General features: G+C 42.7%; 2 protein-coding genes across 3 annotated transcripts in view; both read left to right on the top strand.

Annotated features, from left to right (window-relative positions):
- Positions 1–17,393: 17,393 nt before the first annotated feature.
- Positions 17,394–37,661, top strand: LOC128695831 (uncharacterized). 2 transcript variants are annotated; one of them, XM_053786714.2, is made up of 5 exons: positions 17,394–17,524; positions 18,066–18,243; positions 31,602–31,758; positions 34,824–35,056; positions 36,825–37,661. In XM_053786714.2, the coding sequence occupies exons 2-5, from the start codon at positions 18,141–18,143 to the stop codon at positions 37,187–37,189; spliced, it is 858 nt and encodes a 285-aa protein (XP_053642689.2). In that variant the 5' UTR covers positions 17,394–17,524; positions 18,066–18,140; the 3' UTR covers positions 37,190–37,661. The 2 variants fall into 2 exon arrangements, with proteins under 2 accessions (XP_053642689.2, XP_053642690.2); XM_053786715.2 differs by lacking the exon at positions 18,066–18,243 and having other exon boundaries at positions 17,432–17,524.
- Positions 37,662–58,435: 20,774 nt separating this feature from the next.
- LOC128695832 (uncharacterized) overlaps positions 58,436–72,089 on the top strand; it is a 134,251-nt gene continuing 120,597 nt past the window's right edge. Inside the window, exons 1-2 of the mRNA XM_070092861.1 lie at positions 58,436–58,859; positions 63,210–63,464. Of these exons, the coding sequence (XP_069948962.1) occupies positions 58,454–58,859; positions 63,210–63,464 (661 nt within the window). The 5' untranslated portion in view covers positions 58,436–58,453. The remainder of the gene's footprint in view (positions 58,860–63,209; positions 63,465–72,089) is intronic.

The raw sequence follows: 72,089 nt of genomic DNA on the forward strand, positions 1-72,089 counted from the left end.
CCTTGAGAGGGTTTTGGGGGTCAACGCCCCCACATCCCGGTCTGAGACCAGGCCTCATAGTGGATCAGGGTCTGATCAACCAGGCTGTTACTGCTGGCCGCACGCAAGCTGACGTACGAACCACAGCCCGGTTGGTCAGGTACTGACTTTAGGTGCCTTCTTGAAGACAGCCAGGGGTCTATTCGTAATCCCCCTTAGGTATGCTGGGAGGTAATTGAATAGTCTTGGGCCCCAGACACTTACTGTGCTCTGTCTCGGTGTACTCGTGGCGCCCCTGCTTTTCATTGGGGGAATGTTGCATCTCCTGCCGAATCTTTTGCTTTCATAGGGAGTGATTTTCATGTGCAGGTTTGGTACCAATCCTCCAGGATCTTCCAAGCATATATTATGTATCTCTCTCGCCTGCATTCGGGGGAATATAAATCAAAGACCTTCAACCGTTTCCAGTAGTTTAGGTGCCTTATCGTACTTATGTGCGTCGTGAAAGTTCTTTGTACACTCCAGGTCTGCAATGTCGCCAGCCTTGAAGGGGGCCGTTAGTGTACAGCAGTATTCCAGCCTAGAGAGCACAAGCGATTTGAAGAGAATCATCATGGGCTTGGCATCCCTGGTTTTGAAGGTTCTCATTATCCATCCTATCATTTTCCTAGCAGACGAGGTAGATACATTGTTGTGGTCTTTGAAGGTGAGATCCTCTGACATTATCACTCCCAGGTCCTTTGCATTACTTTTCCGCTCTATTGTATGGTTAGAATTTGTTGTACACAGTAAGCTGTCCAATATACAAGTACAGTTAGAAATAGAAATACAAATAGCTAGAGCTTCATTTAAGGTTATTAATAGAATATTCAAGAGGTTGCTAGTAGAATTAAAGTAAATCAACCATTCAAATCATTATAAAGCTCTGTGTAGTCTGCGGTCAATCAAACAAACGGGCTTCCACATGGATAAATTGTCATTTTTGTGGAAATTGGTGTCACGCCCCTTGTGCAGATATCCAAGAACTATCTACAAGCAGTATTAAAACAGGGAAGTGTTTTTGGGTATGCCCAAATGAGATATATCTGTGGACTAAAATCACAAGGGTATTAAAAGAGGATAACATCAAAGCTGCTTTCATAGAAAACCTGGAAGCTTTCTACAACAGTTGGGAACATAAAAAGTCTGGGCTGAATGGTACTGCCCTTGATACTGGCCATGTAGTCAGAAACTGTAAGGCTGGAGGTGATGTCCTGGTAGTCAGTAAATGTGGGGCTGATAGTGCTGTCCTGGGAGACAGTAATGGTGAAGCTGGAGGTGCTGTCCTGGGAGACAGTAATGGTGAAGCTGGAGATTTTGTCCAGGTAGTCGGGAATTATACGCAGGAAGGAATACATATAAATGACCTCATGGGGGACAGGAGCCGTAGTAGGGAAACAAGTGTAGTCAAAGATAAGATAAAACCAATATTGCAAACTAGAAATACCACAGGAAATAGCAAACAAGAGGACTCCACTAGCAATAGTGAGGATATATTACCAAAAACAACTGGTGGGAGCTCCATTATTGGTGCTAGGGAGGATAGGAATAAGACAGGGAAACATGCACCAACAGGGAATACAGTCACAGAAACCCAAGGCAAACGGAAACCAAGCCTGTGCACATACTATGCACTTGGTATCTGCAGACATGGGAAATCTGGAAAAACAGACGGGACGTGCAACTATGACCACCCTAGAAAATGCCATGCCCATATGACAACAGGAAAATGCAAACTCCCTTCCTGTAACTTTTTCACCCTGAACTGTGTACCTTACTTACTTACTCTTCAGTACAGGAAAGACTGCTATAACTTAAATTGCTGTATAGTCCTTGTGGCTTAGCGCTTCTTTTTTGATTATAATAATAATAATATAACTTAAATTGCCAGGCACACCATCTAAAGGGGACAAAAAGATACAAAACATCCAGGCCATGGGAAAACCTGGGTAGCCACAGCCACTCAAGAGGGAGAGGTTTTTTAGTGCCAGGAAGGAAAAAAACTGGCAGGAAATGGCAGAAATCGTACACCAAATCCAGTCATTCCTGGAGTGGAACCACAGTTGATGGCCTCCACTCCAAACCAACAGATACAGATACTAATGCCGGAAAAAAAATCCCCTCCCCCAGTACCAACAATACCACCAGTCCGATAACATTCTTCTTTGCAAATATACAGGGTCTAAAGCCAGCAACAAACAACAAAATACCTTTCATCCGTGGACTACTTGCAGAGGCAAAGGCAATGTTCGCGGCTTTCACTGAGACCCACATAAAGGATCACTTGGACAACGAAATATGGATCCCAGGTTACAACCTATACAGATGTGACAGAGTGAACAGGCAAAAGGGGGGGGGGGGGGTTGGCCTGTACATTGCAGTCACTTGTTTGCACAGAACTGCTTAATGCCTCAAATGATGTAGTGGAAGTTTTAGCAGTAAAGGTCGAGAACCAAAACCTAGTCATTGTGGTAGTCTACAAGCCTCCGGATGCAACATCCCAGCAATTCCAGGAACAGCTGTTAAAAATTGACCACTGTCTGGAAAATCTTCCAGCTCCTGCACCCAACATCTTGCTCCTGGGGGGATTTCAATTTAAGGCACCTAAAATGGAGGAATATAGCAAATAATATTGTTGCAGTAATAACACCAGGAGGCAGCTCTGATGAAAACTCACACTCACACGAGCTTTTAAATCTCTGCACAAAATTCAATTTAAACCAGCAAATAATAGAGCCTACTAGACTGGAGAATACACTAGACCTCATCTTCACTAACAATGATGATCTGATAAGAAATGTCACCATATCAAAAAAAAATATACTCAGATCACAACATAATTGAGGTTCAGACATGTATGCGTGGAGCCCCAGACCGACATAATGAGACTAGTCACGAGGGAGCATTCACCAAATTCAACTTCAATAACAAAAACATAAAGTGGGACCAAGTAAACCAAGTCCTAACCGATATACGCTGGGAAGATATACTAAGCAACACAGACCCCAACTTATGCCTAGAACAGATTAACTTGGTGGCACTCGATGTATGCACAAGGCTTATTCCTCTAAGAAAAAGGAGGAGTAGATGTAAAATAGAAAGAGACGGCTCAGCATCCCACCGAGTTATAGCATTAAGGCCTCTGAAGTCAATAGCAAGTCTATATGAATTATCCTCCTCCTTAACCATGACTACTGGTGAGCAATATGCAGATACTGAAGGTTTAATGATCTTTAGTTTTAATAATTTGTCTACCTCTCGGTCAAATGCATCCCTAAGGTGAACTGGAACTGGGTATAATTTTCGTTTGATAGGATTGTCCATCACTAAGTCAGTCTTATGGACTACCGTGGAGGTAACACCTGGAATATCAGTAAAGACGTCTGAAAAGTTACACATTGAAGTAGTTCATGTCCAAAGATTCATTAATATTAATGTTGGTTGCGCCCGAGTGGTCAAGAGTCACCAAGTCATGTAGTTCTTCATCATAGTCTAAGTTAGAGGTGTCAATTACGCACACCTTACATTCTTCAGTTGTTTTATCAAGTTCGTGTGGAAAAACTAAGTCAAAGTTATTAAGGCAGTTAACCGAATTTCTTCGGTAATATTTCTTAAGGATGTTGATATAATAAAGCTGAGGTTTCCCCTTGACTTCTATGAGGTAGTCAACTTTCCCACAAATTTTTAATACTTTATATGGACCTTTCCATGCTACTAATAATTTATTTGACTTGATAGGCAAAAGTACCAAGACTTCATCTCCTACTTTAAAACTTCTCCTCTGACTTTTGGAATCAAGATAGGTTTTGTACTGGTCCATTGACAAGCTTAAGTTTTTCGAAACTATGTCAGAGGTCTCCTCAAGTTTGGATCTAAGGTCAAGGAGAAACTGGTAAGAAGACTGAACCTCAGCATTTACCTCCTTAGTCCATAAGTCATGAAGGATGGACAATGGACCTCTGGCCTGTCTACCATAGAGAAGTTCAAAAGGTGAAAACCCCAAAGAGTCACTGGGAACTTCCTTCATGGCAAACAAAGCACAGGGTAGGTAACGATGCCACTCCTTAGGTTTAAGGGAGCAAAGTTTCCTTAAAATGGACTTGAGAATCGAATGCTGGCGTTCAATCCTCCCATTACAGCTGGGATGATAGGGTGTGGTGAAGAGAGGCTTCACTCCCAGAAGTTGGTAGAGATGTTGCATTAAGTCAGATGTGAATTGTGTCCCACGGTCAGACAAAATTTCTCTAGGGATGCCCACTCTGGAGAAGATGGACAAAAGGGCTTCAGCCACCTCTGTAGTGGTTATGATCTTTAAAGAGTACGGCTTCAGGGAAACTCGAAGCATAATCAACTAATGTTAATATATATCTATGTCCCCCAGAACCCCTCTTCAAGGGGGGCTCCTTGGCGTGGTGAAGAGGCTCTTGGTCTGAGGAATTAGACCTATCGGTCTTCTTCCTCAGACCGAACCTAATTACCCCCCAATCTCCCCTCCCCTATCCTATCCTCCCCATCCTCCCCTTTTTCCTTTCCTCCTCCTCCTCCCCACTCCTCCCTTTTGCCCTTCCTCTTTTTGTCCTTTGGGATTTCTCCCACAGGCGCGCTAGTTCCTAGGTGGGGGAAAGGACACCGGGGTCCATCCCATTCCGTTGAGGTTTCTTGGCGGTGGCGTAGTTTGCCGTGGAATCTGGATTGCCTAGGGATGTCCCGATCCCTCTCCGGTATCCCGGAGTAGCTTTGGGTGTCTTTTGGGCGACGGGTGTATCTCTGGAAGCCACCTTTCGGATTCCGGGGGTGGTGGCTGAAGGAGGTATGCTTTGTGGCGGATATCCGGCCGCCCTCTCTTTTGTCCACCGAGGTAGCTCGGCAGATGTGAGGTTGCTATCCCAGATTGCTGGTTTACTGGCATGAAGGGTAGGGTATGGCACGGGTTCCATGCTGCATCTGCGCTACTAGCGGTGTCGAGTCCTCTTGGGCGCGGAGGGAGATTTCTGGCCCTTTCATTCCTCCTAGGAACTATCCCTCCCCGGTCCCCCCTTTTTTTTTTCTTTTTTTTTATTTTTATTTTCTTTTCTTCTTTCTTTTTTTTTCTTAAAAACAAAAAGAAAGAAGTAACCTAACCATGGCAGCCCTAGTCCATGAACCTGGTACCCCCGGGCCCCTTCTTGATACCGCACCCCGTTCTGACCCCGCCTCGTCTTTGGACCACTCTTCAGACATTCCTCATGCCTCTGTACCTATTGCCGGTGCTGTTTCCTCACCCGCTTCAGGTACTGAGGCCTCGACTGACTCCTTCGATTTATCAGACCTTCGCTCTCCTCTGACTATGCTTCCGGCCTCTCCCTCTACGGTGCGGCAATTTTCAAATCGCCGACCCGTTCCACGTCGGACCAACTCTGGTCCCACGCCTAAACGTCAACGACAATTGCCTGCTGATGATACTTCTCCACCTTCACCTTCTCGTTCTTCTCAGAAACGATCGACACGTCCTTCACTACCTTTCCACGCTCAGTTTCAGACTGAACAGTGGACTAAATTCTTCACTTTACGACCAACTTCCTCTACTGCCTATCTTTCTGACCATAGTATTGGCAAGGCACTCCTACGCCATGTTGGTAAAGATATTTCTTTTCATGCTCTTAAGAGCGGTACGCGCATCATTACCGTACAGAATGCTACCCAGGCTCGTGAGCTCTCTCGTCTTTCCCATATAGATACTGTTCCTGTCACCCTTGAAAAACATCATTCCCTCAATTCTTGTAGTGGTACCGTTATTCTGCCCCATACCATAGTTCAACAAAATTTCCAGACATGTGGCACCGACATTCTAGAACAGCTGGAACTCCAAGATCTCCCAATCCTCAAGGTAGACACTTACGTTCTTCCTGCCCGTGGGCGGAGACGATACCCTAGCAATGTGGCTCGTTTAACTTTTGACAGCCGAGAACTCCCATCCTCCGTTTATATAGCAGGACATCGGTTACAAGTTCGAAAGGTGATCCCTACACCACAACAGTGTAGAAATTGCTGGCGATTTGGCCATCCAGCGAAATATTGCAGATCTATCGCCGAATGCCCAGTCTGTGGTGCCGATGACCATTCTAATACGTCTTGCAATCGATCTCCCTCTTGCCTTAACTGTCATGAGGCTCACCCTTCGTACTCTCGCCGTTGTCAGGTCTATTTAAACGAGCGGGAAATCCGTTACCTCAAAGAGACAGAAGGTCTCCCTTATGCCATGGCAGTTTCTCATCTCCGCCTCCAAGGGAGACTCCCACGTGTTTCTTATTCCCGTGTTTCAAAACGTCCCCCCACTTCTGGTATCCCATCTTCTACACCCACCTCTGTGGTTACCTCTCCCATAATCACTCCTGTATCTAATCCTTTTGCTGTCCTCGGCTCAGACGTCCCTACTTCAACGCCTCAGTCTAATCTCGCTTCTTCGAGTTCTCTCTTACAAGCCTCAGTATCGACGAGACCTCGTACGACACCTCTTCCCAATCGTCCCTCTACTTCTCAAAAGTCAAAAAAAGGTCCGGTAACACCTCCTACCCATCTTCCACCTCCTCATTTTACCCTCCCTGTCTCTGTCCCTAGTTCTTCCCCTCTCACTGGCTCAGTTACAAGTGCAGAGGTTCACCCTCCTCCTCGTAATGTACCTTCCTCCCCTGTTCCCTCCCAAGTTTCTTCCTCTTCTGCCACCTCCCAGGTTCCTGTCTCTTCTGTCCCCTGCCACGCTTCTCCAGTTCCCTCCACCCTTTCGCCCCCCCCTACCTTGGTACAGTCCAATACAGTTCCAATCTTTACTCATCCTCCCCCTACCATTCCCAATATTGTCTCCCATACGACATCTTTGAATTCCGAAACACTTGAAGCAATCTCTGAATATATTGCAGAGACCAAACCATCAATGGACACTGATCCACCTTCCGCTCTTTCTCTCTCCTCTGCTCCATCTGCGCAACTCCTTTCTTCACAGCGCACCGTTCCTTCGCTGCTTGAACATTTTCCACTGCCTCCGCATGTGGACTTTTCTAACCCTTCTAGTCCGTAGGAACCCTTACCTGCGGATTTCAAGTATCTTTATCATTGCCAATCATGGCCTTTTTACAGTGGAATATACGCGGCCTCAGGGGTAATCGGGGTGAGCTTCAGATGTTACTCTCCCAGTTTGCCCCTGTTGGTGTTTGCTTACAGGAACCAAAATTACACTCTGCTGTTATTTCTCACATCTCAGGCTATAATTTATTGTATTCTTCAGATCCTTTTCCTGATGGGACCTTTAATGAAAGTGCCCTTCTTCTCCGCACTGATATTCCGTACCATCAGCTATTTATTCATACTTCGCTGCATTACACAGCAGCCCGTATCCACTTACATAGGTGGTATACGCTCTGTTCTTTATATCTCTCTCCTTCTCGGGCATTATCTATTCCGGATTTTGCCTTCCTTGTTTCGTCATTACCGCCACCGATTCTGTTACTTGGTGATTTTAATGCCCACCATTTCCTCTGGGGAGGGTCTCACTGTGATTCCCGTGGAATTCAGTTAGAGGCTTTTCTTGCCACCCACCCCCTCCATGTTTTAAATACAGGTACTCACACCCATTTTGATCCTCGGACTCATACTCTCTCTTGCATAGATCTCTCAGTTTGCTCTTCCTCCGCCGCATTAGACTTTACTTGGTCTGTTCTCCCGGACTTACATGACAGTGATCATTTCCCAATCATTCTTACTTCCCCTTCATATTCGCCACCTCTTCGCACCCCACGCTGGCAATTTAATCGGGCAAATTGGAACCTTTACTCACACCTGACTGTTTTTAAAGAGGTTCCTTCTTCGTCCTCCATCGATGAGCTTTTACACCTCTTCTCGTCCTCCGTTTTCACCGCAGCTTCTCATTCTATACCCCAAACTTCGGGCAGGCATTCTCAGAAATGCGTGCCTTGGTGGTCTCCTGCTTGTGCTCGTGCAGTACGTTTGAAACGCGCTGCATGGGGCAGGTACCGGTACAATAGAACCACAGAGCGACTCCTTGATTTTAAACAGAAGCGTGCGATCGCTCGCCGTGTCATCCGTGACGCTAAACGCACTTGCTGGCGAGATTATGTCTCCACCATCACCTCTGCTTCCTCTATGAGTGCAGTCTGGAAAAAAGTACGAAAACTGAGTGGTAAATATTCTCCTGACCCGGCTCCTGTTCTGCGGGTTGCCGGTGTTGATATAGCAAACCCACTAGATGTTGCCAATGAAATTGGCAATCATCTGGTCCGTATTTCTCAGGGACTCCATCTATGCCCCTCATTTCTTTCCTCAAAGTCTGCCAGAGAGTTAGCACCTTTGGACTTTTCTTCTCTCAGAGAAGAACAGTATAATGTGCCTTTTACACTTCAAGAACTGGAGGCAACACTCTCAGCTTGTCGATCATCGGCAGCTGGGCCCGACGACATTCATATTCGTATGCTACAACATTTACATCAGTCAGCCCTTGCAGTCCTATTACGCCTTTACAATCTTATTTGGTCACAAGGAGTTCTTCCACAGCTGTGGAAATCCGCCATTGTTCTCCCTTTCCGCAAACCAGGCACTACGGGACATGAAACCTCCCACTATCGTCCCATTGCTCTTACCAGTGCAGTTTGCAAAGTAATGGAACGTCTAGTAAATAGACGTTTAGTGTGGTATTTAGAGACACACAACAGTCTCTCCACTCGTCAATATGGCTTTCGTAAGGGACGTTCTACCATAGACCCCTTACTGCGCTTGGATACGTATGTTCGTAATGCCTTTGCGAATAACCACTCAGTTATTGCCATATTTTTTGACCTTGAGAAGGCATATGACACAACTTGGAGGTATAATATTTTAGCCCAAGCCCACTCCTTAGGCCTTCGAGGCAATCTACCATCCTTCCTTAAGAACTTTTTAACTGACAGGCATTTCCGTGTTCGGGTTAATAATGTGCTCTCCCCGGACTTTGTCCAAGCTGAAGGTGTCCCCCAGGGATGTGTTCTGAGCACAACACTTTTTCTCCTTGCTATTAATGATTTGGCCTCTAGTCTTCCATCAAATATTTGGTCATCACTCTATGTTGATGACTTCGCTATTGCCTGTGCAGGCGCTGACTGTCACCTCCTTACAGATTCTCTCCAGCATGCAGTCGACCGTGTTTCCAATTGGGCCACCACACATGGGTTTAAATTTTCCAGCACTAAAACCCACCAAATCACTTTCACTAGACGCTCTGTCATCTCTGATCATCCTTTGTACCTCTATGGCTCACGTATCCCTGAACGTGATACAGTCAAGTTTCTGGGCCTCCTCTTTGATCGTAGGTTATCCTGGAAACCTCACATTACCTCTCTGAAGGCAACTTGTCACAGCCGGCTGAACCTTCTTAAAACCCTTGCTCATCTTTCGTGGGGAGCTGATCGTCGAACCCTCCTTCACCTACATTCCACCCTTATTTTATCGAAACTTGATTATGGTGACCAGATCTATTCAGCGGCATCTCCTGCTACTCTCTCTAGCCTTAACCCCATTCATCACCAAGGATTACGTTTATGCCTTGGTGCTTTTCGCTCTTCCCCTGTCGAAAGCCTCTATGCAGAAGCGAACGTTCCATCCTTATCCGATCGCCGTGATGCCCATTGCCTGCGCTACTATGTACGCTCTCATGATCTCCGCAATCCTTCCATTTATAGAATGGTCACTGATATTAGTAGACATTCTTTATTTGTTCGCCGCCCCTGCTTACTCCGTCCCTTCTCTCTTCGCCTTCATTCGCTCTTGTCTTCTCTTCAACTACCACCTTTCTATGTACATGTAGCATCTCACTTTTCCCTACCCCCCTGGGAAGTTCCAGCTGTTCGAGTCTGTTCTTTCTCCCTCCCTTGCTCGAAAGCCCAACTGTCTACGGTCGCTTCCCGCTCTCTTTTTCTTGACCACTTTCACTCTCATTCTCATGCCATTGCTGTGTACACAGATGGCTCTAAGTCTTCTGACGGCGTAGGATTCGCAGCAGTGTTTCCGGACAGCGTCGTACAAGGGCATTTACTATCTTCAGCTAGTATTTTTACTGCTGAATTATATGCCATCCTTACAGCACTTATCCGTATTGCATCTATGCCTGTGTCATCATTTGTGGTTGTCTCAGACTCCCTTAGTGCTTTACAGGCTATACAAAAATTTGATACACCTCACCCCTTAGTCCTCCGTATCCAACTTTGGCTACGCCGCATCTTTACTAAGCATAAAGATATTGTTTTTTGTTGGGTCCCTGGTCATGTTGACGTACAGGGCAATGAACAGGCAGACACTGCTGCGCGGTCAGCAGTACATGACCTACCAGTTTCTTATAGAGGTATTCCATGTACGGACTATTTTGCTGTAATATCTTCCCACCTTCACACCCGTTGGCAACAACGTTGGTCTACTATGCTCGGCAACAAACTTCAGTCTATTAAACCGAGTATAGGTTACTGGCCGTCTTCTTATCACCAGTGTCGAGGTTGGGAGACTACTCTCTCCCGTCTTCGCATTGGCCATACTCGTCTTACTCATGGATATCTCATGGAGAGGCGTCTTGCTCCTCTCTGTGAGAATTGCCAAGCTCCATTATCAGTCAGCCACATTCTGTTGGACTGCCCACTTTATCAACGAGCACGCAGAATTTACCTCTGTCGTCGTCTTCGCCCCGCTGCTCTCTCTTTACCTTCCCTTCTCGCTGATGGACCCACCTTTCATCCGGACTCTCTCATTGACTTTTTGACAACGACTGACTTACTTCACAAATTCTGATACTTTCAGCCCTTTCTACTTGTATCTCTTGCTACCCTCTACCCCCGTACTATCCCCTGCCCCGCTGTTTTCTGTAACCTGCTGATCATCCCCCCTCCCTTCTGCCATCCAATTCCCTTGCTTCCTTCCCTACCCTGCAGCGCTGTATAGCCCTTGTGGCTTAGCGCTTCTTTTTGATTATAATAATAATAATAATAATAATATGTCCCCCAGATGAAAGTGGAGATAAAGGACCAACGATGTCAATAGCTACTCTTTCAAAAGGGTACTGTAAAGATAGACATTTTGACCATAGGTACTCGCCGGGTACCTCGGGAGGATGACAGTTGCCAAACTTTACACGATCTACAATAGGTAGTGACATCTGAGGACATTTTTTGGCCAAAAACAGGTTTCCCTAATTTTATTTAAGGTTTTACGATGCGAGAAATGTCCGGCCACTGGCAGGTCATGAGCCATTTTAAGAACAGTCTCTCTGCATTGACTTGGAACAACTAAGATGGAATAGTCTATCTCATCTGAATTTAATTTGAATACTGACTTGTACAAGATATCTTTTATATATTCAAATTTATATGAAAAGTTTTTCCTTTGGATAACTTGATTTTGTTTAGCGGCATTATGGCAATTCTGAAGAGAAGGGCAATTACGTTGTAAATTGACAAAGGAGTCCTTCGATATATCTAAAGGCTTAAAGTCAGGGAAAATCAAAGGATGGACAGTAGGAGAAGCCTGGGCTTTGGTCTGAGCCCTAGTCAAGACATTTATGGTATCGGAAGCGATATCTTCACTTTCATCTAACAAGTGAACCGGTGATCCTACTACCTCGCTTTCGAGAGTAGCATCACTGGTTTTTAATCCCACATGAATCTCACGAGACATTGTCTCATCTGAGCTTTCGAGGGGCTTCTCTGACTCTACAGGAAGAGGATCTGAAACACTTATGTCCATCTTTGGTGATGAAAGGTCAACCTCAGAAGGAATAATAACAATAATAATCTTTATTTACTACAAGTACATGGTATACAGTCCTAGCTGACAACAATGACATACTGCTACATAGAAAGCCACTTGTTATGCTGAGCATCTCGGGCAAATTAGGTCAGTGTCCCAGGATGCGACCCACACCAGTCGACTAACACCCAGGTACCCATTTTTTAATGATGGGGAACATAGACAACAGGTGGAAAGAAACACGCCCAATGTTTCTACTTTGGCTGGGAATCGAACCCAGGCCCTCGCCGTGTGAAGCGAGAGCGTTAACCACCAGGCCACCAGAGCCACGCCTTTTACATTACCTATTAGTACGGAGCAAGAAGTGATGGGAGCTAGTACGGCTTCAGAACCATTTAGACCTAATGTAACAACGGATGGTAGGAAAAGTGTCTGTACGGCCCAAGTAGTCTGAAAGTATAGCAGAGGAATGAGTTTCTTTAAGATTAGGGAACAGCTTATCAGAAATGACTATACATGTGCATCCAGTGTCTCGTAAAATGGTAGATACATTAAGTCCATTAACTGTTCCTGAACAGAAGGGTGCTTGGTCATTATAGTCTTTAAAACATCTTCCAGCTTTCTGGACCTTCTTTGAAGGACAATCTGGACGTTTATGTCCCTTAACACCACACAAATGACAAACAGGAATAAAAGAAGTCACTTTACTTTCCAATAGAGGCTCCCCTCAAGGAAGGTTCCTTGATGTTGGTGAGGGGCTCTTGATTTAGGGAATTGGATCTGCTCCAGTTCCCCGAATTAAGCCTGAATGCCTTCCACATCCCCCCCCCCCAGGCGCTGTATAATCCTCCGGGTTTAGTGCTTCCCCCCCTTGATTATAATAATAATCCACTAGAGGCTTTGATTTCTTAAGGTCTGATGAACCCTTGCCCTTAGGGTTCGATCCCTTTAGGTCTTTATAGGAATTGTGAGCCTCAGCATACAAGTCAGCGGCCTCAGCAACTTCCTCACCTTTAATCAGGTTACGTTCTCTAATGAATGTTCTTATCTGGTGGGGAACAGCTGTCAGGAACTGGTCAGCAACCATGAAGTCTCTAAGAGATTCATAACTGTGATCAATTCCTGAACTCTCTATCCAAAAGTCGAACAAACGAAAGAGTGTTACCTGTAACTGCTGAAAGTTCTGGCCAGGCTGTAGGGTGGCATACCTGAAATCTTTCCTGTAAGAATTAGTGGTTTTTTGATATGCTTTAAGGATTGCCTTCTTCAGTAGGTTATAATTACATATATCCTGCGACAAAGTTGCATAGATATTCAAAGCTGTACCGAAAAATATCATTCCTAACCTGGTAGCCCAGGTGTCAGCAGGCCATTCACAGAGGGTAGCAGTATTTTCGAACCTGATAATGTATGAAGTTATGTCGTCCCCCTCTGTGAAGGGAGGTAAATTAGGTGTTGGAATATGTGCACTAGCTGCATGATGTTCAATTACTCCTTCCTCTAATTGTTGTTGTGTAAAAGTTAACTTTTTATTCTCTAGTTCAAGCGAGATTTTTCGAGCTCGCAATCCTTTTCTCTCTCTATTAACACATGTTCTCTATCCTTTGCTCTTTCCACAAGTTCTCTTAATTTAACTTGTTCCACACGTATCTTAGCTTGTTCCTCACATATTTTAGCTTGTTCCTCACGTTCTCTAGCTCTTTCCTCACGATCAAGTCTATCACGCTCTTTTTTGTCTTCTCGTTCTCTTTCTAACTGTCTTTCTTTGCTTTCTCTTTCAATTCTCTCTCTCTCCTTTTTCTCCTGTCTTTCCCTTTCTGTCTCTCTTCTCTCTCAATTCTCTCTTTCAATTCTTTCCTGGATCTTAGCACTAATGAAAGATTCTAAATTTTTCCCTGTTATTCCTAACTTACTTCCAGCATTCATCCAAAACTGGTATTCCTCCATACTTGCAAGAACTTAAACTACCAGGGGGAAAATGAAACGGGTCTCAAAGAAAACGGAGGGTTCAATTCCTGCTCCTCTCAAACGGTAAATAAACCAGAGGGCTCGATCCCTGCTTCAATTAAACAATATGTATTAATGAAAACGAAGGGTTCTATGCCGGCTCCGAGCAAACAGTAAGTAGAATGGGGTCACTTGACCATCCAATCTTCTCACGAACAAATCAAGAGTGTCCTACGACAGTTCCGTTGATAAAATAAAGAGCTCAATGAAACAAATTGTCACTGGAAAATCTCGGGTCCCTAGAGTCTAATCCTCCAAAGTGTTTCAAGCTCGAACAAAACGGTGGCAGAATTAAATATATCCTGCCTGACTTGACTTACAATAAATTGAGACTATAACAATCACCAAATCTTTTAAATACCTGTACAGTAGTCCTACCATAGAGAATGATTACTCATGGCCGGTGGTAACCGTCTGTGGTATGCGGCGTTCCAATGGTAGATTCGAGATGGAATTGAATCTTTATTCAGTAGAGTTGATCCTGGCAAGGTCGCCACTTGTGAAGACTTACTCAGCGCTGTAACAACTTCAGACAGTATTACCAAGGCTGGCTCCTCCTCAGGAAAATTAATGAATAGAAAAAGAAATAATAACAGACAAACATAAACACTTTATTATATAGAAAATATAAAATATAAAACACTTAAATATGAAATATTAACCCTACATTAAAGAAAATGAAAAATGAAAAATATAAATTATAACTGAATTCAACGCTAATGTATATATATAAAACTTGGGTGTCTGGTGTTGGTGACACTGCGTGTTGTTGAAATCGTAGCCGTTGCTAATGATGAGGGGGGGGTCGCAGGCGTGGGTGACAACCCACCGGCTCATTCTTCACAGATTTTATAGCGGTCAATAATCCGTCCAGCTGACAGGAAAGCAGGTTCTTTACCACTGCAATGATGAGGGGTTATATCCTGCTACTTGCATACACAAACAGGTAAGTGGATCAAAAATTTGGGACGTCTCAGAACGTTAGTCCGTCTCCTTCAATTCTACTCGTTGATTAGCAGGTGACCCTCTCTGTCCTTTCAAGCTGTAAAGAGAGACAGATTACCCACTGCTTAAGAAATCACTCTCCATGATAAGTACAATACCTAAAAGATGTGGTGATTATTAAAACATTTTAACCTATCAAGACTGAAAGGACTAAGTTAATTATTAGTCAAAAGTGAAGCTTTCAACCAATAAGTCCACTAAAATACGAACAGGCGTGTACTTAAAGTAGTGTTGGGAGCTGCGAGACGAGTGATTTACTGTTTGACTGGAGCCCCACATGTCACCTTTCGGGGGGGGGGAAGAGGGAGGGGAAGGGATATCGAGAGCTAGACTGACCCTACCTTAACAAGCAGCTGGCAATCAAACTATCACTTTCGGGGAGGGGGAAAAAGGGGAGGGGAATAGCGGGAGCGGGACTTACCCTACCTTAACAAGTAGCCGGCAATGAAACTATTGTTACTATACACTCCCTCGCTACTCCTATCTATTGAACTTTTCCCTCACACAGCTGCATTGCAAGTACTGTATTCACCTATGAGTGGTTGTATGGGTGTGGGGTTTCAGGTTCCAATTAACTGCCAAGCTGATTGTGAATGGTCCAACTCTCATAGCACGATAAAGAACAGGCACTCAAGTATTCAATAAGGAATAGCAATTGGTAATCCATTGAACAAGGCGAGTAAGTTACTATAAGCTAGGTGGCAGGACAAGCATAAAGGGCAACATTGTAAGTAGGTGTGGGTCAAGTCCCAGGAGGGTGGGGGTCAGGCCACAAGAGGTTGTGGTCAGGCAAGGAACCACTGACACTCCACATTACACTCTAACGCACAATTCACCTACTTTTCAGACACATAAACCCACATAATTCCACACATACACTCACACACACACACACACACACACACACACACACACACACACACACACACACACACAGTGGGCGCCTGTGACGAGCGGGGTCCCACAGGGGTCAGTTCTAGGGCCAGTGCTATTTTTGATATATGCGAACGACATGATGGAAGGAATAGACTCGGAAGTGTCCCTATTCGCAGATGATGTGAAGCTGATGAGAAGAATTAAATCAGATGAGGATGAGGCAGGACTGCAAAGAGACCTGGACAGGCTGGACATGTGGTCCAGAAACTGGCTTCTCGAATTCAATCCTGCCAAATGCAAAGTCATGAAGATTGGGGAGGGGCAAAGAAGACCGCAGACAGAGTATAGGCTAGGTGGACAAAGACTACAGACCTCACTCAGGGAGAAAGACCTCGGGGTGACCATAACACCGAGCACGTCACCGGAGGCACACATCAACCAAATAACTGCTGCAGCATACGGGCGCCTGGCAAACCTGAGAATAGCATTCTGATACCTTAATAAGGAATCGTTCAAGACACTGTACACTGTGTATGTTAGGCCCATACTGGAGTATGCAGCACCAGTCTGGAACCCACACCTGGTCAAGCACATCAAGAAGTTAGAGAAAGTACAAAGGTTTGCAACAAGGCTAGTCCCAGAGCTCAGGGGAATGTCGTACGAGGAAAGGTTGAGGGAAATCGGACTGACGACACTGGAGGACAGAAGGGTCAGGGGAGGCATGATAACGACATACAAGATACTGCGGGGAATAGACAAGGTGGACAGAGATAGGATGTTCCAGAGAGGGGACACAGGAACAAGGGGTCACAACTGGAAGCTGAAGACTCAGACGAGTCACAGGGACGTTAGGAGGTATTTCTTCAGTCATAGAGTCGTCAGGAAGTGGAATAGCCTAGCAAGTGAAGTAGTGGAGGCAGGAACCATACATAGTTTTAAGAAGAGGTATGACAAAGCTCAGGAAGCAGAGAGGGAGAGGACCTAGTAGCGATCAGTGAAGAGGCGGGGCCAGGAGCTGAGTCTCGACCCCTGCAACCACAATTAGGTGAGTACAAATAGGTGAGTACACACACACACACACACACACACACACACACACACACACACACACACACACACACACACACACACACACACACACACACACACACTAACAGCAACAACACACACACACACACACTAACAGCAACAACACACACACACACACACTAACAGCAACAACACACACACACACACACACACACACACACACACACACACACACACACAAAAAAAAAAAAAAAAAAAAAAAAAAAAAAAAAAAAAAAGCGTCATCATGGAAGAGGGTATTTGTATGTGGCAGGAGCGGCGCCTAGAGAGGGGGGCTGACGCCTCTCAAAAATTTCATCAACTTCTCCCCAAGGTTACCCCCGTCCCCTCCCCCCCTCCTAAAAAAAAATCAAGGTGCTTCAAGACAGGTCTCCTAGCCTCGTCACCCAACCAGACTGCCATCCTTAAGACCCTCATATAAAATATGTAAGGCTGTTTCTGGTATGTTGTCTCTCATACAGTTTAAAAAAGTGTTAATGAAAAGTACATGCACTCATTTTATGGATGTTGTGGCTTGATTTTAAATGACTTTCATTTAAGAATGTGTTACTTTTAATTATTAATAATAAATTGAGGGAAAAAAAATCCACCTCCGACTCCCACCTCGTTTCCGCTACAGCACACCGCCGATGTATCTAATTTTTGTCTTAAAATAAAAAATAAAAGTTTGTGATAAAACAGGCTTTCCGTCTATCAGTCGACAGCTAAGTGAGGTCTGGTGCAGAGTGCAGTCAGTGTTTGTCGATGCTGCAGCAGGTCAACTAGTTAATGCAAGGCAGGTTTTAGTTGAACATTTTAATTCATGTATCTGTCTATCCGTTTTTAAAACTTTAAATGTATTTGCCTTTGTAATGCTACTTGGCAGTTCCTTAAGAGTTTCCATACTAAGACGTGTAAATACTCCCTTCAACGATATACATACAATTAAAGTGTCAATCTTTGATTCCATACTTTGTTAAAATATAAGGTCACATAAATAACTCAAAACCACAAACAAGCTGCACTAATATTTTTGTTACCCAGCTCATGACTCCATAAATAACTCCATACGACGGTAACCAGATATCAACAAAGTTCATTATACTATTTTAACTTGCTTAGCTATCTAAACTTTGGGGCCTAGATCACAGACTTATTTTATGCCATCCGCTGGATGGGTATGTGGGGAAGGGGACATAAAGATATTAAACTAAGGGTGTATATGTATATCGACTGAGGCCTTCTTCAACAGAAAAAAAATTAGGCACATGATTAGCCAAGTGGCAGATGTGTAACTTTTAATAAATATATTGTCATTTTGTTGTGCTGCGTTCCAGAGTGCATAATCTAGCATCAGAAGTTCCCCTTGCTGCAGAAGTCTCAATCTCAGACTGGCACCCAGCAGTATAAATATGTTGCCTGGTGATCGCTGCAATAACAATGTGCACCTGGGAGTAGTCGTATGGGCAGTGTATGCTAGTATGTGGCCTCACACCATCCTAGCAGTGGACACAGGTGAATATGGTTTTCTTAGCATTCATTAATTTTACGAAGGCAAGAAGTTCATTTTATCAGGTTTCACTATGTTAATGGAGTTGAAAAGAAAACTTGAAATTTACATATGGTGATACAATTCATGGAACAACATATTAGTTTTTAATTATCAATAAATTTTACACTAGTGACTTGTGTGAGCACCACTTCTGAAGAAGGATGCTCAACCAAAAGGCACCCAGGTGTACTATTTTTTAGAAAAAAAAAAAATACAAAAGTTGCAGAAATAAGGGCGGGGTCATGTTTGATATATAAAAAGCAAAATCTGGATGGAATGTCATATAATAGTGTGAAACTGATACGGGAGCTACATGGGCCGCCCGCCGCAGGTTCACTTCAAGTACTACCATCCCTCTTATCTCTCTCACATAGAGTAATTAATTAATTAATTAATAATAATAATAATATCGTTATTTATACAAGTACATATACAAGGTATACAGGCCTAGCTGACATTAATGACATACTACTATATAGAAAGCCGCTTATTATGCAGAGCATTTCGGGCAAATTAAGTCAATTTTGTCTTGGGATACGACCCACACCAGTCGACTAACACCCAGGTGCCCATTTTTACTGATGGGTGAACACGGACAACCGGTGTAAGGAAACACGCCCAATGTATCTACCCTTGCCGGGAATCGAACTCGGACCCTCAGCGTGTGAAGCGAGAGCTTTGCCATCAATCCACTGGCCACTGTAGAGTCAGTTGTAGCTCTTGACATGTGCTTATGTATTTTCGATATAAGTTATATCTACTCTTGTGTAAGTACAGTAAGTACCTACTTATAGCTTAGCTACTGGAACAAAGCCATGTACGTATTGTCTCGTCTTCAGTAATTCATCATGAGAAAAATTTGCCAGTAATTTTTTATACATAGCATGTTTACGTTTTATAATCCGTAATAAATAACGTGTTATCCACGATGGTTTGGCTTTCTTACTGTTTTCTACTTGTTCGTGGAATAATATTCAAAGCTCTCGGTATTTACAATTTTTTTTTAATCTATTCCAAATTCTTATATATATATATATATATATATATATATATATATATATATATATATATATATATATATATATATATATATATATATATATATATAGATATATAGATAGATAGATATAGATATGTCGTGCCGAATATGTAAAACTGGTCAATTAGCAAGAACTCATTTAAAATTAAGTCCTTTCTAAAAATTTCTCTTATACGTTTAAAGATATATTTTTTCATTAATGTTAATGTAAAAAATTATAATTTTGCACTAAAAGAATCTTAGAAAATTTACCTAACCTTATTATAACAAGAACAATTTATTTTAGCCTAACCCAACTAAATATATTTTAGATTTGTTTACAATAATTTAATACTAAACAAACACAGTGAAATATATTTTTTTCGTTATGTCAAAAATGATTTTTGCGAAATTATTCCATATACAAATTTTCGCTTGTCCTATATGGCAAGACGAGCGTTGCTATTTAATCCAAGATCGCAAGTTCTGCCTACTCGGCACGACATATATATATATATATATATATATATATATATATATATATATGTCGTGCCGAATATGTAAAACTGGTCAATTAGCAAGAACTCATTTAAAATTAAGTCCTTTCTAAAATTTTCTCTTATACGTTTAAAGACATATTTTTTTCATTAATGTTGATTTAAAAATTTATAATTTTGCACCAAAAGGAACTTAGAAAACTTACCTAACCTTATTATAACAAGCTCAATTTATTTTAGCCTAACCCAACTAAATATATTTTAGATTTTTTTACAATAATTTAATACTAAACAAACACAGTGAAATATATTTTTTTCGTTAGGTTCAGAATGATTTTGGCGAAATTATTGCATACAAAAATTTTCACTTGTCCTATATGGCAAGATGAACGTTGCTATTTAAGCCAAGATCGCAAGTTCTGCCTATTAGGCACGACATATATATATATATATATATATATATATATATATATATATATATATATATATATATATATATATATATATATATATATATATATATATATATATATATATATATATATATATATATCATATTCACAATTCACATATTACCTACAAACTGTAAAGGAAAACTGGATAACCTAAGGGAAATGGGAATTAGTGGAGGAGGAAATAATAGTTGTGGTGTACAGTGTCGGTGTCTCTTGACAAACAGGATGTTAGTTTCTTTTGATACCGGCAGATACCACAATGGTAAAAGTCTCTTTATAACAAAATTCTCTGATATTTGTATTGTCAAACATTTTTATTTGTATTACATTTTTAAAGGTTATTAGTCTTTGTGATGTTCTTATTTAGGCCATTTACACGGTATTATTTGGTTCTTTGTAAGCTATGTTAATGATCTTTCAATTATTTATTTCAATTTGGACGATTTATAAAACAAGAATGAATATCATTCAAGTAGCGCTATTGACATAAGTATTTACCTGGAATTTACCTGGAGAGAGTTCCGGGGGTCAACGCCCCCGCGGCCCGGTCTGTGACCAGGCCTCCTGTGGATCAGAGCCTGATCAACCAGGCTGTTACTGCTGGCTGCACGCAAACCAACGTACGAGCCACAGCTCGGCTGGTCAGTATACATATTATTTAAGCAGTTTTAAAAATATTGGACAATTATAACAAAATGTTGAGTTAGTTCGTTAGTTTAATATGTTTATTATGCACCCCATACCCATCCTGTGGGCGGTAGTCAGAAGATTACAGAGGTACATAATTGGTCCAGGGACTGGACTCCAAAGTTTTGATAGCTGAGCAAGTTACTGAGGTAATGAACTCACAATTACAAAGATAATGAACTCACAATTTACAAAGGTAATGAACTCACAATTTACAAAGGTAATGAACTCCAGGTAGGTCTGGTCACAATCATGACAAGTTACAAAGGTATTTACAGATTACAAAGGTACGTTATGGGTCCAGGGACTGGGCCCCCAAAGTTTTAATAGCTGAACTTGGTACAAGGGTAATGAACTCACAAGTTACAAAGGTAATGAATCCTGTAAGAATGGTTACTTACGTTTATACATGGCTACAATCATGAACAAATTATAGAGTAATGAGCAATTCACATTTCCACACCCGGTCACAACTGTAATGAGTTATTGGTGCAAATATTGCTCGTTGTGTCACACACACACACACACACACACACACACACACACACACACACACACGAGCTTGGACTCGACCCCTGCAACCTCAACTAGGTGAGTACACACACACATGACAATATGAAAACGACATAGCAGCGAAAGCCAAATCTGATCCGAAAATGTTATACAGCCACATCAGGAGGAAAACAACAGTCAAGGACCAGGTAATCAGGCTAAGGAAGGAAGTAGGAGAGACAACAAGAAATGACCGTGTAGTATGTGAGGAACTCAACAAGAGATTCAAAGAAGTGTTCACAGAGGAGACAGAAGGGGCTCCAGAAAGACGGAGAGGTGGGGTACACCACCATGTGCTGGACACAGTACACACAACCGAGGAAGAAGTGAAGAGGCTTCTGAGTGGGCTAGATACCTCAAAGGCAATGGGGCCAGATAACATCTCTCCATGGGTCCTGAGAGAGGGAGCAGAGGTGCTATGTGTACCCCTAACAACAATATTCAATACATCTATCGAAACAGGGAGATTGCCTGAGGCATGGAAGACAGCAAATGTGGTCCCAATCTTTAAAAAAGGAGACAGACATGAAGCACTAAACTACATGCAAAATCATGCAAAATCATGGAAAAGATTGTCAGGAGAAGAATGGTGGAACATCTAGAAAGGAATGATCTCATCACCAGCAGCCAACATGGTTTCAGAGACGGGAAATCCTGTGTCACAAACCTACTGGAGTTCTTTGACATGGTGACAGCAGTAAGACAAGAGAGAGAAGGGTGGGTGGATTGCATTTTCTTGGACTGCAAGAAGGCGTTTGACACAGTACCACACAAGAGATTAGTGCAAAAACTGGAAGACCAAGCAGGGATAACAGGGAAGGCACTGCAATGGATCAGGGAATACTTGTCTGGAAGACAGCAGCGAGTAATGGTACGTGGCGAGGTGTCAGAGTGGGCACATGTGACCAGCGGGGTCCCACAGGGGTCAGTCCTAGGACCAGTGCTGTTTCTGGTATTTGTGAACGACATGACGGAAGGAATAAACTCCGAGGTGTCCCTGTTTGCAGATGACGAGAAGTTGATGAGAAGAGTTCATTCGATCTAAGACCAGGCGGAAATACAAAGGGATCTGGACAGGCTGCAGACCTGGTCCAGCAACTGGCTCCTGGAGTTCAATCCCACCAAGTGCAAAGTCATGAGGATTGGGGAAGGGCAAAGAAGACCGCAGACGGAGTACAGTCTAGGGGGCCAGAGACTACAAACATCACTCAAGGAAAAAGATCTTGGGGTGAGTATAACACCAGGCACATCTGAAGCGCACATCAACCAAATAACTGCCGCAGCATATGGGCGCCTGGCAAACCTCAGAACAGCATTCCGACACCTTAATAAGGAATCGTTCAGGACCCTGTACACCGTGTACGTTAGGCCCATATTGGAGTATGCAGCACCAGTTTGGAACCCACACCTAGCCAAGCATGTAAAGAAACTAGAGAAAGTGCAAAGGTTTGCAACAAGACTAGTCCCAGAGTTAAGAGGTATATCCTATGAGGAGAGGTTAAGGGAAATCAACCTGACGACACTGGAGGACAGGAGAGATAGGGAAGACATGATAACGACTTACAAAATACTGAGAGGAATTGACAAGGTGGACAAAGACAGGATGTTCCAGAGATTGGACACAGTAACAAGGGGACACAGTTGGAAGTTGAAGACACAGATGAATCAAAAGGATGTTAGGAAGTATTTCTTCAGCCACAGAGTAGTCATGAAGTGGAATAGTTTGGGAAGCGATGTAGTGGGGGCAGGATCCATACATAGCTTTAAGCAGAGGTACGATAAAGCTCATGGCTCAGGGAGAGTGACCTAGTAGCGACCAGTGAAGAGGCGGGGCCAGGAGCTCGGACTCGACCCCTGCAACCTCAACTAGGTGAACTAGGTGAGTAACATTAACCAGATAACTGCTGCGGCATATGGGCGCTTGGCAAACTTGAGAATAGCTTTCCGGTACCTCAGTAAGGAATCGTTCAAGACTTTATACACTGTGTACGTCAGGCCCATACTGGAGTACGCAGCACCAGTTTGGAACCCACACCTGGTCAAATACGTCAAGAAATTAGAGAAAGTGCAAAGGTTTGCAACAAGGCTAGTTCCAGAGCTAAGGAGAATGTCCTATGAAGAAAGGTTAAGGGAAATCGGTCTGACAACACTGGAGGACAGGAGGGTCAGGGGAGACATGATAACAACATACAAAATACTGCGTGGAATAGACAAAGTGGACAGAGACAGAATGTTCCAGAGATGGGACACAGAAACAAGGGGTCACAATTGGAAGCTGAAGATTCAGATGAGTCAAAGGGATGTTAGGAAGTATTTCTTCAGTCATAGAGTAGTTAGGAAGTGGAATAGTCTGGCAAGCGATGTAGTGGAGGCAGGAACTATACATAGTTTTAAGACGAGGTATGATGAAGCTCATGGAGCAGGGGGAGAGAGGACTTAGTAGCGGTCGGTGAAGAGGCGGGGCCAGGAGCTGAGTCTCGACCCCTGCAACCACAATTAGGTGAGTACACTTAGGTGAGTACACACACACACACACACACACACACACACACACACACACACACACACACACACACACATACACATACACACATACACATACACAGAGTAGTCAGGAAGTGCCATAGAGTAGTTAGGAAGTGGAATAGTTTGGGAAGCGATGTAGTGGAGGCAGGATCCATACATAGCTTTAAGCAGAGGTACGATAAAGCTCATGGTTCAGGGAGAGTGACCTAGTAGCGACCAGTGAAGAGGCGGGGCCTGGAGCTTGGACTCGACCCCTGCAACCTCAACTAGGTGAGTACAACTAGGCGAGTACACATACACGTGGTAATGCTTTATTTACAGATAGCAAAGTCAGGGTATTTCTCCAGAATGGTCTGTAATATACCACTGTGGATAAAATACTTAGCCATTTCTTGAACATTTCTGAGTGAGTTGTCTCTAAATTCATTAATTTTATCGCACTCCAGTACATAATGACGCAGGGTGTGACAATAGTCCATCTGGCAAAGTTTACATTTCGTTTGGTCTACATCTGGTGGTGACGATTTAACCTGCCAAAGATACTTGTAACCTAGTCGGAGCCGGGCAGTAGTGACAGCCGGAGCCAGGCAGTAGTGACATCCAATAGTCTGCTTATCTTGTTGGATACACCATAGACATGTGGCTCCTCCTGCATGATAGAATGATGATAGATGGACTGACTGGTGTCAATCTCCCTGAGTCTTAAGTCAATAAAATTCAGTTGAAGTTCTTTTCGTATTATTCTCAAACTACTACCTGACAAGCCAAGATTGTAACCTACTCCCTCTTTGAAAGCCTACAGCTTAGCCAATTTGTCAGTTCTATCATGCATTCGAAGACCAATGTGAGATGGGATCCACAGCATGTGCACTCTGACTCCACTGTCCACAATCTTACCATACCTATGTCTGGCTTCTGACACAAGCATGCCACAATTTATGCTTAATGAGTTGAGAGCATTTATGGATGACGGAGAATCAGTTACAATTAAACTGTCAATCTTAGATACATAGATGCATTTCAGTGCAAGGAGTATGGCAAACAGTTCTGTCTGAAGGGTAGAGACCCATTATTGATGCGTGCTCCAATTTCTTTAAGAGAGCCATCACTCTGTACGACAACAGCAGCACTACCAGCTGCACCAGTGGATTGGTGAACAGAACCGAGTGTGTGCTGTGTGACTAAGTTATCAACACAGCTTAAGGCATCATGTTTGGCTTCAAGGCGAAGTTTTGGTTGTGATTTAAGAAGTAGTTTGGGGGGAAATGGAGGAATGGTAGTTTGGAATGGGGTAATATCCCATGGAGCAAAGAAGTGCCGCTGTTGCCTTACGTGACACAGATCATGTATCTGATTCATGCGGAGGTCGGTTCCAGTTTTTTCGATCCATCTGGAGTAGTGTTCGCCAGTGCTGAGGAAAGTTTGGAGGGCTTCTGTGCAGGGGTTTGAATGGGCTTGCCTGAGCATATTAACCCCAATTAGGATATTTCTTTCAGTAACACGATCTCTGATGCTTGGAATATCAAGTTCTTTTTTGCAAATTTAAAATTTTGGCAGTACGAGGGCATCCTAAAATGATCCTCATTGCTTCGTTCTGCAGTTTTTCCAGCCCTCCAAGCTTCCAGTCAGACACAAGAGCAAGTAGTGGCGCCGCATAATCAACCAATGATTTAATATAAGCAAGATATATTATTTTCACAATTTTAACATTAACACCATACCTGGGGTGAAACCCAGCCACAACTCTAAGTGCTCTCAATCTTTCTTTGTATTGGCGACAAAGTCTTGTTACAACAGGTCCAAGTAGTGGAACCTCAAAGCCTAGATACCTGTATCTGCTTACATATTCTAGAAGAGACCCATCATGTAATTGGATCTGACGAACTGTGCCTCTCTGTCGAGGAGGACGCCTATTGAGTATCTTTGTTTTATCAGTAGAGATTATCAACCCCAGGTCCTGACACGAGGCTAGTACATGATTAAGAATGTTTTGGGTGTTGGAGAATCCGGTGTGAATCATCAGCAAAACTAATCATATAATGATAGGGTTGGCTAGGCATAGCATTAAGTAAGGCATTAATTAGAATACTGAATAGTGTGGGACTGAGCACACCTCCCTGTGGGGTTCCTAATTCAAAGTCTTTAGTTACACTTCTATGTCCCTGGAACAACACAGACGACTTTCTGTTGGACAGGTAGCCTTTAATCCAGCAGAGAAACCATCCTCCAACATCCATTCTGGCAAGTTCACTACCGATTACATGTCGGTTGGCTACATCAAAAGCGGATTTAAGGTCAAGGAAGGTAGTGTATGAGCTGTCAGTGTGCAGGGTGAGAAAGGTGGCTATGCAATGATGCACGCTCCTTCCATGCATGAAACCATGCAACCGGGGAGACAAGAATTATTTGATTCTGTACATGAGGCGATTAAGAATCATTCTCTCAAATGTTTTACACAAGCAGCTAGTAAGAGATATTGGGCGAAATGCATTTTATTGATTGGGCTTAGGAATTGGAATGATGAGGCTGTTGGTCCAAGCTTGAGGGAGCTCCCCAGTTACATAGCTCGTTATATAATTCAAGTAATGGATTACCTGGTACTCGACACATCAATCTGAGTATGTTGTAAGTAATACCATCCTCCCCAGGCGACGTGGAGTTGCCCTTAGTTAGTGCTGCATCAAGTTCATAATTAGTGAAAAGAATGTTGCAGTCATCTTCCTTGCTGAGCATAAAGCAAACAAGTCTCTCCCTTGCATCATATTTGTCATTTAATTTTGCCTGTGTGGTACTGGGAAGATTGTCATAGCTAGATGTAGCAGCCCAAGCACTGACTAACTCATTCCCCCTATGTAAGGGATGAGGGTGCGCGATCTGTTACCCTTCATTCTATTTATGTCCCTCCATGCCCGGCTAAGTGGGGTGTGAGCATTAAGACTGTTGACAAATTTTTCCCAGTCTGCCGCATTTCTGTCATACGCTCTCTGGCAGCAGCAAGGGCAGTTTGAAAGAGCCTCAGCATTCCAGGGGTACGATGTTTTCTATAGGCTAGGCCTAGTCTGCGAGCAGTACGTTTCAGTGTACGAAGTTTAGAATCATTGTAATAAGTATGGTTTTTAAAGGAGGTATGATTATTATGGCAGTTTGTTGGGTTTAGAGTACCAAGAGGTTTCAGTGGCGGCTCTAAGTAGTTCTGAATACTGCTCACAAGGTCAATGTTAAAGGTCTCAACAGAGGAACGCTCATAGGAATTATACCAGTCAGTCACATGTGCAACAAAGTCATCATGTTGATCAGTGGGAACAATAAAACGTTTCCGTTTGAATATCCCACCAGGGAGGATAGTATTACCAATATCTAGTGAGGGTAGCCTAGGGAAATGATCAGACGCTATATCTGTTACAATGGAATACTCACAGCTGGCAGAAGTAATGTTGAAGCCCAGACACAAATCAAGGATGCCTTCATAGATATGTGTGGGTTCAAGATCACCTACAATTTGCACATTATCATGACTGTTTAAGAGCGACAACAGTTGATTACCATTACGATTACCAAACTGAGTTTCCAATGCTTTTGTGTCTCACATTATAATCGCCAATAATAAGAGTAGGTTCAGAATGAGCACGGGAAGAGCATATGGAAAGAGAAAAACAAGGGTTAAGAGAATGGTGAGGAAATGTAAAAAGAGAGCAAATGAGAAAGTGGGTGAAATGCTGTCAACAAATTTCGTTGAGAAAAAGAAAAAGTTTTGGAGTGGAAATAATAAGTTGAGAAAGCCTATGGAATGAATGGATTTGAAAGTTAAAAATAGAAGAGGAGAGTTCTTAGATTGAGAGTTGGAGGTATCGAGAAGATGGAGGGAATATTTTGAGGAACTTTTAAATGTAAAGTAAAAGGACACAAGTGCAACTAATGTGACATTTTATTGTGGCAACGTTTCGCTCTCCAGGAGCTTTAGCAAGCTTGATAAAGCTCCTGGAGAGCGAAACGTTGCCGCAATAAAATGTCACATTAGTTGCACTTGTGTCCTTTTACTTTACATATTGTCGGTAATTCTACCAACTTTATTACGAACTTTTAAATGTTGATGAAGATAGAGAAGCTGTGATATCGGAAATTGGCCAGGGTAGTATAACATCTTTTAGGAGTGAGGAAAAGCCAGATGTGAGTGTGAGGGAGGTGCATGAGGCTGTGGGTAAACTGAAAGGGGGTAAAGCAGCTGGGATTGATGGGATCAAGACAGAAATGTTAAAAGTAGATGGGGATATAGATTTGGAATGGTTGGTGCATTTATTTAATAAATGTATGAGCGAGAGGAAGGTACCTAGGGGTTGACAGAGAGAAGGCATAGTTCTTTTATATAAAGGCAAAGGAACCATACAGTGTAAGAATTATAGGGTAATAACCTGTCAGGTATACTTGGTAAGGTATATGGTAGAATTATTATTCAAAGAATTAAGACAGCTTGAAGAATTGAGACATTTATGCAGCATATGGGAATCTTTATTGAAGAAACGTTTCGCCATACACTCACTTCATCAGTCCAGTACAACCACGAGGGTATAAGTGTCTCAATTCTTCAAGCTGTCGGTTTTCTAAACCATTTATCACATCTGTCAGACACTACAACATCATGGGATCTTTATACAAAGAATTCTTCAACGCTTGTCCAATCTTTGGACGAAGACCTACTTACACTAGTGGATGGTCCCACTGTGATCCCGCCTCCTCCTGCTTCGACTCACCTGACTGCAGTATATAAGCCACTTCTCTGACCCTCTGCTGTACTTCCTACAAGAGTGATGGCCTGAACACATCGATTCCAGGCTGAGGGACTGATTACCTCAACTCTTCCTCTCCTTATACCCTCCTGCTTTGTATTGGACTGATGAAGCCACTGTGTTGCAAAACGTTTCTTCAATATAGATTCCCATATGTTGCATAAGTGTTTGAATTCTTCAAGCTGTCGGTTTTCTAAAACATTTATCACAAAGAATTAAGATTACCACGGAGAGCATGATCGCAGATGAACAAGGCTTTAGGAGGGGAAGGGGATGTATAGACCAAGTATTTACAATGAAGCATATAAGTGAACAGTATTTAGATAAAAGTAAGAAGGTTTTCGTTGAATTTATGGATTTGGAAAAGGCATATGATAGGGTTGATAGGGGAGCAATGCAACAGATGTTGCAAGTGTATGGAATAAGTGGTAGGTTGCTGAAAGAAATTAAGAGTTTTTACGAGGATAGTAAGGCTCAGGTTAGAGTATGTAGGAGAGGGAGATTATTTCTTAGTAAAAGTAGGTTTCAGGGATACATGATATCACCATGATTGTTAGATATACTTATAGATGGAGTTGCAAGAGAAGTGAATGCTCGGGTGTGGGATTAAAAGATAAAGAATCTCAGACAAAGTGCGAGTTGTCACAGTTGCTTTTTTGCTGATGACACTGTGCTTTTGAGAGATTCTGAAGAGAAGTTGGACTAATTTGGGAGGGTATGTAAAAGAAGAAAATTAAAAATGAACATAGGTGAGTGGTGCACTGAAGAGTCTACAGAGACAACATCCATGGAAGCAGAGGGTACAGTACAGTAGTGCCAACGCTCTTATATGGGTGTGAAGCATGGGTGGTGAATGTTGCAATAAGGCTAGAGGCAGTGGAGATGTAGTGTCTGAGGGCAATTTGTGGTGTGAACATTATGTAGATAACCCTTAGCTTGGAGAATAGAGGGAGGTGCAGGGTTTCTAAAAGTATTATCCACAAGGCAGAGGAGTGGTTGTTAAGATGGTTCAGATATTTTTAGATAATGGAACAAAACAGAATGACGCTGTGTATAAAGCTGTAGTAGGTGGGGATGGGTCGTCCTAGGAAGGGTTGGAGGGAGAGGGTAAAGGATGTTTTGTTTTCGAGGGGGTTTTGACTTTCAGCAGGCGTACGTGAACATGTTAGATAGGGGTGGAGGCAAATGGTTTTTATGACTTGACGTGCTGTTGGAGTGTGAGCAAAGTAACATTTCTAAAGTGATTCAGGGAAACGGGTTACCCGGACGCGAGTCCTGGACATGTGAAGTACAGTGCCTGCGCTCTAAAGAAGGGGTGGAGATATGTTGCATATTTTGTTAACAGTAGTGTCAGCACGCCTCTGGTAAGACAGGTCACGGTGGCCCATGACCTGGTAGGCAAAGCTCTCGATTCACATGCTGTGGGTCCGTGGTTCGATTCCCAGCAAGAGTGGAAACATTGGACGTGTTTCCTTACACCTGTTGTCCCTGTTCACCCATCAGTAAAATGGGTACCTGGGTGTTAGTTAACTGGTGTGGGTCACATCCTGGGAGAAAACTGACCTAATTTGTGGGAAATGCTCTACATAACAGGCGGGTTTCTATATAGCAGTATGTCATTGATGTCATCTATGCCTGTATACCTTGTCCGTGTACTTGTAGAAATAAAGCTATGTTATTATAAGTGTTCCTTTTTGGGTCACCCTGCCTCGGTGGGTCACCCTGCCACGGTGGGTCACCCTGCCTCGGTGGGTCACCCTGCCACGGTGGGTCACCCTGCCTCGGTGGGTCACCCTGCCTCGGTGGGTCACCTGCCTCGGTGGGTCACCTGCCTCGGTGGGTCACCCTGCCACGGTGGGTCACCCTGCCTCGGTGGGTCACCCTGCCTCGGTGGGTCACCCTGCCACGGTGGGTCACCCTGCCTCGGTGGGTCACCTGCCTCGGTGGGTCACCTGCTTCAGTGGGTCACACTGCCTCGGTGGGTCACCTGCCTCGGTGGGTCACACTGCCTCGGTGGGTCACCTGCCTCGGTGGGTCACACTGCCTCGGTGGGTCACCTGCCTCGGTGGGTCACACTGCCTCGGTGGGTCACACTGCCTCGGTGGATCACACTGCCTCGGTGGGTCACACTGCCTCGGTGGGTCACACTGCCTCGGTGGGTCACACTGCCTCGGTGGGTCACACTGCCTCGGTGGGTCACCTGCCTCGGTGGGTCACACTGCCTCGGTGGGTCACACTGCCTCGGTGGATCACACTGCCTCGGTGGGTCACACTGCCTCGGTGGGTCACACTGCCTCGGTGGGTCACACTGCCTCGGTGGGTCACACTGCCTCGGTGGGTCACACTGCCTCGGTGGGTCACACTGCCTCGGTGGGTCACACTGCCTCGGTGGGAAACGGTCGATATGTTAAATTTACCTGAATATTTCTTTTACTTTTTTCTGTTAGACATGAAAGTAATATTTGGATATTCATGAAGAATTTTACCTTTTTTTTTTTGTTTTTGTCCTACATGTCGGTGTTTATACATCATTTATAACCTTTCCAACTATTCTTGAGGTTGATTTGTTAATGGGTTATTAAACCTATTTACTACACAAGGGCCATCAAGGTGCAAGTAACCTCCTGAAGTAGGTGATTTTGGCCATTTATCCAGTTTAGCTGAAGACCTCTGATTTTTTTTTTCGTATTCCTCTCCTGTTACAGAGCCTTTTCACTTTTGAACTAAGAAATGTAAGTCAATTTATCATGCAACTTTGTAAAATAATGTATCATACAACTGAAAATAAGAGAACTCGTGCAGGTCGTTGCATCAATGGCAGCCAGGATGGACTAAAGCAAGTTACCTTTCAAAATGACCTGGATTTTTTCTTCTTTATGAATTCGACTCGTCCTCCGCCGAACTTCAAGTTGGTAATTGAAGGTAGCGACGATTCCAGCCAACAATGGTTCAGATTTAGGTGGGTTTATATACATATACTGTATATTTATATGCACACACACACACACACACACACACACACAGGAGGGTTAGGGGAGACATGATAACGACATACAAAATACTGCGTGGAACAGATAAGGTGGAGAGAGAGAAGTTCCAGAGAGGGGACACAGAAACAAGGGGTCACAATTTGAAGCTGAAGACTCAGATGAGTCAAAGAGATATTAGGAAGTATTTCTTCAGTCATGGAGTTGTCAGGAAGTGGAATAGTCTAGCAAGTGATGTAGTGGAGGCAGGAACCATACATAGCTTTAAGACGAGATATGATAAAGCTCATGGAGCAGGGAGAGAGAGGACCTAGTAGCGATCAGCGAAGAGGCAGGGCCAGGAGCTGAGTTTCGACCCTTGCAGCCACAATTAAGTGAGTACACACACACACACACACACTTTTATGCGGTTTTAATGAACCAGGTTGTTGGTAATATTATAACATTAGCGGATGATAGTTGATAATAATGATAGGTATGGATTTAAAATTAAGAATAGCCTGGTTTGGATTATGATAATGGTATTAGCGGATAATAATGACAGGAATGGCATTAATATTAAGAATAGCCTAGTTATTATGAGAGAGGAAGCCTGAATAGGAAAATTCACACATGCATATTAACTGACATCATGGTACGCCCGTCGGTCTGTCGTGAATGTTGATATTTAATATGTTAGGTCTGTCGTCGGTATAACTATTGAGCCCTGACTCATCCAGGTACAATGGTACAAGGTACATATAGATGGCTGCAACATGGTGGTTACAACTAGTTTAATGGTTTAATGAATCAGGTTGTTGGTAATATTATGGTGATAATAATGATATTAGGGGATGATAGTTGATAAAAATGATAGGAATAACATTAAAATTAAGAACAGCTTAGTTATGATGATGATAATAATGATATTTGCGGACAATAATGATAAGAATGGCATTGAATCAGGTTGTTAGTAATATTACAGAGATAATATATTAGCGGATGACAGGTGATGTAATGATATGAATGGAATTAAAATTGGGAATAGCCTAGGTCCAGGTAGGTAGTTATGAGAAAGGAAGCCTGAATAGGAAAAATTCACATAGGCATATTAAATGACACTGCGAGTATTTCCTCAATGTTCTGGAAGGTGCTGCGGCACCGTTGACAAATGAGGGATTTTTTCCCCCTCTAATTCATTAGTTACAAGGTTGTAAATGAAGGTATGTAATGATCCAACATTGTAACTTTTTACGCCACATTACCTGTTCTCGGCGGCTAGAAGCTTAGGGCTGGCTATTAACTATTTTCCAGTATTTTCCTCATGCTATCTGTAAACTGTGAGGCCTACCCCCACATGGTGTATGTGGGGGGGGCGGTATGTGGTTGCCATCTCGCTTGTCTTCCAAAGACAGTTTGAGACTGGCCGGTGCCTCCACACTACCACTCTGAAAACTTAGCCTACTCCTCCTGTTGCTGTCTTTGCAACATTGCACAGCTCTTGAAAGTACTTGAGCTAATGATTTCCACCCCCCCCCCACTGATCTCTGGCTGAAGGAGACTTGAACCTACAAACCTTGGAACAAGGTACGCAGTGCTATACCAAACTCACCACACTGGACCAATACCTTGGAGTCCAGCTTGCGCTAGACTTTGATCCAAGGCAGCCAGCTTTCAGGGAGAAGGGTTACAGCTTTTCATCTCATCCCCTGCATGCATCAGCCTTGCATCAGCCTTACTAGAGATTTTAACAATGCAAGGAATTCGCAAGAGCAGGCGAAATATACACAAACACTGATCTCTGGCTGAAGGAGACTCGAACCTACGAACCTTGGAACAAGGTACGCAGTGCTATACCAAACTCACCACACATAGCACTGCGTACCTTGTTCCAAGGTTCGTAGGTTCGAGTCTCCTTCAGCCAGAGATCAGTGTTTGTGTATATTTCGCCTGCTCTTGCGAATTCCTTGCATATATATATATATATATATATATATATATATATATATATATATATATATATATATATATATATATATATATATATATATATATATATATATATATATAATCACGACAGATAGAAACGTAGTACCTGAAGGTGCGAAAGGTAGTGGTATATACCACCACCTTTCGCACCTTCAGGTACTGCGTTTCTGTCTGTCGTGATTATTTTTTGTATCGGTTTCCACCTATCGCCCTGAAGGTCGCTGCCTCTCGCGGCGGCTTTGCTATTAATGTATATATACGGTTCAGAAAACCGATAAGTTCATAAATTAGACACTCGTGCAACACTTGGGTATCTTTATTGGGGAAACATTTCGCCAACCAGTGGCTTCCTCCTACCAGTACAAATAAGAATGGTTCAAAATCAGCAGTTTGAGGTAATCCAGGTTGAGGGACTCAAATTTCCTCAAAATCCTTCTGATCTTCAACTGGCTGTCTTCAAGCTGGCACTGGACAAGCACCTAAAGTCGGTAGCTGACCAGCCGGGCTGTGGCTCGTACGCTGGATTGCGTGCAGCCAGCAGTAACAGCCTGGTTGATCAGGCTCTGATCCACCATGAGGCCTGGTCACAGACCGAGCCGCGGGGGCGTTGACCCCCGGAATTCTCTCCAGGTAAACTCCAGGTTGGTTAAACGTTTCCACAATTAAGATATCCAAATTTTGCACAAGTGTTTAATTTATCTACCTGTAATTTTAGTTTACATTCAAATGTAAGCAAAGATTTCCTATTCTAAAACTCACTTTGTTTTTCGTCTGAGCAATAATTAGCTTGGGTTTGGATATGGAATCCATATCAACCTTGTATTTTGACGCAGAATCCATATCAATTGTAGAGGTCCGATATGGAATCCATGTCAATCTTTCGTTTTGCCACGGAATCCTTATAAGCGATTAGAACATATAAATTTGCCTATGTTACGCAATCCAACGAGCCTGAGGCAGTGTAAGGGTAGTCGCGCTGCCTTGTTGAAATCGAATTTTAGGGAATTCACATTTAATATGAACTCTGCATGGTTTGGTTATTTTCTGAAGAGACTGTATCTGGTGGCAGGAATAAGACTAAGAACAAGTATGAAGTCCTCACAGAGAGTGCGTCCACGATCTTTACTATGGTATGGGAAGGCTGGAAGAAGTGGACCCTGACTATTAACAAGGAGCATCTTCACCTTGTATACCGAAATCGATCTATTACCCTCAAACCATCGCTTCCTGCTCACGCAGACTTCTGCTATTTGCTGCATCTGGTCACGGAGCACCACTTTCAACACCGCTTCTGCTACCCCAGTGAGTTTTTTTTTTATTCTTAGATTAATTTTTGAGATGTTATATAGTTTTTATTAAAAAACCGGGAAATCACTAAGCCCACAGGGCCACAAAGGTCCTGTGGAAATCGTGGTAATATGGTTGTGGTGGGTAGGTCAAATCCTGGACAATACGACCAAAGAACCCAATGGAAACTAAGTGCATTTCAGTAGTTATACAACCGAGTAAGGTATCCTCCATTTTTCAACTGCCGCCCCTCATAAAAAATTATGTAATGTTAATAGGATATTTTTTAAGTTGGCTATGATTAGTTAATAGGGTTTAAAGCTTATCGACTACACTAGGATAATTAAAACAATAATACTTCAATCCCTAAAACAAGGATTAAAGTAAACTCTCAGCATCTATAGGCTGAGAAAATAAGCCTGTCGGTATATATATCCTGTGGCTTTGAGTTAAGCTGCATTTTCTCATTAATTTGTTTACATGTAAAAAATTTTTACACATTGTGTTGAGGCATATTCATACAGTATTAAGTGATTAGCTAGTATCATTCATGAAATATATAAATACAAAAAAGAAAAATAAGTTTGCAAAATTTAAAAAAAAAGACACCAAACACTTGTTTTGAGATTTAGAAAAGGATCATATGTGGTAAGATAAAGTTGTAATGAAATTGGTGTAGCACCGCTTATTATTATTGTTCTAAAGTTAAGAGTGAAACCCCCCATATTATTATTATTATAATCAAAAAGAAGCGCTAAGCCACAAGGACTATACAGCAGTGAAACCCCCCACAAACAGGGTCAACATAACCACATTCCTAAACACGGCCATCTAAGGCAGTGATTCTCAACCAGGGGTAAATTTACCCCTTGTTGGTAAAAAATTACATGGCAAGGGGTAAACATTTGATGTACCTGATAACTGAATAACTGAATAATTTATTTTTTTCTGACCGTCTTGTTTTTGTCCCTTTATGATGGCGATAATTTTTTTGTATGTAAGGCGGTATGTGGAGTAATACATCAAGCCGAGAGAGTTAATGATGGAGGAAAAGTTGAGAATCCCTGATCTAAGGCGACAATGTACAGGGAAGGCGAACTTTTTGTACTGGCGCAAATTTAATTGCTTCTCTGAGATATCCTTCACAGCACTAGGACGCAGTTCACTCGACAAATCTTTATTTATAAATATTTGATTTTTTTTATTATTTACCAAGCAATGATATTAATTATGATCTGCAAATTGAGTATGGGAAGAGCCCAAGCAGCTTTAAAAATTTGCCTGGAGTGCCAAATAGCCTTGCTCTACGCCTCAAAAGCAATTTGGTTCTAAAATTGGAAAACAGGGTACTACGCTGCCCAGTCCCTGGACCAATTATGTACCTCTGTAATCTTTTGACTACCGCCCACAGGATGGGTATGGGGTGCATAATAAACATATTAAACTAACTAACGCTGCCCAAAACTCGTACCAGCCTTCCATTTACAAATACAGCATATAAAAGTTTTGAATGAGTGATGCTGATCTAAAGAGGCATTCTCACGTTATCTCACGCAAAAAAAGCGGAAGAGGTCAACTATTGAGCTAACTACTACTTTAGGTATCCCCCCCCCCAGTCTGTGGAAGCCTAATAAAGATATACCGATTGGTTTTCTTTCCTGGTTTAGTAACCCTCTAGAGTTAATAACCCGAATAAAGTCTCTTAATACAGTAACATAATACAATTTTGCTTTTGTCATAGCTGATTAAATAATGTTTGACAAAAATAAAATCCACATTTCAGGTGAAGTGAACAAATGTGTTAGGAGAACTACCAGGACTTCTGAAATGACCACGGAAATGGCTGAACGGACCACGATAACGGCTGAAAGGACAACGGAAACGGTTGAAATGACTACAACAGAAAAACATACACGGGAAACAACCACCACAAATTCATCACGTGAAACACCCACCAAAGTTATGACCCACACAGATGCCCCAGCCTCCGCCATAATGATGATGACAACATCACTGACAGTAGCAAGGACTGACGCTGTTGTTACCCATGCAGTTAAGCAAGGTACCTCTGAAGGAAGTGTGGCTGGTGGAAACCTATCTGTAGGTCTATTCCTCGCCTTTCTGTTGGTGTGGCTAGTGGGTGTGTAGGCCTGCCTACTCACCATTCTGCAGGTGTGAAGTGTGGCTGGTGGAGACCTCTTTGTAGGCCTACTCATCATTCTTCTACTACCGTGGTTCTGATGCTGATGTGAGGTGATGAGTAGTCCGCAGAGGCGGCGCCAATAAAATAGTAATAATAAAAACGCTATTTCGCAACGTTTCCTAGTAGTGAATCCTAATCAAATAGCAAACCCGAAACTCCCCGGTATAGAAATTATGGCGCCTCCTGACTGGTGTTCTACATAGTGTATGCTACAGTGTGACTCACGAGTTTATCCTTATTTTAATAAAAATAATAGCCCAGATCAGTTTATAAGCAGGCATATAATAATTATATATAATTAAGTAAAGAGATGTACCAGGACTTTTACAAATAATTTAGGGTAGCCAGGCTTAATGCATCGGCATAAAGCGATCCAATTATCATACTGGCGGATAGATATTTCAGTTGATATTAATACTACCATATATATTATATATATATATATATATATATATATATATATATATATATATATATATATATATATATATATATATATATATATATATATATATATAAAGTAGATTTTAGCTTAAATAGCAACGCTCTTCTTGCCGAATAAGGCAAGAGAAAATTTGTCTGCAAATAAATTCGGAAAAAATCATTCTGAACCTAATGAAAAAATAATTTCATTATGATTGTTTATTATTAAATTATTGTAAACCTATCTAAAATATATTTAGTCGGATTAGGCTAAAGTTAACTGCGCTTGTTTTAATAAGGTTAAGTTAGTTTTGTAAGGTTCTTTTGGTACAAAACTATTCATTTTTACATTAACATAAATGAAAAAATGTATATCTTTAGACGTTCTTATTAAGAGAAAATTTTAGAAAGGACTTAATTTTAAATGAGTTCTTGCTAAATGACAAGTTTTACCTATTCGGCACGAAAAACACAGAAACACACACACACACACACATATATATGTATGTCGTGCCGAATAGGCAGAACTTGCCATCTTGGCTTAAATAGCAACGCTCATCTTGCCATATAGGACATGTGAAAATTTGTGTATGCAATAATTTCGCCAAAATCATTCTGAACCTAACGAAAAAAATATATTTCACTGTGTTTGTTTAGTATTAAATTATTGTAAACAAATCTAAAATATATTTAGTTGGGTTAGGCTAAAATAAATTGTTCTTGTTATAATAAGGTTAGGTAAGTTTTCTAAGATTCTTTTGGTTCAAAATTATGAATTTTTACATTAACATTAATGAAAAAAATATATCTTTAAACGTATAAGAGAAAATTTTAGAAAAGACTTAATTTTAAATGAGTTCTTGCTAATTTTTTTTTTATATTTTATTAATAAAATCCATACAACAAATATAAATCAAATGAGAAAGCGTTACAGGACTGCTATCCAATAAACAATATTACATACACACATCAGTGTTCTGTGTAAAAGCAAAACCCCTTCCCAATTCCTAGGATACAGACCAAGACGAATAATATCAACAAAACATAATGGAGCTACCCTGCAAAACAAAGCTATACCGTGGTTACACACAAAAAAAATATCCACGATATGTAAAAATCTGTGTCTGCATAATACACTGGAAATAATCGTACTGCTTACAATAATGCATGGCATAAACAATAGAATGAACTGACGTAATACACAGAAACTTTTACTATGGTTATGCTAAAGCAGTCATCCATCAACCCCCCCCCCCCCGCAGAAACCCACTTCACCCCACCAATTATTCCCTACTACCAAATGTGCGTACAACCGATCCATACCTTGTAACAAAAGTGAAATAGTCAATATCATCAGTAAGATATCGAGAGGCATGTAATATACAGTACTTGGCACAATAATGGACCACTCAAGAAGACCGCATCATATAAATTATAGCACAACATAGGAAAGAAGTGTTTTTTGAAACAAACATGTTAAGACTATTACCCACTTAAAACTTCTACCATTAATTAAAACACAAATCTTCCAGCACACACTTTACGACTCGCAGGTCGCATGACATACATTGCTGTGACTCTTATGTACTTAGTAAAACCAGTACTAATAGGTGCACACAGAATACATCGCAAAAACAATTGCATTACAAAACTCCAAACAATTCACACTATATGCAACTAACACCAACCTGGCAAATTAGAAAATTTTGTATAACATAAACATTAAACACGGCGTAGCCTCTGTTGGTGACTTAGTGGTTCAACATGACTCAGCATAAGAAAACCATACCTTGGTTCTAAGTACCACTCCCCCCCCCCTTTCTCAGACTATGATACTCATTCACGCCAGAAAGACACTATACCCCAGACCACACAAGGTTCCCTTCCTTCACCCTACATTACACCCAGATTCACCATACACACCAAATAAAACATACAGTCCAGACGCCCCCCCCAAAAAAAAAAAAACTAACTCTTCTCTCCCCCCCCGGGAGACCAACCCCTAGGCCCTACCAAGCGATTATACCTACCCCCACCTCATTACTCCCGTAACGTTTCCATCGTTAGATTCCTATACCCCAAAGAAAAAGCTCCCTCCCAGCATTGCCCATATACCTCTCTATTCCTACATTTCGTCCTATAAACATGACACATCAGCGCCTTGACACGCATCGCACCCCTAAGCCCCCGCATACCCCATGACACATATAAATAGTCAAGTACCAAATATGACACAGAACGTCGTACAGCATCCGAGCAATCTCCCATTTCAAGACTCAAAACTCTAAGCATCGACAAACCCCCCCTCCCACTCTTCGGAGAACACCCTTGAACCAATCCCTAACCTTATGTAAACTGTCACAAAAGTATACGACATGAAACGCCGTTTCCGGCCACCCACACCACGCACAGGTCTGATCCTGGGTCATTCCCATAATGTACAATTGTGCCTTGGACGCCAAAATCCCGAGGAGGAATCGGTAACCAGTTTCCCTAACCCGTGGTTGTAAGCGCAATTTCTTGAACCCCTGCCATATAGTCTTCCAATTATATCCTGGGAAAACCTCAGCACCGATGACTTCCGCCGATGTTATACCTATATTATCTAGTTTACCTGCCTTAACTCTCACAGGGTTTTGCACCATCAATAAGTGCCGTAACATTGCTTCGCACCTTGTGAGGTCCTTCCCCACCCACCATCGTCGAACCTCCCTCATCACTGCATCAACTCTCACTCCCCTGACCCCACCCCTTGTTAGGTATTCCTGTCGTACATATATGCCCATTAGTCGACTGTGTAGTGGTATTAGCCCCAAACCTCCTCGAGTTACGTGCGTCATAACTATGTCTTTCCCTAACCAATGCCTACGGTAACCCCATATGAAATCCAAAGCCTTCCTCTGTAACCGCAACGCATCGTCCGTCATCAATGGATAGACCGCTGAAACAAACCATAATTTACTATACACCAGTACGTTGACAACTATTACTCTTTGGTGTAATGTTACATCACCTGGTCTCCATCCCGCCATCCTACGAATTGCAGCTGTAACTACAATGGATGAATTAAATGCACGCGCTGCCTGTTCGTCATTGCAAAAATGCACACCACAGATCTTTATCCGCTCAACGGTTCTCCACCCATACTCCGTACCTAACGTCCCGCCCACCCAGGACCCCACCTCCAAAAGTTTGGATTTTTCTCTATTAATGCGCATGGAAGACGCATCGCTAAAAAACCTTATAACCTTATTTATGAACGCTAAACCATTCCTACTATGCACCAAGATGGTGGTGTCGTCCACATAACCTAAAATTTCTACTGCTTCTTCCTGTGCACAATCCTCCCCCCCCACCCCACCCATTACCAATCTATAAAAGGGGTCCTGCAAACAGGCAAACAAAAGCTGCGAGAGGGGACACCCCTGCCGCAGCCCCCACCCCATGCCTATCGCGGACCCCACCCTCCCATTAACCTGGACTCGTACCTGTGCCTCCGTATATAACATACGTACCCACGCTACTATTTCTTCCCCGAAACCCTGCTTCAATAATATAGCTAATAATGTTTCCCTATCCACATTGTCAAAAGCCTTTTCCCAATCCAATCCTACGACTCCGCCTCCACTACAATCTTTCACGAAACTTTTGAGGCGTCGATGACCATCTCTCATAGATCGGCCAGGAATCCCGTATTGCCCTTCCCATATTACCTTGTCCAAAACTCGTTTCATCCGGTTTGCCAAAATACGCGCAAAAATCTTATAATTCGCCCCCATCAATATGATGGGCCTATATGCCTCCAAAGATTCACAGACCTCGGCCTTTGGTACCAATACTACAACACCCAACCCCGCTTCACCGCCCATGCTACCTCTAGTTTTCATTGAATTGTAAAGTCGAACCAACATGTGTTTTAACAGTTCCCAATGAACTACATAAAAATCACCTGGTATCCCATCCCAACCAGGTGATTTCCTCAGTGCCTGTCCCTGAACAGCCTTGGAAACCTCCTCCTCCGATATACAACCCTCCATGTCCTCTCGATCCACGTCTCTCAAATTTGCCACTATGCCACGCAGTAAAGCTTCCCTCGCCTCTCGATTCCCCTCTCTACCCTTCCATTTTCTCTCAAACCATTGGTCTGCATAGGTCCCAATGCTCTCAGTAGTAACTAGCCTTTGTCCTTTATGATAACCACCCAAGTCATCACCGACCACTACTGACAAAACTGTCGTCGCCATCCGTCGCATTCTGAAACTACGCAGAACCCCAACTGAGGGTTTATCCCCCCAAAGCACCTCCTCAATCCCAGCTCGCACCCTCAAAGCCTGAAATTTATCATTCTGAATTTCCCGTAATTGACTATGTAGACACTCTATTTCTGCTAGGTCATACCTCCCGCCTGTACCATAACAATCCCTCAGCTGTCCCTCTAAATATTTTTGCTTCCCATATCTATAACACGCCTCCTCCTTCCCTAACCGTCTATAAAAACCCTGTATTGCATGTTTCGCCTTTGAATGCCACCACTCTACAACATCCTCTATCCCATTCCCGTTATTCCAGAAGTCAACCCACCATAACCTGAAAGCTTCCACAGCATCGACTCCTTGCAACAAGCTGACATTTAATTTCCAATAACTAGTAAATACACGGATAGCGCCCTCCCACTCCAGTGTTACCAGAACACCACGGTGATCTGAGAAACCCAGATCAACACAATCGACCCTGCCACCACGGATTAAGTTGGTGATATAAACCCTGTCCAACCGCGCAGCGTAACCCCTTCTACAAAACGTATGTTCCACATTCCACCCGTCGCTACCCACAACATCCACTACACCAATCGCTTGCAATACCTCACGTAAAACCCTTAAATTACACCCCCCACCACGCGGTTCAACGTCTTTTTCCCGGATCACACAATTCCAATCACCTGCCACGACAGAAACTAAGGGTAGACTTCTGAGAAAATAAACCAAAACATCGCGTACAAAATCCTCTTTTACTCGTCGATTTGTTGTCGCTGGCATATATACTCCCACGAAACCCACCTGAATGTTCCCCCACAAACCCACCACACGCACAACCCGGCCCCCTCCGCCCCACTCCCATGCTACAAGCTTAAAAGGGCTGGTCTCCCTTATGCCTATCACAACCCCACCTTTGAGATTATCCGAATTTCCCGCATAGCACTTATACCCTTGCACACGTAATTCACTTCCACACCGAAAATTGTGTTCCTGTATAAAAAAAACGTCAACATTCATACGTCTGAGCGATACCTCTACCCAACGTCTCTTGACCTCTGCTCTGAGGCCATTGACATTCATTGTTATACACTTGAACTCTCTGGTTAGGTTTTCTCATTTCGTTTTCCCATCACCTTTATACCTGACTTGGACTTGCCACTGCTGCACCTGCCCGTTTTCCCCACACTCCCACTTAATTTCTCTAAGGGGGGTCCCTTAACTCCCTTGGCTACGTCAGCCCACACCATTTTACCAGACCTTTGACCCGGTGTTAAGACATCGTCCTCCAGGTGTGTACTGGGCCTCTTCCGTGACACTCCCTCATAGTCCATAGGCCCATCGCTGTCTGTTCTATGTACCTCGACATCCGTCACCACCACAGACGTAAAAGTCGTACGCCTATCTTCACCGCCCACACGTCCTGCTAGACCATGGTCGACCACAGGCGACACCGCTAATGTAGGCGGTAAACCCTCTGTCGCCGGGCTATCGAGGATCCTCTGTAAGTCTTCAAAACTGGGCAATATCAAGGGCGTTTGTGCCTCCTCTTCCACCTGAGGTGACGCACTGTCCACGCACCCAATCGCCTCGATCTCCGACGCTGGTGGTAGCGTCGAGACGATCCCCTCTGCAGCATCCACTGCTTCACTCCACTTTACATCCGCTGGTAAAATCTGCAGCACGTTGTCCACCATTGTGGGCTTCTGATGGCCCAGCTCACCCTCCTCCATCGTATCTTTGGATGCAGTGTCTGTCAGGTCCGACCGTTGTTTCCCTCGTCGGTGCTCACAAGACGCCGCCATATGACCCGTTGCACCACACAGGCGGCACGTCCGAACCTGGCCCGGGTAGGTTACGTAGACCTGCGTCTGAAAATCTTCCAACATGACAAACGAGGGAATTGGATGTCTCAATGTTATTTTCATAGAAAAGGAACCTGCGAGCATACCAGCATAAAAACCCTGGGACCAACGCCCAATTTGGACAGCTTGTACGGTGCCATAGCGCCCAAAAGTCTGACGGATGTCCACCTCGTCTGCCTCGAAGGGGATATTACGTAGACGAACCCACGTATAACTTGTCGATACATCACGCAGGCGCACCTCCAGACTAGCGTTGATAACAATCCGTTTTTCTTGAAAGGCATCCACAACACTCACATATGCAGCAGACGACACAAATTTCACAAAAATTCTTGCGTTGCCGTTCAGAGAAATCCCATATAAATCCTCACTTGGGATTCCATACGTATCTCTTATCACAAGAGGCAGAATGACGTCAGCGGTGTCCTGGTATATTGCACCTTTCAATAATTCCACACAGACAGTGTTGACTCTTTTCCTGCGTTCCGCCATCTTGAGAAAACAAAACTTCTCAATACAGACACCAGAGGGCACCAGCCGCACGCTCTGCGTCCGCCCTCACCAACAGCTGGGTGAGAACTGAGTTCTTGCTAATTGACCAGTTTTACATATTCGGCACGACACACACACACACACACACACACACACACACACACACACACATATATATATATATATATATATATATATATATATATATATATATATATATATATATATATATATATATATATATATATATATATATATATATATATATATATATATATATATATATATATATATATATATATATATATGCAATAAGATCACAGTAAACAGGTGATTTTAAATTATGCAAAACAACCACTGTAAAAGAGTAGTGAAATTCCAAGTTCCTTGACAATGTGCAGCGCTGTATAGTCCTTGTGGCTTACCGCTTCTTTTTGATTATAATAATAATCCTTGACAATGTGAGGAGTCACGAAAGCGCTTGGAATTTCACTACTCTTTCACAGTGGTTGTTTTGCATATATATATATATATATATATATATATATATATATATATATATATATATATATATATATATATATATATATATATATATATATATATATATATATATATATATATATATATATATCGCTGTTCTAATTCAGACTAAAGGTAAACCAACCAAGTTTTAAATGTGTGGAATATATGTTCAATACATTCAAGCAAACTGTGTTCAGCCATAATTGTATCATTCATTCATCCTACATTTTTAAAGGAAAGTCAATGTAATATGCTTAAAACCGAGAAATATTCTATGTTTCTGGAGTAACTTAATAATTTGGCCACCCTGTACTCGCCTAATTGTGCTCACCTAATTGTGGTTGCAGGGGTCGAGACTCAGCTCCTGGCCCCGCCTCTTCACTGATCGCTACTGGATCCTCTCTCTCTCTGCTTCCTGAGCTTTGTCATACCTCTTCTTAAAACTATGTATGGTTCCTGCCTCCACTACTTCACTTGCTAGGCTATTCCACTTGCTGACAACTCTATGACTGAAGAAATACTTCCTAACGTCCCTGTGACTCGTCTGAGTCTTCAGCTTCCAGTTGTGACCCCTTGTCCCTGTGTCCCCTCTCTGGAACATCCTATCTCTGTCCACCTTGTCTATTCCCCGCAGTACCTTGTATGTCGTTATCATGTCTCCCCTGACCCTTCTGTCCTCCAGTGTCGTCAGTCCGATTTCCCTTAACCTTTCCTCGTACGACATTCCCTTGAGCTCTGGGACTAGTCTTGTTGCAAACCTTTGTACTTTCTCTAACTTCTTGAGGTGCTTGACCAGGTGTGGGTTCCAGACTGGTGCTGCATACTCCAGTATGGGCCTAACATACACAGTGTACAGTGTCTTGAACGATTCCTTATTAAGGTATCGGAACGCTATTCTCAGGTTTGCCAGGCGCCCGTATGCTGCAGCGGTTATTTGGTTGATGTGTGCCTCCGGTGATGTGCTCGGTGTTATGGTCACCCCAAGGTCTTTCTCCCTGAGTGAGGTCTGTAGTCTTTGTCCACCTAGCCTATACTCTGTCTGCGGTCTTCTTTGCCCCTCCCCAATCTTCATGACTTTGCATTTGGCTGGATTGAATTCGAGAAGCCAGTTGCTGGACCACATGTCCAGCCTGTCCAGGTCTCTTTGCAGTCCTGCCTCATCCTCGTCCGATTTAATTCTTCTCATCAACTTCACTTCATCTGCGAACAGGGACACTTCAGAGTCTATTCCTTCCATCATGTCGTTCACATATATCAAAAATAGCACTGGTCCTAAAACTGACCCCTGTGGGACCCCGCTCGTAACAGGCGCCCACTGTGATACCTCTTCATGTACCATGACTCGTTGCTGCCTCCCTGTCAGGTATTCCCTTATCCATTGCAGTGCTCTCCCTTTTACGTGCGCCTGATCCTCCAGCTTCTGCACTAATCTCTTGTGGGGAACTGTGTCAAAGGCCTTCCTGCAGTCTAGGAAAACGCAATCTACCCACCCCTCTCTCTCGTGTCTTACTTCTGTTACCTTGTCATAAAACTCCAGGGGGTTTGTGATACAAGATTTGCCTTCCATGAACCCATGCTGGTTTTCATTTATAATCTTGTTCCTTTCCAGGTGTTCGACCACTCTCCTCCTGATAATCTTCTCCATGACTTTGCACACAATACATGTCAGAGACACAGGTCTGTAGTTTAGTGCCTCGTTTCTGTTTCCTTTCTTAAATATGGGGACTACATTAGCTGTCTTCCATTTCTCAGGTAGTTGCCCAGTTTCAAGGGATGTGTTGAAGATTGTGGTTAGAGGCACACACAGCATCTCTGCTCCTTCTCTAAGGACCCATGGGGAGATGTTGTCCGGTCCCATCGCCTTTGAGGTGTCAAGGTCACTTAAGAGCTTCTTCACCTCCTCCTCAGTTGTTCGTATGTCATCCAACACTTGTTGGTATATTCCCTCTTGATGTTCCCTTCTGTGCTGTCTTCCCACAGCCCTTCCTGTCTCTACTGTAAAAACTTCCTTAAATCTCCTGTTCAGCTCCTCACATACCTCCTGATCATTTCTTGTGAGTTCTCCACCTTCTGTCCTTATTCTGATCACCTGGTCTTTGACTGTTGTCTTCCTCCTGATGTGGCTATACAACAGTTTCGGGTCAGTCTTGATTCTCGATGCTATGTCATTTTCATACTGTCGCTGGGCCTCCCTCCTTACCTGTGCGTACTCATTCCTGGCTCTGCGACTGATCTCCCTATTTTCGTGTGTTCTCTGCCTTCTGTACTTTTTCCATTCTCTATTGCATTTTGTTTTTGCCTCCTTACACCGTCGGGTAAACCAGGGGCTCGTTCTGGTCTTCCCATTGTTACTGTTGCCCTTGGGAATAAACCTTTCCACTGCCTCCTTGCATTTTGTTGTTACATATTCCATCATTTCATTTACTGGCTTTCCTGCCAGTTCTCTGTCCCACTGGACCTCCCGCAGGAAGTTCTTCAACCCTATGTAGTCCCCTCTTTTATAGTCAGGCTTTTCCCATTTAACTCCTGTTACTCTCTCCACTTGCAGCTCTACTATGTTTTCAAAGCACAGAACCACGTGGTCGCTAGCTCCTAGGGGACTCTCATACTTGATGTCCTCAATATCTGAGCTGCCCAGGGTGAACACAAGGTCCAATCTTGCTGGTTCATCCTCCCCTCTCACTCTGGTAGTGTCCTTAACATGTTGGTGCATGAGGTTTTCCAGCACCACGTCCAACATCCTGGCTCTCCATGTTTCGGGACCCCCATGTGGCTCCAGGTTTTCCCAGTCAATCTCCCTGTGGTTGAAATCCCCCATAACCAGCAACTTTGCTCTGCTGGAGTGAGCTCTTCTTGCCACCTCAGCAAGTGTGTCCACCATTGCTCTGTTGCTCTCTTCATATTCCTCTCTTGGCCTCCTGCAGTTCTGTGGTGGATTATACATCACTGCAATGACCACTTTGTGTTCCCCAGACTGAAGTGTACCTGCTATGTAGTCTCTTTCTCCCGTCTCATCTATTCCTTCCATTTTCTCGAATTTCCATCTGTTTTTTACGAGCAGAGCAACCCCACCTCCCCCCCTACCCCTTCTATCTTTCCTCGTGATCTGGTATCCTGGTGAGAAGATTGCATCTGTTATTGTCTCCATGAGTTTTGTTTCTGTAACTGCTATGATGTCTGGGGACTTCTCATTGATTCTTTCTTGCCATTCCTCATGTTTATTCTTTAATCCATCTGCATTTGTGTACCAAACCTTCAACTTCTGTTCTAATACTGTAACTGTGGTGTGGGGGTGGAAACAGAGGGATCGGTGTGTGATGGTTGGTTTGCATTGTTCAGTTGCCTTGGGGGTGTCGTGGCTGGAGTCCTTCTGCAGGTGTTTCTGGGGGGTGCGCTTGTCCTTCCATTTGATCCTGGATTATTCTGCTCTCCTTTTTCATTTCCTCCCATTTCTCCTTTCGTTTTTGAACTCTTTCATTGTCTTCCTTTCGTCCTGTGTTCTGTCTCGATCGAGGTACACACTCTGGAACTCCTGCTTGCCTCTCAGCCGTGCTTTCTCCTGCAGGATCATGGTTCGGGTTGATTCTGCCTTGAAAATTACTTTGAGAGGCCGATTCCTTTTCTTTGTGAACCACCCAATTCTCCGAAAATTTGCCACCTGGGTCATGTCCCCCTCGCCTATCACCTTCATGATATCTTCAATCGCTTTTTTCTCTTCCTGCTTTCTTTCATCATAAGTTTCCCCTTTAGCTTCGTCTAGCCCATAGACAAACACGGATCTTTCCCTTTCCACCTCCCACGGTGACTCCCATTGCATCCTCTGATGTGTTTTAGTTCCTTCCCGTGGAGTGTTCCTGTGCGTGTGTGTGTGTGTGTGTGTGTGTGTGTGTGTGTGTGTGTGTTTGTACGTACTCACTTAATTGTGGTTGCAGGGGTCGAGACTCAGCTCCTGGCCCCGCCTCTTCACAGAACGCTACTAGGTCCTCTCTCTCCCTGCTCCATGAGCTTTATCATACCTCGTCTTAAAGCTATGTATGGTTCCTGCTCCATGAGCTTTATCATACCTCGTCTTAAAGCTATGTATGGTTCCTGCCCCACTATATCACTTGCTAGACTATTCCACTTCCTAACAACTCTGTAGATGAAGAAATACTTCCTAACATCCCTTTGACTCATCTGAGTCTTCAGCTTCCAATTGTGACCCCTTGTTTCTGTGTCCCGTCTCTGGAACATTCTGTCTCTTTCCACCTTGTCTATTCCACGCAGTATTTTATATGTCGTTATCATGTCTTCCCTGACCCTCCTGTTCTCCAGTGTCGTCAGACCGATTTCCCTTAACCTTTCTTCATAGGACATTCCCCTTAGCTCTTGAACCAGCATTGTTGCAAACTTTGCACTTTCTCTAATTTCTTGACGTGTTTGACCAAGTATGGGTTCCAAACTGGTGCTGCGTACTCTAGTGTGGGCCTGACGTACACAGTGTATAGAGTCTTAAACGATTCTTTACTGAGGTACCGGAACGCTATTCTCAGGTTTACCAGGCGCCCTTATGCCGCAGCAGTTATCTGGTTAATGTGTGCTTCTGGCGACGTACTCGGTATTATACTCACCCCTAGATCTTTCTACTTGAGTGAGGTTTGCAGTCTTTGGCCGCCTAGCCTATACTCTGTCTGTGGTCTTCCTTGCCCTTCTCCGATCTTCATGACTGTGCATGTGGCGGGGTTAAATTCTAGGAGTCAGTTGCTGGACCACGCATCCAGCCTCTCCAAGTCTCTTTGTACACCTGTCTGGTCCGCATCTGATTAAATTCTCCTCATTAACTTCGCATCATCTGCAAACAGGGACACTTCTGAGTCTATCCCTTCCGTCATGTTGTTCACATATACCAAGAATAGCACTGGTCCCAGGACTGACCCCTGTGGAACCCCGCTCATCAGGCACCCACTGTGATACCTCATCACGGACCATGACTCGCTGTTGCCTCCTTGTTAGGTATTCTCTGATCCATTGCAGTGCCCTTCCTGTTATATGTGCTTGATCCTCTAGCTTCTGTACTAATCTCTTGTGAGGAACTATGTCGAAGGCCTTCTTGCAGTCCAAGAAAATGCAGTCAACCCACCCCTCCCTCCCATGTCTTACTTCAGTTACCTTGTCATAAAACTCTACTGGGTTTGTGACACAGGATTTTCCTTCCATGAATCCGTGCTGGCTGTAGTTTATAACCTTGTTCCACTCCAGGTGCTCCACCACTCTCCTCCTGATAATCTTCTCCATGACTTTACATACAATACAGTCAGTGACACTGGTGTATAGTTTATTGCTTCATTTCTGTCTCCTTCTTAGAGATGGGGACTACATTTGCCATCTTCCATACCTCAGGTAGTTGTCCAGTTTCAAGGAATGTGTTGAAGATTGTGGTTAGTGGCACACACAAGTGTCTCTGCTCCCTCTCTAAAGACCCACTGAGAGATGTCCGGTCCCACCGCCTTTGAGGTATCAAGGTCACTTAGGAGCTTCTTCACCTCCTCATGGGTTGTGTGTATTTCATCCAACACTTGTTGGTGTATCCCTTGTTGGTGTACCCCACTGTTTTGTCTTCCCAGTGTCCCTTCAGCCTCCACTGTAAATACTTCCTGAAATCTCATTTTGAGCTCCTCACATACTTCTTGGTCATTTCTTGTGAGATCCCCATCTTTTTTTCAGCCTGATAACCTGGTCCTTGACTATTGTATTCCTCCTTATGTGGCTGTCAGGCAGTTTCGGGTCAGACTTGACTTTCGAAGCTATGTCGGTTGCGTACGGTCGCTGGGCCTCCCCTCCCCGTCGACTAATCTCTTTATTTTCCCTAGTCCTTTGCCTTCTGTACTTTTTCCATTTTCTGGCGCACTTACTTTTTGCCTCCCTACACATTTGGGTAAACCAAGGGCTCGTTCTGGTCTTCCCATTATTTCTGTTACCTTTAGGTACAAACCTTTCCTCTGCCTCCTTGCATTTTGTTATGTAGTCCATCATTTCGTTTACTCTGTGTATGTGTGTGTGTGTGTGTGTGTGTGTGTGTGTGTGTGTGTGTGTGTGTGTGTGTGTGTGTGTGTGTGTGTGTGTGTGTGTGTGTGTGTGTGTGTGTGTGTGTGTGTGTGTGTGTGTGTGTGTGTGTATGTGTGTATATGTGTGTGTGTGTGTACTCACCTGGTTGAGGTTGCGGGGGTCGAGTCCGAGCTCCTGGCCCCGCCTCTTCACTGATCGCTACTAGGTCACTCTCCCTGAGCCGTGAGCTTTATCATACCTCTGCTTAAAGCTATGTATGGATCCTGCCTCCACTACATCGCTTCCCAAACTATTCCACTTACTGACTACTCTGTGGCTGAAGAAATACTTCCTAACATCCCTGTGATTCATCTGTGTCTTCAGCTTCCAACTGTGTCCCCTTGTTACTGTGTCCAATCTCTGGAACATCCTGTCTTTGTCCACCTTGTCAATTCCTCTCAGTATTTTGTATGTCGTTATCATGTCCCCCCTATCTCTCCTGTCCTCCAGTGTCGTCAGGTTGATTTCCCTTAACCTCTCCTCTTAGGACATACCTCTTAGCTCTGGGACTAGTCTTGTTGCAAACCTTTGCACTTTCTCTAGTTTCTTCACGTGCTTGGCTAGGTGTGGGTTCCAAACTGGTGCCGCATACTCCAATATGGGCCTAACGTACACGGTGTACAGGGTCCTGAATGATTCCTTATTAAGATGTCGGAATGCTGTTCTGAGGTTTGCTAGGCGCCCATATGCTGCAGCAGTTATTTGGTTGATGTGCGCTTCAGGAGATGTGCCTGGTGTTATACTCACCCCAAGATCTTTTTCCTTGAGTGAGGTTTGTAGTCTCTGACCCCCTAGACTGTACTCCGTCTGCGGCCTTCTTTGCCCTTCCCCAATCTTCATGACTTTGCACTTGGTGGGATTGAACTCCAGGAGCCAATTGCTGGACCAGGTCTGCAGCCTGTCCAGATCCCTTTGTAGTTCTGCCTGGTCTGTGTGTGTGTGTGTGTGTGTGTGTGTGTGTACTCACCTATTTGTACTTACCTATTTGTGATTGCAGGGGTCGATTCATAGCTCCTGGCCCTGCCTCTTCGCTGATTGCTACTAGGTCCTCTCTATCCCTGCCCCATGAGCTTTATCATACCTCACCTTAAAACTATGTATGGTTCCTGCCTCCACTACGTCACTTTCTAGGCTATTCCACGGCCTGACTACTCTATGACTGAAGAAATACTTCCTAACATCCCTTTGATTCATCTGAGTCTTCAACTTCCAATTGTGACCTTTTGTGTCTGTGTCCCATCTCTGGAACATCCCGTCTTTGCCCACCTTGTCTATTCCGTGCAGTATTTTATATGTCGTTATCATGTCTCCCCTGACCCTCCTGGCCTCCAGTGTCGTCAGGCCGATTTCCCTCAACCTTTCTTCATAGAACAATCCCCGTAGCTCTGGGACTAGTCTTGTTGCAAACCTTTGCACTTTCTCTAATTTCTTGACGTGCTTGACTAGGTGTGGATTCCAAACTGGTGCTGCATACTCCAGTATGGGCCTGACGTAAATGGTATACAGAGTCTTGAACGAATCCTTACTGAGGTATCGGAACGCTATCCGTAGGTTTGCCAGGCACCCGTATGCTGCAGCAGTTATCTGATTGATGTGCGCCTCAGGAGATATGTTCGGTGTTATACTCACCCCCAGATCTTTTTCCTTGAGTGAGATTTGCAGTCTTTGGCCATCTAAACTATATTGTGTCTGCGGTCTTCTTTGCCCTTCCCCAGTCTTCATGACTTCGCATTTGGCAGTGTTAAACTCAAGGAGCCAGTTGCTGGACCAGGCTTGTAGCCTGTCCAGCCTGTGTGTGTGTGTGTGTGTGTGTGTGTGTGTGTGTGTGTGTGTGTGTGTGTGTGTGTGTGTGTGTGTGTGTGTGTGTGTGTGTGTCTGCGTCTGCGTGTGTGTCTGCGTCTGTGTGTGTGTGTCCGTCTGTGTGTGTGTCCGTCTGTGTGTGTCTGCGTCTGTGTGTCTGCGTCTGTGTCTGTTTCTGTCACTGTATTTATAATTTTTTTATACATTTATAAAAAATAATCTTACCAAACTATGGTCTTGCTATATCCTAACGCCTCCCTGTAGGCAGATACACTAATATTAACCAATAACTGGCTACTTTACCTGTGGTGTGAGATTCAGTTCACACTGGGAAGCGAACATATTACAGTGCATGCGGTATACCATTCTTCATCCAGATAACACCGCGTCTTATTTCATTCTCATCGGCATTATTCTCATGATTGCACTCTATATCTGTATTATTCCAGATGCGCTCAACAGTAACTTATTTCATAGTAACAAATTTATGCCGATACTATTTCTATCAGCTTCGATTATGTACGATTAATTACACAACCAATCATACCAATGTACACAATACACCATCTTCGATTACCTCCTCCCCCATTACATGTACGTTTATATTATACACATATTTAATTATATTCAGTGACGTTTCCAGGTGTGTAGTACACTTTAGCAAAATATTAGAATTTTCTTAATAAGAGCAATTTTTCATTACTTAAACAACGTCTTACAATATACAAGGTGTGGAAAATTGCATTTAACTGAATGTATCATTATGTACATAACAGTAAATGAACACAGATAATTATTATTTATCAGTTAGACAAGTAGGAATTTGGGACACCTAGGTCGCAAAAAATGTCCTCCTTCGATACCTACCACTGTCATATCCACAAGTTGCTCTGGACCTATTAATTATAAATGAAAAATACATCACCAGGAATGCTGGTAAATATATAAATTTGTGGACTGTATATTAAAAATAATAAATGATTATAGATACACATATACATAACAGAAAGAGAATATCTTAATCATAACACTCACCAATTTGACTGGAGATTAATGTGTCATACTCAGAAAGCCTCACTCTAACTAAATCTATGAAAATAATGCTGGCCAGAATTACACACAAATCTAGATTATTATTATTATTATTATAATCAAGGGGAAGCGCTAAACCCGGAGGATTATACAGCGCCTGGGGGGGGGATGTGGAAGGCATTCAGGCTTAATTCGGGGAACTGGAGCACAGATCCAATTTCCTAAATCAAGAGCCCCTCACCAACATCAAGGAACCTTCCTTGAGGGGCACAAATCTAGAGAGCTTATCTGAGGTTCCTGGAGCTGTCTTGTCCAGTCGTCTGATATCTCAAGTTATGCACATCCACCAATTTCGCCTCCTATTTGAGAGGTGTCAACACAATTTTAACCTCTAGAGCACGAAAAATTCTTCCCCATTCACCATCGTTTCTAATACAAAATCAAAACCAAGATGGCAAATCTCGTCTGCGCAGACGCAGGCTTTCCGTTTTCTATGACATAAATATTATTAAATACAGTATGGCCATCTATTTACATATAAATACTGAATTTCTTGAAAATATATACAGTATTTTCCACACAAGGAATTTATAGGTAATATAGGTTTTCATGTGACTTAATACTTTCCAAAAAGTAGCGATAAAAATATACACCTACACGAGATTTTATAACCATTGTGACCATTAATTCTCACACACATATTACAGGAAAATTTTCAAAATTTTCCACAACCACTAAAAACATTGGTCATAACTGGGTTGCAATCTCCTTATTAAAAACTGTTCATTCGTCTAGTCGATGCTAATGTAGATACAACCTCAAGATTTCAGATATTTTATCATTAACAGTGAGATGTTTTGCCATATCCTGTAAGGTTTGCTTGAAGGTGTCTCTGAAAGGTTGGATGTTTTGGCACTAAGATGTAATGTTCCAGTGTATAGTTCTGTCTCTGTCCACACACTTTGCATTTTATGTTATTGGCATCTCCATACAAACCGTACTGCCATATACTTACAGTTTAACCGTAGTCTAGTAGTAACAATTACTCAGATATGGTAAACATGAGGAAATTAAATCTTCATCAGAGTACAAAACAAATTCTGGCCACAAAATAGAGCGAAACACCAACGTCAAAGACCTGGGAGTGATCATGTCGGAGGATCTCACCTTCAAGGACCATAACATTGTATCAATCGCATCTGCTAGAAAAATGACAGGATGGATAATGAGAACCTTCAAAACTAGGGAGGCCAAGCCCATGATGACACTCTTCAGGTCACTTGTTCTATCTAGGCTGGAATATTGCTGCACACTAACAGCACCTTTCAAGGCAGGTGAAATTGCCGACCTAGAAAATGTACAGAGAACTTTCACGGCGCGCATAACGGAGATAAAACACCTCAATTATTGGGAGCGCTTGAGGTTCCTAAACCTGTATTCCCTGGAACGCAGGAGGGAGAGATACATGATTATGTACACCTGGAAAATCCTAGAGGGACTAGTACCGAACTTGCACACGAAAATCACTCACTACGAAAGCAAAAGACTTGGCAGACGATGCACCATCCCCCCAATGAAAAGCAGGGGTGTCACTAGCACGTTAAGAGACCATACAATAAGTGTCAGGGGCCCGAGACTGTTCAACTGCCTCCCAGCACACATAAGGGGGATTACCAACAGACCCCTGGCAGTCTTCAAGCTGGCACTGGACAAGCACCTAAAGTCAGTTCCGGATCAGCCGGGCTGTAGCTCGTATGTTGGTTTGCGTGCAGCCAGCAGCAACAGCCTGGTTGATCAGGTTCTGATCCACCAGGAGGCCTGGTCTCAGACCGGGCCGCGGGGGCGTTGACCCCCGGAACTCTCTCCAGGTAAACTCCAGGTAAACAACATCTTATAATCTACGGGCCTTGTTACTTTCCCCATTGACGTGTTTAACTTGACACATTTCATTATTATATATAATGAATCTGCTAGTTCCTATATGTACCGATCTACTTTATTCAAGCTCATTTGTTAGTTCCTTTCTAACAGTATTTTGTAGACTTCTGCTTGAAAACCAAAGTTATACTCAACATTCTCTTTATTTAATGATTGTTCAGCTTATTCATCAAGTTTGTCATGCACCTGGAGGCCTACGTAAGAGGGAATCCACAGAAGCTTAATAGTAATCTCTATTTCTTAATAATTTGTGTAAACCTGTGCCTTGCTTCATACACACGCATGCTACATTCAGGTCTCAGGCTATTTAAAAAAAAAAAAAAAAAAAAAAAAAAGTAATGAGGAAAGAGAGCCAGTTAGATAGCCTGAGCTTGCTACCATCTGCAGCTCATAAGACTGCCATCCCCACGAGCCCTTTTAGGGCGGGGCAGATGGCAGACCAGAGGCCTAGCTTCTCCCTACGAGCCCCGTGAGGGCGGGGAATGTGGCTAGGCCTGGGGACAGTTGGTCCCAAAGATGAGGGGGTACTTGTACCTCCTCCCATGGGAGACTTAAGTCTCGAGATACTCCCCAGAAAGGGAGCCAAGGCCGGGTCACCACTACTTGGAAAAGACCCGGGCCGGGAGAATACCGGCGAATAAAAAAAAAAAAAAAAAAAAAAAAAGAGCCAGTTATAATTCAACTGTATGTGGTCGTAGTTTCCACAAGTATGAGAGCAACTACTATATGGCAAACAGCTCAGTTTGTAAGGTGGAAGCCTAATTACTAATTCCAATACACCTCTGTATTATAATACTAACAGGCTGGTGTACAATAACAGCACTTCCTGCCCTCCCACTGTCAGGGTAGTCAGTTATCCTCATAAATAGTGTGGGATAATATTCTTTGTCCTAAAATCGTGTATGTGTTCCAGATCACTGTTTTTAGAAAGTAATCGAAGTCGAGGATTGTGCATGGTTACTTTCTTGGGAGGATAGGTGGGCATAGCGATAACAAAAGCTAATAAATCACGGAACGGTGGGGATTGAACCCATGGCATGCAAGTCCTAAAATTCACAGACCAGTGCGCTAACCACATATAGAGTGCACTGGTCTGTGAGTTTTAGGACTCATTTACCATGAGTTCAAGTCCCACCCGTTCCGTGATTTAAGAACATAAAGAAGGAACACTGCAACAGGCCTACTGACCCATGCGGAGCAGGTCCATGTCTTCCCCCGGATTAGCCCAATGACCCCCCCCCCCCATTAGCTAAATGACCCACCCAGTCAGGTCACCTCCACTCAAGGAAGGAGCACGGCACCAGACCCAGCAGCACAAGCTACTCAAGTCCAACTCACACCCACCCACTTGTTTGCAATCGTGTTACAACGCTTTCGTGAGTCAAGATATCAAAAGCTGTTATCTGTCAGTGTGGCGGGAAATACCGTGATACAGTTCATGTAGTCCAGACATTTTTATGTGATATATGAATACATCTTAATTCAATTACATGTATATCATAAATTATGATCTAGTAATTCTTTAGACAACGTTGTTTTGATCACCAGGCAGTAGCTTCGGTGTCACCCTAACATTGATTTCACGTATTCTATCAGCAGCACTGGGTATACCTAATTCTTTCCTCATATTAAGTACTTTTATGGTTATCAGACAGCCCAGAATAATTCTCAGGCTTCATTTTGTGATTTTTCGAGTCTTTCATTGGTTCTACTGTGTTGCAGGACTAAAACTGGAGCATGGTAATGGTAGGTATAATGTTTGTCAGGAAACAAGACAAGTGTTATCTGATGCGGGTCTTAGTCATTTGATAACCCATAGCTAGAGCTTTTGGTCATCTGACCGAGGACTTTCACTGGCTTACCACCCCACCTCTAAAAATCATGGTTATGATCATAACCATTAGAATACACTACATGGAACATAGTAGTCGATCAACGATCTTTTACGCAAATACATAATCGTTGCAGCTCTAACATTTGCACCATATTTGGGATTTTATCTTACATCAGTTCTGAGAGCTTAAATCTGTCCTTATACTATTAGTTAATTTTATTCACAGCTTTTAGTATATATGAAACAGAAGTACCTAGATGTTTACAGATGTAAACACGTAATAATAGGCCTGCTGTAAATTGTGAGTTCATTACCTCTGTAACTTGCTCAGCTATCAAAACTTTGGAGTCCAGTCCCTGGACCAATTATGTACCTCTGTAATCTTTTGACTACCGCCCACAGGATGGGTATGGGGTGCATAATAAACATATTAAACTAACTAAACTGTTAACCATTAATTTTGATGGTCCATATTTACGGTTACCAATAAGTCGTTAAACATTTTATCTTTTGTGTAGAAATTTTAATTAGGCCAAGACTATCACAGGCTGGCTGTATATAATTTCGTGGTTTGCATTCGACGATACGTTTTAGTATACATAAGAATATCAGAATAGCTAATTGTGATATTGCTGGGGGGGTATCTGGCATAGATTTAAGTAGGGCATTAATACACTACCTTAAGTAGTGCCAAGTTGACATTTCTTTAGTTCCACTTTTGTGGAATCCACTTTTGTGGAACTAAAGAAATGCAATTATTTGCAACATCGAAAAAAAACTAATATCGAGAAGAGTCGTTTCCATGTTTATTAAAAATATTGCGACACAATTTGGTACATCTCTATCATGTGTGAATCTATTAATGAGTGGCATGTATTCTTTAATTATGTATAGTAATCTGTTAGGCTTTAAACAGTTTGAAAATCCTCAGTCGGTGTTCGAGTGCGGACCGTGAACGACAGAATGGGGAGGCTTAGCCAGTTATGGGCACATTTATACTGTTCCAGAGCCTTCAAGTTTTTACATAGGCTTGACACCCATTTGGGCAGTGCAACAGTTGTTCGCGGGTACCAGAAGTTCAGCTATAGGCCTACAATGAAAGATATGCCAGTACCAATGGGTTCTTGGCAGCGCCATCACCAGAAACAACAAGAGAGGCATAACCGGAAACTTATGGCTGGGATCGCCTTTGCTGGTTTCACAGCATTTTGTGCCATTCAGAGTGGTAGTCTGGAGATTTTTTATCGTCCTCGTATGTGCAAAGTGACTCATCTACCTGAAGGTAAAGTGGAGAGAGGGGACGAAGACGTTGAAGATTCTCAGACATTCCAAGATCCTCGCTGGGGTGCTCCTCTGAAACTTAATCAAAGTAAGACTTAATATTTCGAGAGTGTCCATCATCTTATTGACTGTGAATGATACTTTACATGAGAGTATGGACGATACTTTATATAGAATATGTATCATCATGTAACACGTATGGGGTGTATTGAGTCTTTCATTATGCATGTCATGATGTTGAATTCTGTATAGTGGCCCAACTTTTTTTTCGCGAATGCATCAGTGATAAGCTTAGGTTAGGTTTGAATAGGTTATGCGCTTGAATAGGCTATTATAGATTTGACTAGGTTAAATTAGGTTAGGTAGTGACATTTCCTGTACCGTGACATCACTGCGTTATTTCACATCTATCAACTCGAGAGTTGCTTTGATGCCAGAAAGTGCTCTCCATTTCTTTGGATCGAGCCTAATTGATCCCCATTTCCCAGTTACGCCCATTACGGATTTAGCGCTCACCACGAATGCAATATTAATGTCTGGTAGTACCATATACCATAAATTAAAGTAGATGATAAATATATTTTGAAATCAAGTAAAAATTAGTTAGAGTACGTCGTTTTATTTTGACAATGTTTTCCAAATTAAAACATACTAGCTGTATGTTTCAGCGTTAGTTTAATTAATATTTAACCACTAGCTTAATTCAGGCTTTTTCGTGATAGTGTTCGCCAATTATTTCTTGGTTAAGTTGACAGAAGGACGCTGAAAAGACTTATTTTCCATGTTAGTTAGGCTAAATAAAACCTAAACTTAGCTTAATCTTACCTAGCCTCATGATAAGACGCAAAATGTTGTCAGAATAGTTGTACTCTAATTGACCATTCAAGGTAGGAACGTCTTTTTGATTATAATAATAATAATCAAGGTAGGAACGTTGATGCTGGTGAAAGGTTCTAGAATCTATATAAAAGGCATTTGAGCTACGCTTACCTTGGCGCTTCATGATCTCTAGGTTTAGTGCTTTCCCATGAATCTTATAATATAACTGAAGGTATCCCTCAAGGAAGGCGCCTTGGTGCTGGTGAGGGACTCTTGACTGAAGAAATTGTGCATGCTTCCTTTCCTCAGATTAAACCTAAATGACTCCCATTCCCGTGATTAAAACGGATAAGTGTAAGTAAACAGGCGTGTAATTTAAGCTAACATTACGCAATAAGGTGGGAGAGCATGGAATTTGTTTTAACGTATAAACTCAAACGCATAAACATCGACTTAAAAACTGGAATACAGTACAGTACTTTATTAATTAAAAGTCGAGTACTGTATTTAAAAATAAATCATTCTTTCATCTGAGTATAGGGTAAATCCAAAATATCGAATGCATATTTTAATTCATTCCCTATAATATAAAATTCAAACATTATCAAACTAATTCGGATCACAATCTAATCGAAGTCCAGACTTTAAATGCACAGGAATCCTGACCAAATTCAACATCAACAACAAGAACATCAACCGGGATCAAATAAACCATATCCTAAATGAAACATGTTAGGGAAATACTATCTTAAATAACGTGGATCCAAAGCAGTGCCTTGATAGGACCCAATTTCTGGCAGCTGAAGTGTGCTCGAGGCATATTTCCCTAAGAAAAAAGAAGAGAAGAAGTAAACTGGAGAAGGCGAAGAATCAATGAGCTTCTCAAGGAGGCTAGATTATCTGAAATACGAAAGTAAGCACTGACTAGGGAAGTGGAAGATATTGAGCTTAAGTTAAATTATTCATATAGGATTCAGGAGAGACAGGTGGCAGCACAGCAATAGCGAAGAATTATAAACCAGTAGTTTTAACGTCTCACATCATAAAAATTTTTGAAAGAGTTCTGAGAAGCAATATCGCAAATCACTTGGTTTCTCAACACTTAAACAATCCAGGACAGTATGTGTTTAGAGAAGGGTGATCCTGCCTCTCGCAACTACTGAACCACTATGATATGATCTTTGATGCACTGTAGGACAAACAGAATGCAGATGTAGTATACACAAATTTTCCAAAGCCTTTGATAAGTGCGTTCATGGTGTAATAACGCACAAAATGAATGCTAAAGGGATAAGTGGCAAAGTGGACAGATGGATCTTCAACTTTCTAACCAGTCGAACACAAAGAGTAATGGTAAACATAATTATGTCGGAGGCTGCCACAATGAAATGCTCTGTTCCACAAGGCACAGTACTCGCCCCCATCCTGTTCCTCATCTTCATATCAGACATAGACAGATGTAAACCATACCACCGGTCATACTTTGCAGACGATACTAGAATCTGCATGAAACTGTCATTCATTGAGGACACGGTAAATCTAAAATCAGATATAAATTAAGTTTTCCAATGGGCAACGGAGAAAAAATTATGTTCAGTAAAGACAAATTTCATCTATTCGGTTATGGAAAACTGAAGGAAATAACTAGAACGGAGTATACTACAAACTCGAACCACATAATAGAGCGAAAAAGTAGCGTGAAGGACTTGGGAGTGTTAATGTCAGAGGATCTCGCCTTCAATGATCACAACAGTGTCACTATCACATCTACGAGGAAAATTATGGGATGGATAATGAGAACCTTTAAAACAATGGGTGCCATACCAGTGATGATTCTTTTTAAATCACTTGTTCTCTCTAGGATTACCAATAGACCCCTGGCTGTCTTCCTGAAGGCACTGGACAGGCACCTAAAGTCAGTACCTGACCAACCAGGGTGTGGTTCGTACGTCAGCTTGCGTGCGGCCAGCAGTAACAGTCTGGGTGATCAGACTGATCCACCATGAGGCCTAGTCTCAGACCGGGCCGCGAGGGCGTTGATCCCCGAAACCCTCTCCAGGTAGGCTGGAATACTGCTGTACACTAACAGCTCCATTGAAGGCAGGTGAAATCGCAAATCTAGAGAATGTGCAGAGAACCTTTATTGCACATATAAGTTCCGTCAAACGCTTTAATTACTGGGAACGCTTGGAGTTGCTTGACCTGTACTCATCTCACTGGTACCAAATCTGCACACAAAAATCATTCCCTACGAAAGCAAAAGACTGGACAGACGGTACAACATACCTCCAATGAAAAGTAGGGGCGCCATTAGTACACTAAGAGAAAACACAGTAAGTGTCCGGGGCCAAAGACTGTTCACCAGTCTCCCACCAGGCATAAGGGGAATTACCAGTAGACCCCTAGCTACCTGCAATGAGCTGGACAGATACCTAAAGTCAGTACCCGATCAGCCGGGCTGTGGTTCATATACTGGACTACGTGTAGCTAGCAGTAACTGCTTGACTCACGAAATCGTAATGACACGATTGCAAACAAACCATACCACGGGCGGGATTGAACCAGCGATCAGTCTCAAAACTCCAGACCGTCGCGTTAGCCACTGGACCAGCTAGCCACAATAAGATTCGTCCAACTAGGTATATTTCTGTAACAGCTTGGTTGACTAGGCCCTGATCCACCGCGAGGCCTGGTCAAGAATTGGGCCGCGGGGACGTTGACCCCCGGGACACCCTCCAGGTAGTCTGATGAGGGGAGTCAGCTGATGCTAATGTGGCAATATTCGTTTTTATAAATATTTTTTTTAATGAAATGACTGATATTTATATTTTTTTACCAAGGCAAAATTTCGGATCCAGTCATATGAATTAATATTGTTTTCGTGTTTAGGATATACACTTAATGCTTATATGACTGAGGTAAGCAGTGTGTTAAGTAAAAGGACACAAATGCAACTAATGTGACATTTTATTGTGGCAACATTTCGCTCTCCAGGCGCTTTGTCAAGCCGTAACGGCTTGACAAAGCTCCTGGAGAGCGAAACGTTGCCACAATAAAATGTTGCATTTGTGTCCTTTTACTTAACATATTGTCGGCAATTCTACCAATATTAGGACATCTCAGTGTGGCAAGAAAAACGTTTTCAAACCTGATGCTATATATATTCTCCTTAGAACAAGGAATATTTCTTGAAACATTATTTTAGGTGAGATGGATAGATCTTAGGTGGATCGACACCATGCCCAGTCCTTCTAGGGCAGGGTAGGTGCCTGAGCCAGAGCTTGCAGCTCACAAGCCTGTCATTCCCATTCGCCCCCTTGGGGCGGGGATGGCAGACCAGAGAGGCCTAGCTTGCGGCTAGGCCTGGGGACAGTTGGTCCCAAAGATGAGGAGGTACTTGTGCCTCCTCCCATGGGAGACTTAGGTCTCAGACACTCCCAAGACAGGGAGCCAAAACCGGGCCACCACTTGGAAAAGGCCCGGGCCGGGAGAATACCGGCGAATCTTTAATAATAAATAATAATCTTAGGTGAGATGGATAGATCTTGACTAAGAGTAAATGTATAAATTTATTAAATAACATATACAGGAAACTTACTAAGAATGATCACTTTTTCAGACGAGGAGGCTCTATCCACAACTTATAGGGATCTTAGCGTTCCGACTGATAAGACTTCCACCTCCCCCGAGGTGAAAACACCAGCCTCCTCATCTGGGAAAGCTCTTGATTACCCAGTTGAAGAAACTCCTGCTACTCAAGCCGAAGAGACTCCATCCACCTCAGGTGAAAAGAAACTTTCTTCAGTAGTTGAGAAGACATCATATCCACAGGATGGCAAGGAACCACTTGAACCTGTTATTTCTAAAGAGAAAGGTGAGTGTTTTGTTATAGAGTACAGGTTACACTTAATGCCTATATGATTGAGGTATGCAGATGACATCTCAGTGTGGCAAGAAAAACGTTTTCAAACCTGATATAATAATTATTATCCTATTGATTGTAATCATTAAGATATTTGACTTGGTAACGTAAAGTATTTTTAAAATGGGATGGTGAAAACCCAGCACCGGTAGGCCAGCGAATAATCAGTCACATTTATAGCACCAGTAAGTTGGTGAGTGCTTAACTACAAGTTTAAAGCACCAGTATACCAGCTAATGCTTATCTGCAGATATATTTCACCAGTAAGCCTCTTATGGTCGTTACTTGACGCCAGTGATGAGGGCTCCTGACCTTTTCCTTTGATCGAGCATGACTGCCTTCCATTCCCCAAGAATATAATCACGGTAAGCTATGGGATAGTGAATCACGGGCAGATAACATCAGAAAGTCAGTGGTTGCTTAACTATGAGTGTATTCGGTAACACTACTACGCCAGTGATAGGTTAACTACTGGTACATAGCATTAGCAAGCTAGTGATTGGTTAATATTTCCAATAATACTCTGCACCAGCAAGGGTGATTAACAAATCGGACCGAAACGTCGTCGTAAGCTCCTCTCTTCTATGTGCGGGTTATTTGTGTAAGAGTGATTAATCACGAAGTAAGTTTTTATTTAGGGCAATTTACAAATGAACAATACAAACAAATTTAATTTTTTATAAAGACCGAAGACACCTGTATAATATGAGCATACATACAAAATGAAGTCAATGTGACCTTTTCATTGGGGTCCTAACGGGTCATCACTGACAGACCAGTGTCAGGAGACAGCCACTACAATCCGCACCCATATGATGCGTATGGAGTACGTAATAAAGATTAAACAAAAAACTACCGTCTCTAGGCACCTGAAATTATAATGGATATGATGTTCATATACATTGTGATTAACGAACGATTTGTTTTATTCAGTTTTGTAGTTTATTAATGTCAATTGTGTATAGTCTATGCATGTAAATTTCATGCCTGATTGCTGTATTTTTGGAGGTTAATTGTATGCTAAATAATTTTTAGTATGTACAAGTTAAGTGCTGAATTGTAAAACACTATGCATGCTGTATATGTAAATATACAAAAGCAGTAAATTCCTGGGCTTGTTGAAACAACAGAGATAGAATGATAAGTTACTGCTGGAGCGGAAACGACAGTTATGACGAAGGTGCCACGCAGTCAGTTACCCAAGAGTACGTGGTGATAGAGCACGTTAGCCATCATGACTTTAAACTCTCCCTCGAAAACTAAATGTAAAGGTAGGCTATACTAGAATAAGATGTTGAGTCTGCTGAAGATAAGATTTGTTCGGATTTTTAGCCTTGGGGTGGGTTAGCCACCCAGGATAACCCAAGAAAATCAGTGCGTCATCGGGGACTGTCTGTCTATTACCATTGAGGCCTTTCAGTCTTGTCCCCCAGAATGCTACCCACAACAGTCGACTAACATCCACGTATCTTCTTCCTCCTAGGTGAACAAGGACAGCAGGTGTAAATAAACATGCCCAATGTAAATAACGTGCTGAAAATATCTAGCCTAGACAGGACTCGTAGCAATGGTTTTAAGTTGGAAAAATTCAGATTCAGGAAGGATATAGGAAAGCACTGGTTTGGTAATAGAGTTGTGGATGAGTGGAACAAACTCCCAAGTACAGTTATTGAGGCTAAAACGTTGTGTAGTTTTAAAAATAGGTTAGATAAATACATGAGTGGGTGTGGGTGGGTGTGAGTTGGACCTGACTAGCTTGTGCTACTAGGTCAGTTGTGTTCCTTAAGTGAATGTGACCTGCCCTGACTAGGTTGGGGCATTGGCTTAAGCCGGTAGGAGACTTGGACCTGCCTCGCATGTGCCAGTAGGCCTGCTGCAGTGTTCCTTCGTTCTTATGTTCTTATGTTTCCACCCATGCCGGGGATTGAACCACGGACACTCAGTGTGTTAGGCGAGAGCATTGTCAACCGAGTAATGATTTGTATGTTTACTGAAATGAAATTGACTTGTTGGGTCTCCTCTTCATTTCATCAGTCATATGACCCACTGGGTAGGGTTTCGACTTTGTTCATTCGTCATAGAAAAATCACCTAAACTGGGTCTTTCTCACAAGATAACCCATTTTATGTAATAATGTTAGTAGAATTACCGACAATATGTGAAGTAAAAGAACACAATTCCCCTAATAATGGCAATCAAGTCTCCGTCCCTGACTTTCGCTTGGCTGATTTCATAGGACTGAAAAATTACTTAGGTGGGCTGAACTGGAATGACCTGACTAAGGGTCAGGTAGGTGGTGATGGTTGCCGATATGATGCTTTCCAGGGCATAGTTCTAGCTGCTCAGTCAAATTATGTTCCAAATAGGGAAATCAGATCAAACAAAAATGATCCTAAATGGATGAACAATAGATTAAAATATCTGATTGGTCAAAAGAGAGGCATATATAGGCAAATCAAAAGAGGAGAGGGGCAATTGAGAAATCGATATATTCAGTTAAAGAGAGAAATAAAAAAGGGAATTAGAAAAGCAAAAAGAGATTATGAGGTTAAAGTTGCAAGAGAATCGAAGACTAACCCAAAAGGATTCTTTCAGGTATACAGAAGTAAGATCAGGGACAAGATAGGCCCACTCAAAAGTTCCTCGGGTCAGCTCACTGACAGTGATAAGGAAATGTGTAGAATTTTTAACACATACTTCCTCTCAGTTTTTACACAGGAGGATACCAGCGATATTCCAGTAATGATAAATTATGTAGAACAGGACGATAATAAACTGTGCACTATTAGGGTCACAAGTGACATGGTCCTTAGGCAAATAGATAAATTAAAACCTAACAAATCCCCAGGCCCTGATGAACTGTATGCAAGGGTTCTAAAGGAATGTAAAGAGGTGCTTAGCACACCTTTGGCTAATCTTTTCAACATATCACTACAAACTGGCATGGTGCCAGATAAGTGGAAAATGGCAAATGTGATACCTATTTTCAAAACAGGTGACAGGTCCTTAGCTTCGAACTATAGACCAATAAGCCTAACCTCCATAGTGGGAAAATTTATGGAATCAATAATTGCCGAGGCAGTTCGTAGCCACCTTGAAAAGCATAAATTAATCAACGAATCTCAGCATGGTTTTACAAAGGGGCGTTCCTGCCTTACGAATTTATTAACTTTTTTCACTAAGGTATTTGAGGAGGTAGATCATGGTAATGAATATGATATTGTGTATATGGACTTCAGTAAGGCTTTTGACAGGGTCCCACATCAGAGACTATTGAGGAAAATTAAAGCACATGGAATAGGAGGAGAAATTTTTTCCTGGATAGGGGCATGGTTGACAAATAGGCAGCAGAGAGTTTGCATAAATGGGGAGAAATCAGAGTGGGGAAGTGTCACGAGCGGTGTTCCACAGGGGTCAGTGTTGGGCCCCCTGCTGTTCACAATCTACATAAACGACATAGATGAGGGCATAAAGAGCGACATCGGCAAGTTTGCCGATGACACCAAAATAGGCCGTCGAATTCATTCTGACGAGGACATTCGAGCACTCCAGGAAGATTTGAATAGACTGATGCAGTGGTCGGAGAAGTGGCAGATGCAGTTTAATATAGACAAATGCAAAGTTCTAAATGTTGGACAGGACAATAACCATGCCACATATAAACTAAATAATGTAGATCTTAATATTACGGATTGCGAAAAAGATTTAGGAGTTCTGGTTAGCAGTGATCTGAAACCAAGACAACAGTGCATAAGTGTTCGCAATAAAGCTAATAGAATCCTTGGCTTCATATCAAGAAGCATAAATAATAGGAGTCCTCAGGTTGTTCTTCAACTCTATACATCCTTGGTTAGGCCTCATTTAGATTATGCTGCACAGTTTTGGTCACCTTATTACAGAATGGATATAAATTCTCTGGAAAATGTACAAAGGAGGATGACAAAGTTGATCCCATGTATCAGAAACCTTCCCTATGAGGATAGACTAAGGGCCCTGAATCTGCACTCTCTAGAAAGACGTAGAATTAGGGGGGATATGATTGAGGTGTATAAATGGAAGACAGGAATAAATAAAGGGGATGTAAATAGTGTGCTGAAAATATCTAGCCTAGACAGGACTCGCAGCAATGGTTTTAAGTTGGAAAAATTCAGATTCAGGAAGGATATAGGAAAGTACTGGTTTGGTAATAGAGTTGTGGATGAGTGGAACAAACTCCCAAGTACAGTTATAGAGGCCAGAACGTTGTGTAGCTTTAAAAATAGGTTGGATAAATACATGAGTGGATGTGGGTGGGTGTGAGTTAGACCTGATAGCTTGTGCTACCAGGTCGGTTGCCGTGTTCCTCCCTTAAGTCAATGTGACCTGACCTGACTAGGTTGGGTGCATTGGCTTAAGCCGGTAGGAGACTTGGACCTGCCTCGCATGGGCCAGTAGGCCTTCTGCAGTGTTCCTTCGTTCTTATGTTCTTACAAGTGCAACTAATGTGACATTTTTATTGTGGCAACGTTTCGCTCTCCAGAAGCTTTGTCAAACGTTACAAACAATATATGGATACAGAGGGTGTAATAATACTAGTGGTAGTAGTAATATAAGTTATAGTAGCAGTAATAATATAATTAATTTGCACATGAGTAAAAGGATATGAAAGCTATTACTTGGGTAATATAAAAATAAGTTAAACAAATACTTCTGTTGGAGGTTGAATTAGAGGCAGCCTGTTTCAGTGTTCATCCTCTGTAATGTGCTTGTGTAGTATTAAAAGAAGAGACTATGTGATGGCAGGGTTTACAGTTTTCAGGAGGATTCTTGCTAAGACTTTAGAGATGGTGAAGCTGCCGTTGTTTTGTTGCCACAATAAAGAATGAAAAGAAGTTGGATGTCCTGGCTCTAAGCGAAACAAAGCTGAAGGGGGTAGGAGAGTTTCAGTGGGGGGAAATAAATGGGATTAAATCTGGAGTATCTGAGAGAGTTAGAGCAAAGGAAGGGGTAGCAGTAATGTTAAATGATCAGTTATGGAAGGAGAAAAGAGAATATGAATGTGTAAATTCGAGAATTATGTGGATTAAAGTAAAGGTTGGATGCGAGAAGTGGGTCATAATAAGCGTGTATGCACCTGGAGAAGAGAGGAATGCAGAGGAGAGAGAGAGATTTTGGGAGATGTTAAGTGAATGTATAGGAGCCTTTGAACCAAGTGAGAGAGTAATTGTGGTAGGGGACCTGAATGCTAAAGTAGGAGAAACTTTTAGAGAGGGTGTGGTAGGTAAGTTTGGGGTGCCAGGTGTAAATGATAATGGGAGCCCTTTGATTGAACTTTGTATAGAAAGGGGTTTAGTTATAGGTAATACATATTTTAAGAAAAAGAGGATAAATAAGTATACACGATATGATGTAGGGCGAAATGACAGTAGTTTGTTGGATTATGTATTAGTAGATAAAAGACTGTTGAGTAGACTTCAGGATGTACATGTTTATAGAGGGGCCACAGATATATCAGATCACTTTCTAGTTGTAGCTACACTGAGAGTAAAAGGTAGATGGGATACAAGGAGAATAGAAGCATCAGGGAAGAGAGAGGTGAAGGTTTATAAACTAAAAGAGGAGGCAGTTAGGGTAAGATATAAACAGCTATTGGAGGATAGATGGGCTAATGAGAGCATAGGCAATGGGGTCGAAAAGGAATGGGGTAGGTTTAAAAATGTAGTGTTAGAGTGTTCAGCAGAAGTTTGTGGTTACAGGAAAGTGGGTGCAGGAGGGAAGAGGAGCGATTGGTGGAATGATGATGTAAAGAGAGTAGTAAGGGAGAAAAAGTTAGCATATGAGAAGTTTTTACAAAGTAGAAGTGATGCAAGGAGGGAAGAGTATATGGAGAAAAAGAGAGAGGTTAAGAGAGTGGTGAAGCAATGTAAAAAGAGAGCAAATGAGAGAGTGGGTGAGCTGTTATCAACAAATTTTGTTGAAAATAAGAAAAAGTTTTGGAGTGAGATTAACAAGTTAAGGAAGCCTAGAGAACAAATGGATTTGTCAGTTAAAAATAGGAGAGGAGAGTTATTAAATGGAGAGTTAGAGGTATTGGGAAGATGGAGGGAATATTTTGAGGAATTGTTAAATGTTGATGAAGATAGGGAAGCTGTGATTTCGTGTATAGGGCAAGGAGGAATAACATCTTGTAGGAGTGAGGAAGAGCCAGTTGTGAGTGTGGGGGAAGTTCGTGAGGCAGTAGGTAAAATGAAAGGGGGTAAGGCAGCCGGGATTGATGGGATAAAGATAGAAATGTTAAAAGCAGGTGGGGATATAGTTTTGGAGTGGTTGGTGCAATTATTTAATAAATGTATGGAAGAGGGTAAGGTACCTAGGGATTGGCAGAGAGCATGCATAGTTCCTTTGTATAAAGGCAAAGGGGATAAAAGAGAGTGCAAAAATTATAGGGGGATAAGTCTGTTGAGTGTACCTGGTAAAGTGTATGGTAGAGTTATAATTGAAAGAATTAAGAGTAAGACGGAGAATAGGATAGCAGATGAACAAGGAGGCTTTAGGAAAGGTAGGGGGTGTGTGGACCAGGTGTTTACAGTGAAACATATAAGTGAACAGTATTTAGATAAGGCTAAAGAGGTCTTTGTGGCATTTATGGATTTGGAAAAGGCGTATGACAGGGTGGATAGGGGGGCAATGTGGCAGATGTTGCAAGTGTATGGTGTAGGAGGTAGGTTACTGAAAGCAGTGAAGAGTTTTTACGAGGATAGTGAGGCTCAAGTTAGAGTATGTAGAAAAGAGGGAAATTTTTTCCCAGTAAAAGTAGGCCTTAGACAAGGATGTGTGATGTCACCGTGGTTGTTTAATATATTTATAGATGGGGTTGTAAGAGAAGTAAATGCGAGGGTCTTGGCAAGAGGCGTGGAGTTAAAAGATAAAGAATCACACACAGGGTGGGAGTTGTCACAGCTGCTCTTTGCTGATGACACTGTGCTCTTGGGAGATTCTGAAGAGAAGCTGCAGAGATTGGTGGATGAATTTGGTAGGGTGTGCAAAAGAAGAAAATTAAAGGTGAATATAGGAAAGAGTAAGGTTATGAGGATAACAAAAAGATTAGGTGATGAAAGATTGAATATCAGATTGGAGGGAGAGAGTATGGAGGAGGTGAACGTATTCAGATATTTGGGAGTGGACGTGTCAGCGGATGGGTCTATGAAAGATGAGGTGAATCATAGAATTGATGAGGGAAAAAGAGTGAGTGGTGCACTTAGGAGTCTGTGGAGACAGAGAACTTTGTCCTTGGAGGCAAAGAGGGGAATGTATGAGAGTATAGTTTTACCAACGCTCTTATATGGGTGTGAAGCATGGGTGATGAATGTTGCAGCGAGGAGAAGGCTGGAGGCAGTGGAGATGTCATGTCTGAGGGCAATGTGTGGTGTGAATATAATGCAGAGAATTCGTAATTTGGAAGTTAGGAGGAGGTGCGGGATTACCAAAACTGTTGTCCAGAGGGCTGAGGAAGGGTTGTTGAGGTGGTTCGGACATGTAGAGAGAATGGAGCGAAACAGAATAACTTCAAGAGTGTATCAGTCTGTAGTGGAAGGAAGGCGGGGTAGGGGTCGGCCTAGGAAGGGTTGGAGGGAGGGGGTAAAGGAGGTTTTGTGTGCGAGGGGCTTGGACTTCCAGCAGGCATGCGTGAGCGTGTTTGATAGGAGTGAATGGAGACAAATGGTTTTTAATACTTGACGTGCTGTTGGAGTGTGAGCAAAGTAACATTTATGAAGGGATTCAGGGAAACCGGCAGACCGGACTTGAGTCCTGGAGATGGGAAGTACAGTGCCTGCACTCTGAAGGAGGGGTGTTAATGTTGCAGTTTAAAAACTGTAGTGTAAAGCACCCTTCTGGCAAGACAGTGATGGAGTGAATGATGGTGAAAGTTTTTCTTTTTCGGGCCACCCTGCCTTGGTGGGAATCGGCCAGTGTGATAATAAATAAATAATAAAAATGTCACATTGGTTGCACTTGTGCCCTTTTACTTTACATAACTCATTTTAGGATACTCATGAAGGTGGAATAGCTGTTGGTATTATGGTGAACTAAGGCAGCAGCTACCGCTGACTCACCCGTGCCAGACTCTTCGGTTTGTATTATCAGTAATACATCGTCTTCCTGGGGTTCTTAGGCCTCTCTAAGGGCCAGCGTGTAAAGCACTGGGCCAGCTGGCCCAGTGGCTTTGAAGGAACTAGAGCTAGAGTTCGTCACGGCCACGCTGGCGGGAGATTCATCTGTAAAAACTTGCATTTGTGGTCACAGTGGGGCCTGTGCTAACTTCTCTGTGGTATATTAATATACCTAGCTGGATGAATCTTATCTTATCTTCCGAATCTGCATGACACCCGAATCTGCATGACAGTGTCTTCCATTGCAGACACTGCAAGGCTCCAGGTGGACATCAACCAAATCTTTCAGTGGGCTGCAGAAAACAATATGAAGTTCAACGATGAGAAATTTCAATTACTCCGATATGGTAAACACGAGGAAATTAAAACTTCATTTGAGTACAAAACAAATTCATTCCACAAAATAGAGCGAAAAACCAACGTCAAA

This window comes from Cherax quadricarinatus, chromosome 41, assembly GCF_038502225.1.
Source record: "Cherax quadricarinatus isolate ZL_2023a chromosome 41, ASM3850222v1, whole genome shotgun sequence".
Classification (NCBI taxonomy): Eukaryota; Metazoa; Arthropoda; class Malacostraca; order Decapoda; family Parastacidae; genus Cherax; species Cherax quadricarinatus.

Bases quoted from the DNA above. Each gene is read 5' to 3' on its own strand.
- LOC128695831 (XM_053786714.2), top strand. From the start codon at position 18,141: ATGTTGCCTGGTGATCGCTGCAATAACAATGTGCACCTGGGAGTAGTC. The intron at 31,759-34,823 runs GTGGGTTTATAT...ATCTGGTGGCAG, and splicing joins CAACAATGGTTCAGATTTAG to GAATAAGACTAAGAACAAGT. The intron at 35,057-36,824 runs GTGAGTTTTTTT...TCCACATTTCAG, and splicing joins ACACCGCTTCTGCTACCCCA to GTGAAGTGAACAAATGTGTT.